At 37.4% G+C, this 72089-nt stretch overlaps 2 pseudogenes; both read right to left on the bottom strand.

The window, feature by feature from the left end:
- Positions 1 to 6338: 6338 nt before the first annotated feature.
- LOC149230657 (26S proteasome non-ATPase regulatory subunit 1 homolog A-like) lies at positions 6339 to 40257 on the bottom strand (annotated as a pseudogene).
- A 147-nt stretch (positions 40258 to 40404) lies between these two features.
- Positions 40405 to 40985, bottom strand: LOC149230658 (mitochondrial import inner membrane translocase subunit TIM17-2 pseudogene; annotated as a pseudogene).
- Between the last annotated feature and the right edge of the window lie 31104 nt (positions 40986 to 72089).

Raw genomic sequence — 72089 nt, forward strand, 5'->3', positions numbered from 1 at the left:
TCCATCAATGCCGAGTTACTCTTCTAAAAATGAAACAAGATACAATGAAAAGTATAAGACATTAAAGAAAATGAACACTGGAATATAAAATAAAGTATATTATAAAGGATTGATATAGCATATACCTCAACATCAACAACGTCAATGCCATTTTCCCCCAGAAAAACAAGAAACTCAAACAAGTTTTCTTCGGTTGGGTGCTAGTGTCCACTATGTGGCCAAATGACTTGTATAAACAAAGTAAATAAAATGTCACCATAAAAAATAAAAACTTGGGAACTTATTATTCAACCTTAAAGAAAAACATATCCATAATCATGTCAACTAAGTTACATGCTAAAAATATCATGTTGTAGATAACTTGTGAAAACAAATGGAAAACAAAAAATACAACATATAATAAATAATGTATGATAGTTGGTTGCCAGTTTGCATCATTGAAGAAGAAATTCCTCCTACGGTTACCCATACATGTGTGTGGGTAACATGCCCAAATATTCCATGATCCTTAGGTTCTAGAGGAAGTAAACCTCCTACTAACATAATGATTGATTGTTACATCTTTGCCTTTCCTCTTCTTTGTGAGTCCAAAAAAAGAAAGCAAACCTCCTCAAAGAAATGTCTAAAAGCATGGGGTGTAATCTTATCTTTTCCAAAAATTCAATTCTCAATCCAAAATATGTTGACTAGGTCACCTCTTAAAGAAGGTGCTCATGACTTTAAATGTAGGCTAGAAATGTCAACCAATTAGCTGAAAACAAAACACAGGAAATGGAAAGCCTCTATCAAATTAATTTTGGATCTGAAAGTACGAAAAGGTGGAGGGTTGATCTGCTTCACAAGGTCTAGGAATAATATTTTTGTTGAGTGCCTTTCTTATGTTAATCTCACCCTACTATCATAGAGCACATTTCATTATTTTCACAGAGTTTGATCTCATTATTGTTTCTTCTTGTTCATCCATCAATTTTCCTCACTGATGGAATAAGTGACAATGCAATGTTTTTTTGTTGTTGCTATAGTTGTACTTTCAAACTTGTGCTAGAATAAATAGGCATAAAACCAATAATAATTTTATAGTTTCTCCATTCTAGTCATGTTCTTCAAAGAACTCTGCAAACTGTGAGTTCCAACTACACTTCAGGAATTTATTAATGCCACGAATCATCAATGTGGTGCATTGTTGAACTGAAGAGATATCAAATGTGCCCAAACAAGCATATAAATGCTTTCTCTTTGGAAGATGAAGAGGGGTCAACCTAACATGGGTCTAGGAATAAATCCACCATAGAAATTCTTGGAATAAATTGGCCCTTGATCAACTTCCTCCTTCGAAATAACACATTTAAGAGTGTAAAAACCTCCATTCTAGGTTGAATATAAGTGATCCACATGGTTTTTAGAAAATCCCATACAACCCTCAATGGATTGAGCCATTCTACTCGTACGCACTCTAACATTGAAGTAGGATGGCTCTCCTTCACCTACAGAAGCCTTAATGATTTCATAAACAAATGCATGCTCAGAATATAAGGATATGGAAATAATTCTTTCCATCTGTGTCATACTGCTTCAAATTCTGAATTTGCATGCAAGTCCTTCTTGTAATCATTTGGTATTGTTTTCAATTGTTTGTTTGCCACTTGAAAGGCTCCATTTGGGATATAATATACCTTTCCCAACTCAAAATCATTCTAATACTTCTCTGTAGCTTCCTTAAACACATTTCCCTGAATATGCTCAATTATTAGTCTGGAATTCTTGGAAAACAATAGCCACAAGGACTGCATAAAACACCGTCTCCATACACCCCTTAAAAAGTCTGATAATGTTGCAAATAATATAGAGTATGTTGATTAATAATTAAGCGAAAAAACGCAAAGAAAAACGTTGTCTTGATGTTGTCAATACAGATCTAAAAAATTCAATCAATAAATGCACAAGATATGCACCAATAATGAGGATGTTATAATCCAAATCTATTTATAATAGAGATGAAGAAATATGTCGATGATTTAATGCTATAGTTGAACTTTCCCTATTTTCCTAAATAGAGCAGCAACCTCCTGGTATATATAGCGTGTCCCACTGGTGGTCAAGCTATAGAATATGGATGGAGGGACCATAGTAAATCTAACAACCTTTATATCATTTTTCTTTACTACCAACACACTCCAATATCTTCTTGAATACAAATTCCTTTTGCATCTCCAGAATGTCATCAATTTGAATCTAGAACTTTCATATCATCTTACTCACAAAAACACTGAAATGTTGCTTTCACTTGTTGTCTTAAATTCTTGAAGCTGCTCAGTTTGTCAATCTTAGTGTTGTAGATGATGGTATTCCTATGGGTTTGCGGGATGCAATGTTCATTCATGATGTTTAAAGGTGTCTTCTTTAACTACTAGTATAAATGATACCACCAAAATGATCCTGAGAAATACATCTTTTACAAAGTTGCTACTACATATTTTGTACCTTATCATTTGTTTTATCATAACTATGAGTACCCCACATTAAATCTGGGAGTGCCACATGAATTTCATTGCTTTCACAAGTGTGAAAATATAAATGTAGACGTGGGATTATGGATATATGGGAGACACAACCATATAAGGTCACACCTTACCACTAAATGCCTAGAAAAAATTATGAGCCTAAATTATACAATGAAGATTGACATCAGTTAACATTAACACCAGTCATCATTATGAAAACCTAATATATCAAGGAACTAAGAATCAAACAACTAAAGACAAACTTAGGTGCTTGTCTTTAGGTGGAAGTGGAAGAAGGAAAAAGACCAAAACACTTTGAGATAGAGTATGTTTAGATTCTAGAATATTAAACTGGCAGCTGAGAATTCCAATTTATTTTGTATTTACAAATTTGTGAAAGAAAAATAAGAAGGCATGAATGGAAATGAACAACTTGCAAAAATAAAAATATTATATAATAGAATATGTTTGCAAGACTAGAGGTTGGACTAATACATTATTTACAAATAAAAATGTTGAATTTTGATTAAGAAATATTAAATAGAGAGACAATAATTTCAAAAAACAACTTCCAAAAAAAAACCACTTTGAAAAGAGAAATCAGTTGTTCATTTTGAATACAATATTTAAAATAAATTAAATAAATTCACAATACGCAGAAAGAATTTTCCAAAGACAAACCACATTGAGGTGCCTTAAGAATTCAAGAACAGAATAAAATAGGATCAAGAGACAATACAAAAATACACAATACACTAACAATATTATATCGGCTAAAATGGACAAGAAGGGATCATTATTGCCAATAAGTAATTTATTGAAAGTTATACCACACAAAACATCTTGGAGCATTGGTCATCTTGCATCGGATCCACCTTAAATCAATTCCTTCTTATGGAGGTTCCTTAGACCACTTATAACAAATAATTGGTTACATAATGTAGGTGTTAAATAGGGCATTGTCTATTGAGCGTCAATTTTGCCTGGAGAGCAAAAAATCTTCGAAATATGATTAATATTTTTTCAAAAAATATGACAATGTTGCTTGAATCTTTTTTTTAATGATGGAAATGGATTCAACACCATCAAAAACCCCTAGGGAACCCAAAATATTGAAAATTGTAACTCGGATTTCAAAAATTCCACCGAATTTTATCAAAATCATGCAGGAGTTTCCATTCTTTTTTAGAAACAATGATGCCTCGTTAGACTACGATGTTAAATATTAATGGATCATGTAATTTTATCTTCAATGTATCCCTGACCTTGGTAATCATTAAAGTTATTCAAGTGAGTTTCATAATAATTATTTTTCAATAGTATTAATAATTACATTTATACACTCTTTTTAGAGGTGTATATTTTGGAATGGGTATTTCATAATTTTAATTTAATTATCAATAATTAGCAGGTGGATGGTAAGTATTTAATCTTTACAAAATATTTTCAGTATTAGTTATAAATAAAGGATTGAGATCCATGGTATCGGCCCATGGTATTATAACAAATCCTTTTATAATTTAAGAATCTCCAGGTTAAAGGGGTATGCCTTTGATAATTCCTTGAGAACTCTTGCTCTAAAGAAGGTTATCTAGCACTTTTGTTAGCATCACAAAAAGAGAAAACAAAAGGTGAAAACCTTTCCAAACTTCCCTGAACAAGCTAATTTCCTCTAACATAACCAAGGTCGTGGACAAGGAAATAACATCAATAAAAAAGGTTATTGTCACTTTAAATTGAGAAAGGGAAAAACCACAGGGCCTTCAACATAGAAAGAACGAATGGCCATCACATGATATCATGTGCCTTTTCAAAGTTAGTATTAATGAACATAAATTCTAACCCATTGTACTGGCCTTTTAATTCCATGTTAAATTACAATGACATTGAGTATAATATAATGCCCATTAGTGAAACTTGTTTGACCATGTCTAATGGTCTTAGGAAAATATGTCTCAAACTTTGTGCCAATGCTTCGTCTATGATTTTAAATGTGACATCAAATAACATTATCAAGTGCCCGTTCATGATTAACTCAAAATATTCAAGTGTTGGAATGAACATGATAAAACCTTTGTTGAAGGAACTCCTAAATGATTGTCACTAAAGTGCTTCGTTATACCCCTGTCATGGTTCAGGTTTGAAAAAATCTCATGTATACTTCTAAAAGTCACACGAGTAATCATTAATCCCTCAAGACTTATCATTGGCCATTTTTCCAATGCAGTGATTAACTCATTTAAAATTAAACCATGATCACATAGCCTTTGTTGTTCATTAGAAAACCATCAAGGAATTACACCAATAGACATTTGCATGGCCACTTTTTTTTTATATCAACTTGTTTTTGAAAAGTAATATTATAATGATTTCAAACACTTTTTTGATATATACTTCATTAACCCTCCCTTCAATGTTGTTAATAACCTTGATCTATTTCATTGCTTCCTTTGATACAAGGTATCTAAAGAAAGCTTTGGTAGGCCCATCTCCCATCTTTAGCTAGTGCAAGAAAGCTTGAATTTAAGCCTCTTAACCTATGGACTTTTTTCAATTTTAAGAGAGTATTTCAGCTTTGTCTCCCTAACTTGAGTCTATTAAAAGAGTTTCCTTGCAATTGTGTAAACCCTTGTTACAACTGCTTCATTATAGCCTTGTGCTTTTTTATTTTAAAAGTTAATATCAAACCTCACATAGCCTTGCACTCAAATAATGACTCATGTCTTAACATCTATCCTAAGTGTATACAACTTTCGTTTTCTCTAGGTCAAGGCATCAAATTCCAAATACACTTAGTAATGTCAAGAAGGTTGCCTTTTTTGAGATATATTCAACATAAGTCCTAAATTTTGAATCGTTTCCTTGATAGAATCTAAGAAATGGGAAAAAAAAATTGGTGATTTGAAAGGGTGAGCTCACTTAAATGTTGCATCAACTTTATATGCCCATGGTTGAAGAAGGAAAAAACTTTGCTTTGATAGTGTGGCTCCATCTATCCTTTTCAAAGTCTATTAGACCAAGTGAACCATGTTGTAGGTGAGTCCTTATAACATTACAATCATACACATTGACTATAACCTTAAGGACATTACATGTCATATGTTCCCTTGGTAGTATGCAATTAGATAGTGTATCATTTTTATAGTGTCTATTTTTCCATTAATGTCTAAACATTATGGGGATCCTGAAGACATTGCCATTCGACCTCTTGAAAATATTGCATTTAAGGTGTTTTCTTGAGACTATCAGTACAATTTCACACTTCTCTCAAACAACCACAAAATTCATATCTATGATGTTGCTTTCATCTCTTGAAATTTGGCATCAGATACATTGTATGTGTTTCTTGTGAGTTTTCCAAGTAATCGACCTATAAATCATGATTCCAGAACTTCATTTAAAAAAAATACATTCATTGAGACAACATCGCTCTTGTTTTGCAACAATTTAGATTAGGTGAGTTCAATTTTGAAGTCCTCAATAAGTCACCAGTTGATGATGAGGCACGATACTCTTTTGATAGAATCAAGGATCAAATTATCATGATCATTGGATAGTAACAACCGTAACTTCCATAGAAATTAGGGTAGATTGTGGATAAAGGTGTAATAGGGTTCTTCATAATATGAATACCCTTGTTCTACAATAATATGAATCACATTTTTTACCTTTATCAATCAATAATAATCTCAAAATTTGGATCCACGCCAAGAAGGATATTACTATTTACAAAAAACACAAGAAAACTAGTGAACAAAGAAACAAATAAACAAAGAGCACCATTCTCCAATTAATAAATTCCACCAATATGTTCATTAGTACTTTTATAATTCATTTTTAATAGAAGCTTATCTTGACAAAAGGTGTCTTAATAATAACGCTAATTACCTGCATTGGTTCACCGTCCTTATCATTAGAGTTTGGGCCCTTTCCAAAGAACACAACACGATTATTAGATACAAATGTATTACCATCATCACCAGATATTGTTTCAAGTATACTTGTCTTATCTATTTCTTTTCTTCGTCTTGTTTCAGCCCTTGCTGATGTTGAAAAATTAATGGTTGGCAACTTTGTAGTTGAGGTGGTTGTTGGAGGTGCCATTGGATGAGGATATGCGAACAATGAAGGTTTTGAATCAAATATAAATTCAAACTTTGGGGTATTCAAGTCATAGTTAACCCCAATAAAAGAATTTGGTACAAAAGACAAGCTCGAAAAGTAGATGAGCCGATACCAATACCAAAACTATGTGAAGAATTCCATTCCAATAACTATAGTCATTCTATCATACATATAACTAAAAGTACTTTAATAGTTACATTCCTAAAACCTACATCTAAAATACCAGAAGCCAAAATTGCACCCATCTTACTCATGTATCCTCATGCTTATCGAGAATTATTTTCTCTAGTTGACACCTGAAACAATATCAAGAAATCATTTCAGCTTTGTGAAAATTGAAATAAATGTATATACCAACATTTTGAAAACAACTTGGTAAGTGATGGAAATATTTGCTTTTAAACTTTGAACTTCCTTGAAGTACTACTATGCCATTTTAAAGTCTAGGGGATAACATACTTGAAGTTACCTACACATCATTCACACGATTCATTGGTCTGAACAAAAACCATAACCATTGCTATTAAAGCTCCTTCAACAAAATCAACTACATCTAATGTCAAAGGCTCTAGCAGCGAAATGGCTTCACTCAATCCTATAACATCACAAGAAAAACCCATTGTTATAGGTTCTCCATATCTAACATGTGGATTGTAAGACTTGGAAAGTAACGTCCTAACCTGTGGTGTCTGTGAAAATGCAAGGAAAATTGTCAAATCAAAATAGGAAAATAGAAATAGTAGTAATGTTTCTGACATATTTATGCAAAACATTCCACTTATGATTTTGTCTATAAAAAGATAATTCTATCGACATGCATAGAAAAAATTAACCTGCTCGCGTTTTGAGCATAAAACAAACCCAAGGGCCAACACTGCAGTTTTTCTCACATCATCACTGACATCTGAGACAACAAAGTGGAGAAGGTGTCAGATAGCCTTGTTATTGGTTGTTCCACAATATGCCAGGATGATTGAATACATTCCAACATATTGCAAAATAGGATCTTGATCCCATGCTATTTGTTCAATAAGTGTATTTGCCTCCTCTTCTCTTCCATAGTGAGTAAGGGCTATTCCATGTGCAGAACCCCTGCATGTCATTTCTAAATTAGAATCATATCTTCTAGGTAGACTGAGGCAAAATAGGAAAATTTAATAGCTTCATGTAAAATACTTATTTGAAAGTAGAGTTCTTTGTTACATAAAAAACAATTAATACCTGATAATCTTCTCATGTTGTGTCATGTGCATATGCAAGAATTTCACTAGCTTTTTCACTTGTAGTCCCAACCATAAGGAGACCTGTGCTAATACCTACATCTTCCCCAACAATTGTACTATCTAAATAGAGGATATTCTTTATATCCTCATAAATTTCTTCATCGACAGTTGATAAAGCTGCCAATCCCAAACCCAAGCATGCACCACATTGAATTACCATAGAAATTATGGCACACATCTGTAACGACTCCCTTCAGAGAAAAACATGCTGGAAAAATAGGTTGAATCAACTTTTTTATTATAAAATACTACATATTTGCAAAGGAATGATATACTTCAAGATTTGCATTGTGTAAGATTTCACAAAGAAACTGTTTGATCCCTTCTCCATGATTTGCCTATATAAGTCCCAAGGCATATAGGGCTTCACCCTAAAAAAAGGGACTTCCACCTCCACTAGCACAATTCTAAGGAATATAAGGAGCCATCAAAGAACATCCTTGTTGAAGATGACCCCTATGAATGACTCCCAAGCTAGCTGTAGCACTAAAATTTTCCCAGTTTTTGGCTCTGCTCAGCCATCCTAGTAACACAGTAGATCAAAACCATAAAATATTGTAATATTAAAACAAAATTCTGTAAGAAAAATTTAAATGTGAACACAAACTTATTGTAAATATAAAAGCACAGTTGAATGACCAAGTTTTCCCTGGGGAAAGTGTTTGCAATTGTTCCAGCATGCATCAACGCATTGTCATAAATGGTCGCATTGTGGCATACACTATTGTGCATTTCAATATATTATTTTATGGTTTACAGTATGAGGAGATCTGACCTGCACATAACAAATATTGATTTAGTTTAGAAAAATCTCTTGTATTTAGAAGTAGTAACATTGACATATCTAAACTTTCAATTTTAAATTTAAATTTAAAAAAATAAAAAAATCCATGTAGTAGTAAAAATAGAAACCTATCCATCATTATCCCATCCCTTGGAAAAAGAAAATTACAAAACTAATTAGAGAATTGCCAATACCAAATGTATTTAAACAACATTAAATTATATTAAATTATATTGTAGCCCCAAGGGTTAGCTCAATTGGTCGAGTTCCTGTTGCTAAGTACCTCGCCAGTTGGGAGGTCATGGGGTCAAATCTCCTCAATGCCCTTGGGGTTAGGCCATTCTTGTTTGGTCGGAAGGTAGATCCCTTCGGGTTGATCTACATGGATTTTTCCCGTGGGTGTAGCGGCCACCTAGCGTTTGTGAACTACCCTTAAAAAAAACATTAAATTATATTATATGATTTACAAAAGAAAATTGATTCACCAAGGCCAACAAGGATAAAATATTTTGAGGGGGGCTTTAAGTAAATGTGCTTGTTATTAAATAGTTGTTCACTTTAATCTAGAAGATGAAGTTCCAAACATGACACGAGTACTTAAAGAGCATATCATCTCTCTTGTGTTGGCCTACAAGTGCTTGTAAGGGCTAAGTCCCACATTGAATTGTTGGCCTCTCTTATCTCTCATATAAATAGAGGAAGGAGAGTTTTCCCATTAAAATATGCTCATTCACATTGGTGCACATTGCACACAAGGAGCATCCTACAGGTCTAGGGTTAAGTTTTATCCCTTGAAGATCAGAGATAAGGGTTTTCCGATCAAACTCTAGGGTGGAATTGCGAAGAAGAAAATGAAGAGAGGACCTCTTGATCTGGAGGATGTGTTAGAGTGATGCTTTCATATTGGATCTTCTTGGTTGCTATGGTTTTATCGATTCACCCTAGCTAGGGTTTGGAGCACGGGGAGGGGATTTGTACCAAACTTGAGATAAATCCATGATGTGTACATGTGATTCATTTTGAGCACGTTAATTAAGTTTGCAGTTGTCCAAAAACTTATGCAATTTCCAAAATTTATTTAGTTACATATGTTCTTTATGCATTATTATTTACAACCATATATTTGTTGTTGATTTGACACAAGTAAAAGCATAATTGTGAAGTTATTTGACATCTAAGTGAAGAGTATAAGCTGCTTATTTTACTTTTTCCATGATTCCATTATTACTGTTGTGAAAGGGTATTTTCAGATTTGGCTATTGGCAGATGAGTTTCCTTAAAATGGATTGAAACTTAACCCTTTGATTTGGTATCTTTTCTCCTTGAATTGCCAAGAAGTCTGGGTTGTTCTGAACTGAAACATTGTACTCTTTCCATTGTTGCTTCATATAGGGTTGTGATCCGAGAAACCTTATAGGATGATGATAAATGTTTTTATTTACATTGAATTTCTAATTCCAAGAGATATCTAATTTCCAAAGGTGAGGTCCAAGTAATTTGGATGTAAAATTTGTAGACTTCCTCTCTAATGGCCCAATTTAGTTCTTCTCTAGTCGACAAGGGATGGCTTGGCACATCTAGAGAGTACCTGAAGTGGGAAAGGTGCTCTAGGGAGAAGTTCATCCACTGGAGAAGTCAAGGGGCCTCTTAAAACCAATCTTGGGGATTTATGATTGATTGTGGATGCCATTAAAATACACCACTTTTCCCAAAATCATAGAATCAATAGGATAATAAAAAGGTGTCAATTTACCTTGTAAAAATTTTCAAGTATTGATATCAGACATGTGATGAGAAACACAAATATGAGAAAATTTAAATTCTGAAATAGGTAAAATAATGCCCTCAGATCCACACATAAGTGGTATCTTTGGGTGGTTTAAATATCAAGACAAGAATATATCAATGTTTGATGGAGCATCTAGAAGGAATTCCATCCCTTCTGAATCTTGAGTAATTTATGACACAGAAGAGTCCAAGTGTAAAGTTGCATGAAATGCAAGTATTCAATCAAGTAATATGGAAGAACCTCTGGCAGCCATGACAGGGCTTTAATTGTCAATTGATTACACAAGCAAGCAATAATTTTCATACAATACTCAAATTGATTGTGGAAGCCATTTAAGTATCTCATTCTATCCAAAATCACAAGATCAACATGATAATATAGATGTGCAAATTCACCATGGAGAAATTTTCAAACACTAAGTTAAACATCCAATAAGAAGAATGACAAAAAGGTTCATGTGAAGGAAAATGAGGCCATTGTCCCGGTGGGAGAACTAGATATCCATTTTCCTGACAAATATTTCAACATCTTAGTCCCAAGTATTCCCTAGCACCATGGCCAAGACAAATGCTTTTCAAACGCTGAGATTGGAAAAGTGATAAGAAACAGTGGAAGCATATCAAAGAGGCTAGTGGGATGGAAAATGAGGTCATCGCTAACACCAATGGGGGGACTAGAGATCCATTTGCACCATACTGACATCAATGTATCAACTCCAAAAATTCCTTAGTACCACAACCAAGCCAAATGATTTACAGTACATATCTTGTTACCATTTGTATATGTATGCAATCCCAGTATTTCCAATAGTTGTAACTTCTAAATTATCAGTTGTTAGGTTGATTAGCTTTCATTCATTTTAGAAGCTTAAAGGAAAAGGGAAGCATGGATATTTGGCTATAGAGTTCTACTCCTGTTTCTCATTTTTACAGTTTAATGGTTGTATTTTTCATGTCCAAGTAAAGGGTGCTTCGTGTTTCCCTCAACTTATATATGTAATCTCCAGTTCCAGTATTAATATAAATCTTTGTCACTCTTAAGAGAAAAACAATAGAAGAACTGTGACCATTTGAATTCGATGCTTAAGCTCCCCACTATGTGCCCAACTATCTCTGTAATGATTCCTTTGGACAAAGTCCCAATATAATATACTCACAACATTCATTGATAGAACTTAGAACAATATTATATTCTCATTATTTTAACATGGTTGCATACTAGTTTCATTAAAAAATCCAACTACAAGTTAAAGCACACAAAAGTCATAAATGCATATTAGGGAATACTAAATCAAATTGCAAAAAAAAATGACATTCAAAAACATTGCACAAGATGAGACTTCGGACCTATTGTGACTATACAAAAATTGCAATATCAGAAGTATAGCCATTTCACCAGACAAAATTCCTTTAATCTTTGCTAATCTTTCTTCATAAATGCCTTCTATTATATCCAATTCATTATTAGATCCATTGGGAACAGCGGCACCATCTTTCATTTGTACACCATCAGAGGTATCCATTGCAATAGATGTTTAAGCCAAAGCATTGTTTCCATTATTAGAAACATCACCTGAACAACTAAAGATTGTCTAACATCTACACTTCTTGTGCTTTTCTACTTGAGCTCAGGAAGTTGGTTTCTAACATTTATTAGGAAAGTCTGATCCTCATTTTCAAGAAAATCAAATTCTATCTGAAAGGCCAACAAGGCATTATCCTACAAAAAAGGGAGCAAAAATATTGGTTTCAATTCTAAACAGTGAAAATGCAACCCAATATCAGCTTAAGTTCATCCATTATCAAAATTTCCTTAAACAGAGAAACATGCAACCACTATCAAGATTTCCTAAAAAATTACCTTGTCCCCTCTTAGGAGTTTCTCCAATATACTTGCAACAGTTCTAGACTCCTTCAGAAACATGAGGCAGTGACAAATGCTTAAATAATAAGGTGAGGGTAGTTTTTGATATATTTTAACAAGGAGTGCAAGAATCTACAAAACCAACGTAGGTTTTATAAGTCAAATAACATGTTGCATGTCCTATAATGTGGTTATCAGACTTTAGATAGTTAGGTGCAATTAGAACATTAAATTGGCTTAACATATATGAGTCCCAAAAGATGATGAATACCAAAAGAAAAGCATGACATTTACTACAAAGAAAGTGAATTTGCGGTGCTAAGAGTGAAATTATAAAAGAAATTCCAAGCATGTTGATTCTTTCTGAACATGGGTTGTAATTTACCAATATAAAACCACAGTTTTAAAATTTTTCCATAGATTTTTGAACGTACCACCTTTCCATGTTTTTATGAATAAAGTTCATCTGCTAATTACCATAGGAAAACCATGCAAATGTCATGGAAACTTCCCAATGCATAAAATGCCATAATTGACTAAGCATATTCATTTCCAGGTACACCTTTACCTATTTTTATAAATAGAGTTTATTTGCTAAATACCGTAGGAAATCCATGAAAATAAGATAACTTCCAACAACAAAAAATGCCAAAAATTCATTTCTTAAAAAATAGATACATGAAATGTTTAAAGACACTTGTAATTCTCTCTTAGTAATTTTCTTAATATTTGAGAAACAATAATATAGGAAGAAAACAGTACAGTACAATAAGACTGCCTCTTACAATCTTAACCAATATATGGAGTATTCATCAATGGTAGTAAAAGTATGTGTCCTAAATTCCTAATTGCTAGTAAAGTCCCATGCAAATGATTATAGATTAGTGAAAAACACTAGAAGGTTTAACAGTCAACTAAGAAAACATATAATTTCTTCGTAGATGCACAAAACTATTAGATATATTTATTTCATGTTGACACTCTCTTCTACCAACAAATCCATGAGAAACATTAATGCAGTATGAAAGCATTCGAGCAACAATATTACAATAGTAGGACCCAAATATAAGTGAATAATATGTTTCCATTATCACAAGAGAAACCCAATAGCTACTTTCTCGCACCATACATATTGTGCTCCAATTTGAATTATATTCAAAAGAAATTTGTTAGTACTAGCAGTTGTGTTTGAACTAGAAAAGATTGGGGGCTACAACCATTCCTATATAACCTGAGACAAGAGAGCTACGTTGAGCTGACAAAATCCTATCTTTCCCCTTCCCCAAGCCAAAACAGGGAGAAGGACAATTTTTTTTTACATCAACGTTTTTCACTGTCATGACCGGTACCACATGAGTATTATCTAAGAAATTGATTACATAGAAATATACATTGACAAAAAATACCTAATACATAGAGCCTAATAAAGAATAGTCGAACTTTGTAAGCAAACACTAGGAAACCAATGTTTTATTCCAATCAACTTCTTTTTTGTGTGATTATTTTCTTTTTTTTCGTCCTGTCATGATAGGCAGGGAACTAGTGGTCTATTTAACTACTCTTGCATGTGAAGAAGCCCTCTCAACACCCTAAATTGGAGGATCCTCCCTTGGTGGCTTGGCATAATAATTCAAAGCCTATTCAACTTAAATCTTCTTTGTCCCCTCCAGATCCTTTAATTTTCCTCATGGACCACCAAAGACTCAAATTTTGCTTCTTCTCCTTATTACTGCTCACCTAATACCTTGAAATTGTTGTAGACTGAGCACAAAACTAATAATTTGGTTTGAGTGGATTACAATAAAGGTTGTCGACATTTCCTCCTAGTCATTGTTCGCATCAATTTCTCTTTTGACTGAGTCTAGGTCACTAGCCTTTCTTATAGTCTCTTTCAAAATGATCATTGTCATGAAAAATGTTGCATTTGAAAAGGATTTGTTTCTAACCTAGGCTACGAAGGTGAAATCGATGGTTTGAGTTCAATTGAATGGCTTTAGGCATACCTTTCGCCAGTTATTAACAAGTCTTTGGGACTACTCTATACAAGAATTTCCCAATGTTGTTTCATATAAGCTAGTAGATCAAGACATCCAAAAAGTGAATGACAAGTGCAAAACGTGAACCCACATTGGAACTATCTTAGGGATGTCCTCTTCTAAATTGAAGTCCAAAAACCAATGATTCAGATATAGACCTTTCGATCCCAAGAAATAAGGACCACTCCAAAATATCAGATATTTGGCTTCCCTTAGATAGAACAAGAAAATGATAAATCCAACAACCATGAACAAAGAAACTTACTGATCCCCTTCATCAGTGGAAGCCAATATAGAGCTCAAGAAATTGGAAACATTTCATGGACCAGACAAGGGCAGAAGGGATTCAAAATAACTTAGGTTTCAACTATCAGTGTCATTTCTAGGATTTAATGTATGTAGCAGAGGGCATATCATCTTCCTTTAGATTTCTTATATATGTTATCAAACCCCTCATTCAAAATTCTATTACTGTTTACTTGTCATTACCAAGTTGATATCAAGAAATGCAGTTTGCCTTTGATTTCTTGGACATTCTGTAATTTTCAAAAGAAGGTAAACAGGCTTGGCTTGATTCCCAAGGAACTATCTTAGTAGCTAAAATAGCTAAATGCCTTGGCAATTATTAGTATGAAATTTTCTTCAAAATCCTATGCATGCCCATTTCATCTTTGATCCTTCCATACTTTGTGATATAGTTAGCCCAGTTGAAACCTTTAAATTATTTGGATCCAGTTTTCATAGTAGAATGTGGCAGGCCACAAGCTTGGAAGTTGGTATCTAAGCAGTTGCATTGGGATTCTCTGGACTATTGTCAGCAATATAGAGTTTCTCCAGTGATTGAGGACAACTTGGGTAACTTCCCTCTTTTACCAACAAACACCTAATGAAAAAAGGATTTCATATGTGGCATGAATTCTGGGATATGAACAAAGTGTAATGGCTATCCGAGTAAGAAAAAATCAGTATCATAATCTTAAACCTATTGAACACCTATCCTTTACTACAATATGTCAGATAATTCTAGAAACTGTTAGTTTAAGCTGACATTGGATGTTCATGGGCTCATTTGGAAGGGGCTGGTTATGGTCTTATGGGAGGCCTTGTTGAACTGTGAAATGGAAGATCAGTGGTTCTGAAGCCAGGTGGATGCAGGGAATATTGAGGTGGTTGACTTTTCATAAAAAAATTACAATCAAGGATATGAGATCACTTCAGTTTTACTGATTAAGATGGTTCAGTTTGTGGAAGCATGAAATAGTCAAGTATGTGTTGACGAATGGTTCAAATGTCTGAACATTCAGGTCTTGAGTAGCTATCGATTATAACATTCTCTTAGTTTCTCCCCTCTACTAGAATGGAGTTCTGTTTGGAGGCTAGCTAATGGTCTTGGAGGCTGGCAGGTACATGTGATATGTGATCAGAATGTCAGAGTTGTTTTTCTTGTGAAGATGTCACTGTCATGTAACATTTCATGAGGTGCAATATCTGATCATCTTGTGCGAAAATTTTACATTCCAATCAAAATTGGCTCTCTGGGTTTGGGCTAGGATTGGCATGCTTAGAAGGGATATAGATTCTCTGATGTATGGAGCCAAAGCAGATATGTTAGAGCTCCTAACCTATGTAAGCTGGTGATTCCACTATATTGGATTTGTTAATTTTGATGTAAAGTTTATTGATTTTTTTATGAAAAGTGTGTGGTATTTTCAACCAATAATTTTTTTTGCATTTCTAGCTTAACACTTACTATATAATTGTAGTAATCAGTGCAATATGAAAATCCATGTTCAACAAATCCTCACAATCTTTCAATGAAATTTTTAATTATTTTTTCTTATTAGATCGACTATATAAAAAGTTAATCTAAGGACTAAGTCAAATATAAGGTTGATGACTAGAAACTGCATGCACCAATAGATGTATGCCAACAACTACAACCATATTGTATAACTAAATCTCTGCACATTTATTTGATCACACTAAATGTGCTCACATCAAAAAATGGAAAAATAATTGACAGAGACCTCTCACACAAAATAGAAATAAAGTTAAAAATATTGTTAAAAATCCACATGTTGGGCCATGGGACGTTAAGTAATGTAACATACAAAATTATATGATTCAAGTGATACTACAATTTAATTATACACAATTAAAAAAAATCCAAAATTCACAATAATAGTACGTACATTGGATGGTATAAGGAATAATGTTGTGTAGTCATTAGCATTTATTTTTTATCTCTCCCATATACAAGTTAGCAAAATAATAACTATACAGAGTCCCTTTCTTGAGAAAAGTGATTGCAGTTGCTCTGCATTTTATTTTTGGATGTCTGCAAAATAGAGGATTGTAAAAAAGAAACATTCTTGTCTTCTGACAAGATAAATAAGTGCATGTTCCTAGAAATGTAAGTCTATTTGTTTGAAGTTTTGGAGGTTTTTCTAGTTGATTTTCTAGTCTAATTTTTCCAAAATCGAGAAGGATTTGTTGGAATCACAAGTTTGAGTAGTGACTCTCCACAATCCAAGTGTCCCAGTGGTTTTTCAGGGTGATATATATATATATATATATATATATATATATAGATATATATATAGATATATATATATATATATATATATATATATATATATATATATATATATATAGATATATATATATATATATATATATATATATATCCGTGGAGAAAATTCATAATTTTCATTAATCACGAAATTACATGTTGTAGATGCTTATAGCATATGTAGAAGTGTGGGTAGAGCCACTTATAAAACAATACTCCATATGAAGTATTCTAAAAAAGCCCTCAGATAGGGCAGCGAACAAATGGGTATGAAAACCCCAGCAAATCTGCAGAAACAGTGCCCAAAATAAACCCCAAAAGGCCAATATTGAGCCCCGGAAACAGACCTGTAGAGGATACCCATACCCATTACAAAAAACAACAAATAAGAGCAGAGGTGCAACACCAGGACCCGACATCGAACCACCATAAGCAGATAAAAGCTCCTGAGAAGGGAAAACGAGAATAGTCAACTCTAGATCTGGCAGCCCAAACAAGTGGGAGAGGCACGAAATGAGGAAGAGAGAAGCCAAGGTAGCCACTCCTCCCCCGCCCCCCTCAAAACTCTCCTCCTGAATCAGAAGAAACCAAAGGTAGAAACAAAACTGCCCCATACTACATCAACAACCTTCAGAAACCCCAACGAACCCAGTCATGTTGTAGCGGTACAAAACAATGTAGAGACAGTCACCTCCACACCCCTATTCCCTCAACGCTCCAAATAACAACAGTGGATAAGCCAACGAGCATCCAAAATAGCACCATCTGCCGCAACAAAGGAACCCATCTGGTCCCAACCAAAGCAGAGGCGAGACCGGGGGCAGAGGCAGCTAGGGCAGCCTCCTCGCCCCCGCGCAGTGAAAAACCTAAAGACCAAAAAATTTCCCTGCTCCCGCACCGCAACTCAGATCAAAAACGCCAAAGGCCTCCTCCTTGGCTTGTCCACCAAAGCAGAATGGCACAGAAGGGATTCGAGCTGCAGACCTCTGAAACCTTCAAATCACGGACTCTCGCCTCCCTCCCAGATTTTCCACACAGGTTCTTCACGCCCAGATTTGGCAGCAGCTTCTTCAACCACGCAGACTTCCTCTTCACACTCTGCTCAGATGGACAGTATTGATAGCAAGCTGGACAGAGCAGTGGCCTCCCTTCTCACGCAGGTTCTGGACCAAAATGGTAGCACTTCACGCAGAGCAAAGTATGCAGTAAAAAACCTCAGTTTAAACAACACAAATAAAACATTGACCAAATTTTCTTTTAACAGATTCCAGCCAAAAACTCCAAAACATCTAATAATTAGACAACACCAATAGCCTTAGCCCTATAAAAATGATGTTGATACTCATTCTGAGGTGGATAGTGGGTTTATTTGTAGGAGTTAAAATAACATCATCTGTATTGAAAGATTGTTTCCCTCTGTCTCTACCAACAATAAAATTGACAATAACAAATGTCGAGTGAAAGTGAGATAATAACCTCAACCCTACAAAAATTTCATTCAGACTCATCCTCAACGCCTCAGTAGCTTTGCATTAGGTTTTTCCTTTCTAGCTAGAGAATATGCAATTCCAACCTCCTTTCAGTCAGTTTTAGATAGGTCTAACTAAAAAGACATAAACCAACCTCCTTAATCACCTTTGGAATGGTATCATACAAAGTTACATCCAAATTGATACGCAAATTGAGATATGTTGCCACACTAATGAAACCTTTTAAATATTACATTAGATTTGAGAACATTGTGTAGCATATGGGAAAAGTGTATATATTCTATGGAATTACTAAAACACTTGCAACCTAGATGTTTAAATAATAATAGAGAAGTTGCACCAGTGGTTCACTATATTTCTTGTTAGGAATACTGGGGGGGGGTGAATCAGTATTAATTATTTTTCATTCCAGTGATTGCCAAAATCATATATAGATATGTATATGTGTATACTAAACACAGAAATCAACAGCTGGAATAAATGTTTTTATTAAAACGCAAGACAGTGCAATGAAATAAATAAAATATAAGTATCTCTGACTGTGAGTAGTTTCCAAGCTCCAACTTGGACTTCAGTGAGACTCCAACCTCCAGAGCACCAACTCTATTTTGCCAAGACAACGATCTTGGACATAGGAGCACCAATTCCCAAGGACTTCAATCCTGTTCAATTCTGAGGCTCCAACCTCTTGGGCTCCAACCCAACTTTTGTATACACTGGTGTGTTGTTGCACTCTTTTCAGCGTCCGCTGCTTCTACTGCCCCCTTTGCCTCTACTGCTTCCACTATCTCATACTCAGGTTATACCATACACCAATAACCACATCAGTTCTCTGTTTTTGCTGCCTTTATACATTCCATGCCTCTGTCCATTCATTTCCTCTTTCTCATTGGCTCTTTGGCTTCCTTTCTCCGCAGGCTCTTCGGCTTCCTCAACGCTTGCTTGCCCTGTCAGTTACCTCCTCTCTTGCTTGCTTCTTCGGCTTCCCAGACTTCAGTTCCCTCATTCTATCCAACCGTTTCAATATTCACAGGATACATATATCAAAATTGTAACAACACTCTTGTTTTGCTCATGATCACAGGCATACATTGGAGTCGCTTCATTTAATAGACAGCCACATCTTATCCCAATCATAATCACCATGATTTGGTCTCCCGCACTATCGGGATTGTTCCTTACAGTATTTTTGCCTCAGAACCCAGCGCACGACATTTTTGAGTTACATAGGAAATATATGAAAAAACAGGCGAAAAAGCGCTAAAGGCGGACTTCAAATTTTAATTCACCCGCATTTAAACCTGTATCGGGTCCGCCTTGTAATCGCAATCGGCAGTCGCCAATGGTCGATGGCCGATGGGCCGATCCACTTGCGGATGCAATATTGCATTGGACCATGTTTTATATGCCCGTCGGGTCCGCATGCTTATCGCAATCGGGGACTGCCCTTGGCGGAGGTCCGATGCGATATCGCTATCGGCAATCGCAATGACCCACTTGACACTGTATCGCCGCTCTCGAAGTTCCGATGCAACATTGTGTGCCGGACCCGATATAGCTTCAACACTTCCATGAATAAGGTTTCAAATCCGCCGATAGTGTTAAAGCTTATGTACATTTGCGCCTCCGATAGTGTTATATATATATATATATATATATATATATATATATATATATATATATATATATATATATATATATATATATAGATATATAGATATATATATATATATATATATATATATATATATGCATAGTTATTGTTGCTGATGGTGTATTTGCATATATAACCAAGACTTCCACCTCTGTTTGCATTATATGCATATTTATATGGTTTTTAACCGCCGATAATGATAAAGCATGCATACATGGGTTTTACAGGCCCGATAACATAACTGGATATATCTATGTGAGTTCTGTGCCCGATGGCTGTGTATGCTCCCGATAGCTCCCGATAGGCTCCCGATAGGCATATATGGCTTTTTTTACTGCATTTTCTCCTCTGATGGCTCCTCTTGTAGCTCCTCTTGCTCCAGTGTGGCTCCTCTGGCTTGTTGAAATATTAATTTCACCTGCGCATTTTTTTCTTTCAAAAATAGCTGAAGAAAACCACCAAGCTCATCGAACCGCTTTTGCTGTGAAAGTGGTATTCCGTAAATCTCACCCGATGCAATAAAATTTTGCCACGTGTCAACTGTACTTTTCACAAAACCACTTTCTATCGGGACGTAACATTCGTTCTGTTTGGGCGAGCGATGATCGTTGGATTAATATGAAGACTGTTCGTCGTCGGATCAAAGTCAAAGCTGGGTACGGTCAGAAAAATTCCCAACATGGCTTGGTCTGCTCCTATGTGTCTCCTCTTGCTCCTCTTGGCTCCGTCTGCTCCTCTGATGGCTCTGTATCATCCTATTGAATATTTCCATATTGACATCAATGACAATCTGTGTCCAACATTTCTTCCTTTTCTACATATATATGTTCTAACTATCGGGATATTTTTCCATTCTTTCATAGAGAATACCAACTTCCTTCCTCTTTTGACTGTAGGGCAAGTTAACCTTGAATTATATGAGGGTAGTGTGTGACTGAGGAGAAAAGAGCGTTGGTGATTGGGATGGTTGGTTGAGTGGGTATCATGAGTATCATTTTGTCCTTGGGATGAGAGAAGAGTCATAGTTTTCCCTTGTGATGTCCTATGTCACATGGTGTGCTTTATATGATGTATTTAATGTGTTATTTTTATGTGTTTAATGATTGTTTAACTATGTTGTTCTCCTTATACAAGATAATATGTGTTATGCATGGTGAATATGATGTTAGGCCATTATGTCTTCTCATATGCAGGGGATGGTCAATGCATAGTATTTGAAATATTAATGATTATATGAGTATTAGATATTAATGCATGGTATTTTATATTTGACAGGTGTTTGACAAAATAACCAAAAAGAGATGAGGTTTCATGGATTGTCATAATTGCAAAATACACCCAAAATGGGTATTGGTAAAAGAAATTAAAAAACTTTGGCCAAACATTACAAGCGAGAATGAAGCCAAACCATTTTACTATTGCTATTGTCATTGATGTTTGTTCCAATCTAACAGTCATGGAAATTGGAAATCAACTCCATTCTTTTGTTATCCAAAGTGGACTTTGCTCATATCTCTATTAGAAATGTCATTGTTGACATGGATGAAAAGTTTGGAAGTTTGGGAGATGCTTTAAATGTATTTGATGAATGTGAATGTGAGATTGCATCATGGAATGCATTAAATTAAAAATGGAGCATTATGGGTGACCTTCTGTTGGCATTATGTCTAAAGTGTTGTCCTTGATGGCAACCTATACAGGTGATGGATCACAGTACAACCAGTCAGTAGCAAAGATTAATGAGTAGCCTCTCAGATTGGAAGAAAATAAGGGGTACGCAGGTACACCTTACAGAAGGTGCGTACACGCAGGTCTATCTTACATAAAGTGCGTACATACCCGCAGTTATCCCGTTCATGAAGTGCGTACCCCCAGTTCACTTACTTCAAGGCAGAGAAAAGCACACGTGGGGTTTCTTATGTTTAACCCTTGGTATTTAGCCGACGGTATTGTGTTATTATGGTTTTGGCCCGTGGTATTGATCCATGATTTGAGGAAGAGCTTGCCTATATAAAGCAAAGGAGATCATTTGGCTTGAGTATGCTTTTGGGTTGAACATCTTATGGGAGCTAGATCTGAAATACTATGATCTCTTGGGAGTAATGTCTAGATCTAAATAAGGCGAATCTACTGATGGGTTGAGATCTCTTCGGCGCATGATCAGATCTGTAGATCTGACAGTCTGGGTTATTCTTGAAGTCTTGAAATTATCTATACCCGCAGGTACGCAAGTGCAGTGAAAGAAAAGTGCGGAGATACGCAGGCGCAGAAGTGCTGCAGGTGCGCAGATACGCAGGCCCAGAAGCGCTGCAGTTGCGGAGGTGCGCAGGAAGTTCAGTGGACACAGAGCATAGGTATGCAGGAAGTCTTTGAGGCATAGTGCGTGGGTACACAGGTGCTCAGTTGAGAACAGTGCGTACTGTACGCAGGCATTACATGGGTGAAGCTTCGTACTTCTCTTGAAATATATTTAGCTGTCCATGTTTATCATTGCTATGTTCTGGGTTTTGAAGTGATGTCTGGTTTCTGATATTATGACAGTATTCTGAGAAGTGATAGAGTATGTTTCAGTTTTGATAGATGAATGGATCGGGTTCATAATGACTTATCTTCATGTGATCTGATGGACTAGATCTGGTTGATGACTCACTTGTATATGTATGGATCTAGTGCTTGGGTGATTCAGAAGCTTGTTTATGTTGTTGTTGGGTCCAGTATGAAAATTGGATGAAATGTGGCCTTTCAGATTATGTGTTGTGCTTCAGTGTATCCAGTCTAAAAATTGATGAAACGTGGTACCTGGAGGAGAGAAGATTGTAGGTCAGCACCTACGTACTAGTATCTAAGCTAGTACAAGAGCTAAAGGAAATCTTTGGAGCAATGTAGCAGGTAGCAGCCTGCGTACTAGTAAATGGATCGGCTAGTACAAGAGCAAAGGGGGTTGTAGCTCCTGTACTGGTATAAGACTGCACCAGTACAAACATTGTAAAAGGATTTTCTTATTAAGAAGAAGATTGAGATGACTTGCAGCAGGTGGTTTTCTCCCGCATTGGGTTTCCACCTTATATCATGGTGTTCATGTGTGTGCCTTATGTGTGATGATCTATTCCATGTTACTGCATCTGTTAACTGATAATATGATTGATAATGTTCTAATGCACTCATTGAAGATCAATTAATTTAATCATAAGAAGTTGTGGAAGTAGCATATATGAATCTGATTATGGAAATGGAAAAAAATTTATTAATGTGATAATACTGATTCACCCCCCCCTCTCATTATTATTTCCAACAATTGGTATCAGAGCAGGTCCTTTGATAGAAGCTTGATCGCTTGAAGGAGATCCGTGGAACAATGGGAAAGAAGCTTAAGAAGAAAGCACCTAAGAAAAAGAAGGCATCTCAGAAGAACTATGACAGTGGGAGAATCGATTGGGGATTAGGCATAAGAAGCTCTTCAGATTCAGAATCAGATTCAGAATCATTATCAGGTATGAATGTGTTATCCTCTGATGTTCCAGCTATATTTCCTTGTGAAAGAGATGGAAGTGATAGTGAAACTACTGAACTTGTTCTTATGGGTGAACAAGAAAGATATCAAATAGAGGCAGAATTTAAAAGGCTGACAGACAAAATTAGAGATCAACAAGATCTATTGAACAAAAGGGAATGTGACTTCAAAGAAGAGGCTACCAAACTAAAGGCCCAACTAGAAGAAGGAAACAAGGTAAGAAAACTACTCAAGGACAAGGAAGACCAATGTCAAAAATTGCAGCATGAAGTGACATCATTAAGAAAAGAAGTCAACGAAAGAAGCACAACCATCAAGAAACTCAAAAATAGATCCAGCTACTATGAAACTCTTGAAGCTACAATCCTCTCACTAAAGGAAGATCTTGAAGAATCAAAGAAGCAGAATGAAGATCTACATCAAGAAATTGAAAAACAAGACAACGAAGTCATCAGCTTAAAATCCCAGCTGGAATGTGCCTTCCAAGTTTGTCAAATGCAGCAGGATCTGAATGAAGAACAAGAAAAGGAGATTCTCAAACTAAGGGAACAAATGGAAGAAGGAAGAAAAGCTGAAGAAGATTTGAAAAGGCGATCTCTTGAAAAGGAAGAACAGCTTCAGGTTGAGGTAAATATCTTGAAAGGTAAAATAGAAGAAAAGGATAAGCTTTTACGATTTCAAGATAGCTCTAAAGTCTTGGATGATATTCTTAATAGTCGAAGGTCTCCTGCTATAAAGACTGGTCTTGGTTTCTATGAATCTATCGAAGGTGAGTCTAGTTCACAAGGTGAGGCAAGGAACTCTAAAGAGAAATCTAAAATGATCAATGAAGAAATGAAAGATCAATCTCATCATCAACCAAGGAAAGAGATTCCTCAAAGAAAATCCTTTACTCCTCCTATGAATAATTTTGAATGTTATGTATGTCATAATCTTGGACATGTTGTAGCTAGATGTAGAAGAAGAAGGGTTCAAGATCATTATGCAGAAAGGTCATCTCAATCAAGGTACTTTTATGGATATTGCTTTGCTTGCAATATGTTTGGTCACAAAGCTGCTGATTGTTACAGGAGGAATATGAAACATGTAAGATGTTATGCATGTGACAAGCTTGGACATATAGCTAAGGAATGCAGGAACAAAGTGTGGGCACCATATCAAAAGGAGAAAATGTCATCATCACACTTTAAGATATGGAGGAAAAAGGAAGTACAGTCAGAAAAAGGCGGCACAGCACAAAGTACAGACAAACCAAAATCAGAGGGAGCTGAAAGTACAAAACTTCAGTGTCCTGAATCTCATATGCAAACTCCATGAAGGAAAGTCGCGTATATACGCGAGTTGGATACTGCACAATCGCGTTTATGATTGTTTGAAGAAAGGCAGTAGGAAAAGTGAAGTTGATCTATGAAGTATGATCTCTCGAGCACAAAATCAGATCTGGGCATCTGACTAACTGTGGCACACTGGTGAACTGTCAATTCGGCCCTAATCAGAAGTATGCAGGTAATGCACAGAGAATGTGCGAGGGTACGCAGCGAAGAAAAAGCGCCAATGCGGAGGTATGCAGTACGACAAAAGAAGAGGTGTGGAGCAAGCTCGGAAGTACACGGCGCGATAAAGGAAAACCTGCGGAGGTACATAGAAGTACGCGGCGCGATAGAATCAAAGGCTGCGTGGGGTACGCGGCGAATATGATGAAACAGCTGCGTGGGTACGCGCTGTAGTAGAAGACTGTCTGCATATATGCGCAGTGCAGTAGAAGGCTCTCTGCGGGTAGACGCAGGGAAGCAGAAGGTAAAGTGAGTAGCGACGCAGGACAGATAAAGAAAAACTGCGTACCTGTCTTAAGGCATTTATTGGCTGACTTTTTGATAAGATCTGACAGATGGCACCAATTTAGGGGGAGAATATGTTCTTAATGCATTGTTGGCATTATGGTCCTTGGTGATGATGCTTATGATTCATCTTGCTATAGTTATGAGTTGTTCACATGGTTCTTGGATCAGATTTATGGTTGATTCTCTAATGGTGCTTGCATGGAGTCTTTATTATTCTTGGCACATATATGGATGAGGATTATTGTTGGAGACATGATGATGATGAGATCTTACCTATATGATGATAGGTTGTTTCGTACATATGTTGATTGATGTAGATGCTTCCTTTTGATGGCTCTTGGTTCATGTAGATCTGGATGGTTATGAATGAGTTGATGCAGAAGTACCTTACTGTTGATAGATACTATGAAGCAGATCATACAGTGTTGTTGCTAATGTTTATCTTAGGTGATTGGTCTTTACTCATGATGTAATAGTGGGTCTCTATTGTAACGGCCTAAGTTTCCCCACTATGCCTGGGATGAATGATGTTATCATATGTAAACTTTTGATGTATCACCATTGTGATGAATGTAAGTATTGAGTCTTTTGGTGATAGGAAGGTCATTTATGATATAGAGTCATGTAGAACATCTTTTTGCAGACCTTGCTTACAGTCAAGGGGAGCTTGAGCATGAACAGCACTATATAGCATAGCAGACATCTCAGCTTGTTCTCATAAAGACCATGATCAGATTGGTGTACCATGGCATATACAAAGGGGGGAGCTCATTCAGAGATTTCAGCAGATCTGGTTTATAGTCAAGGGGAGCATGTTCTTAGGGGGAGCATAACCCTTTGCCCTTGATGTCAAAGGGGGAGAGTGATTTGGTGTTGTTGCCATCAAGTCCAAAGGGGGAGATTGTTGGCATTATGATGCATGTGTTGTACTTGATGGCAACCCTCTCATAGAAGATCATCTCACTTGTATACATTCAGATGAATCCACAGAAGAGATGGATGTAGGACAGTTCAAAGGGATCAGATGACAGTTCACAAGTAAGCTTTGCCATCAAGTCCAAAGGGGGAGATTGTTGGCATTATGGCTAAAGTGTTGTCCTTGATGGCAACCTATACAGGTGATGGATCACAGTACAACCAGTCAGTAGCAAAGATTAATGAGTAGCCTCTCAGATTGGAAGAAAATAAGGGGTACGCAGGTACACCTTACAGAAGGTGCGTACACGCAGGTCTATCTTACATAAAGTGCGTACATACCCGTAGTTATCCCGTTCATGAAGTGCGTACCCCCAGTTCACTTACTTCAAGGCAGAGAAAAGCACACGTGGGGTTTCTTATGTTTAACCCTTGGTATTTAGCCGACAGTATTGTGTTATTATGGTTTTGGCCCGTGGTATTGATCCATGATTTGAGGAAGAGCTTGCCTATATAAAGCAAAGGAGATCATTTGGCTTGGGTATGCTTTTGGGTTGAACATCTTATGGGAGCTAGATATAAAATACTATGATCTCTTTGGAGTAATGTCTAGATGTAAATAAGGTGAATCTACTGATGGGTTGAGATCTTTTCGGCGCATGATCAGATCTGTAGATCTCACAGTCTGGGTTATTATTGAAGTCTTGAAATTATCTATACCCGTAGGTACGCAAGTGTAGTGAAAGAAAAGTGCGAAGATACATAGGCACTGAAGTGCTGCAGGTGCGCAGATACGCAGGCCCAGAAGCGCTGCAGTTGCGGAGGTGTGCAGGAAGTTCAGTGGACACAGAGCACAGGTACGCTGGAAGTTTTTGAGGCATAGTGCGTGGGTACGCAGGTGCTCAGTTGAGAACAGTGCGTACTGTACGCAGGCATTACATGGGTGAGGCTTCGTACTTCTCTTGAAATATATTTAGCTGTCCATGTTTATCATTGCTGTGTTCTGGGTTTTGAAGTGATGTCTGGTTTCTGATATTATGACAGTGTTCTGAGAAGTGATAGAGTATGTTTCAGTTTTGATAGATGAATGGATCGGGTTCGTAATGACTTATCTTCATGTGATCTGATGGACTAGATCTGGTTGATGACTCACTTGTATATGTATGGATCTAGTGCTTGGGTGATTCAGAAGCTTGTTTATGTTGTTGTTGGGTTCAGTATGAAAATTGGATGAAATGTGGCCTTTCAGATTATGTGTTGTGCTTCAGTGTATCCAGTCTGAAAATTGATGAAACGTGGTACCTGGAGGAGAGAAGATTGTAGGTCAGCACCTACGTACTAGTATCTAAGCTAGTACAAGAGCTAAAGGAAATCTTTGGAGCGTTGTAGCAGGTAGCAGCCTGCGTACTATTAAATGGATTGGCTAGTACAAGAGCAAAGGGGGTTGTAGCTCCCGTACTGGTATAAGACTGCACCAGTACAAACATTGTAAAAGGATTTTCTTATTAAGAAGAAGATTGAGATGACTTGCAGCAGGTGGTTTTCTCCCGCATTGGGTTTCCACCTTATATCATGGTGTTCATGTGCGTGCCTTATGTGTGATGATCTATTCCATGTTACTGCATCTGTTAACTGATAATATGATTGATAATGTTCTAATGCACTCATTGAAGATCAATTAACTTAATCATAAGAAGTTGTGGAAGTAGCATATATGAATCTGATTATGGAAATGGAAAAAGTTTTATTAATGTGATAATACTGATTGACCCCCCCCTCTCAGTATTATTTCCAACACCTTCTTGGCCATGCTAGGCAACTGGATGGTGCTAAGGATTTTATAAATAAATGTGGTTTGAGATTAATGCTTTGGTATGGTAGACCTTGTTGTCACCATGAAAAGTACATGGAAATTTGGATGTAGAGAAATAAGAAAAATAACATATTCTCATGCATATGCTTCCATCTTATATGTGTGTGTTTTAGATGACAAGTGTATTATCTTGCAAATGTGAGAAAAAAAAGGATGAAATGCAAAGGAGTCAAACATAAGACAGGATGCAACTAAATTTGAGCCTAAAATAAGGATCATCAACTCTTTTGTAAGATAGATCACACCCATAGTCAGAGGATATATATGCAAAGTTGGAGATATGAAATGAACAATTAAGGGATTTAGGGTACTTCCTTGCTACAATATTTGTCTTGCGTGAAGTAGATGAGTATAAGAAGGAAACCATCCTTTCGCTCATAGTGATAAGCTATCAATTACATTTGGTGTTATGAAGAAATGCCAAGGACACCTATATGTATCATCAATAATATTTTTATGTGCAATGATTGTCATAGTGCCACCAATAACATTTCCAAGATAGTCTCAAAAGATATATTTGTGAGAGACAAACGATTTTCATTGATTTAACGATAGCGTGTGTTTATGTGGAGATTACTAGTGACATTCTTGCATAGAGTGCAGACTAAATTAAAGCATTGAATGGATTAGTAAACCAAAACCAAAAATCATGGAGAAACCACTTTAGAGACAAGGATAAATGTCTCAATCTAGATGCTAGTACCTAAGGGTGTCTTCTCGTACAAAATATACAAAAAGTGTTTGTACTTCTCAATAATATAATAGGGTGAAGATCCTTGAATTATATGGATGAGTCTCTCTATGACACTGTCATTAATGGAATTCACAACAAAGAGAAATTTGATATTTCTATCGAAGTCTACAATCAAATAGAAAAGGAAAGCATATTGGCATTATGGCACAGGTTTGGAGCTATGGCACAGGTGTTGTCCTTGATGGCAACACTCTTTGGTGACAGATCTCAGTTCAGGCTTTCAGAATGAAGGAAAAGTTATATACGCAGGTTCATCTAGACAAAGCCGTGTATGCAAGCAAGTTAGACGATGCAAAGGCGCGCATGTGTATACATGCACTTTCACGCAAGGAAAAGCGTGTACATGTTGGAGAACTTACTTTTGGTCCATGGTATTTAGTCCTTGGTAATTGAACCTATGGTTTTGGGCCATGGTATCTCGTCCAGAGTGTTGATCCCAAGTATTGGGTCCATGGTATTGTTTTGTTATGGTTTTGGACCGTGGTATTGTGAAAGGCCTAAGTCTATAAAAGAGGAAGGAAATCATTTGGCAAAGCATTATTAGAATTATTGAATATCTGATAAAGGGCTAGATCTGGAATATTGGTTATTGGGTTATGCTACAGATCTGGATCTGAATAAAGAAGGAACCTGAGCGAAAAGAGAGGGATAGGTTCTATTGATGGGTCATAATCTTAAGGCTTGAATAATAATATCTTTGTATGATTTTGATCCGTTATATGTGGCGCATGCTTGATCTATAAATCTAGTAATCTGGGTTAATTAAGGTCTAAATATTTGAAATTATCCTTTATAGATCTGTACGCAGGTTCAGTGAAGTGAAGGCGTGTATACACGCTGGTTTTGTAAGTAAAAACAGCGTATACGCAGGTTTCTAGTAATTGAAGTAGTGTACATCTCTTGAGTTGTGTTCTAGTGCAGTGTTCTGGGTTCAGAATTTGGTGTGTGATTACTGTTACTGTGTTCTGGGTACAGCTGTCAGAGAAGTATCTACTTGATTCAGTTCTAATTGGTGAAAAGGAGATTGTTTGATGCATAAATTCTTGATGATTGATTGATGTTCATGGATCCAGTCTGAAAATTTATGAAACGTGGTCCCTGGAAGAAAGAGAAGGTTGTAGCCTTCAGTAGGCCAGCACCTACGTACTAGTAAGTTGGCTAGTGCAAGAGCAAAGGGGGTTGTAGCTCCCTTCCAGGAGAAGCTGGAGAACGAGAGAGAGTTGTAGCTCTCTGCAGGTTGCAGCCTGCGTACTGGTAAAGGACTGCACCAGTACATTGTAAGAAGAAGTTTCTAATTAAAATAAGATAGAGACGAATTGCAGTAGATGGTTTTCACCCACATTGGGTTTCCACCTTATATCTTGTGTTCTTGTGTGTGATTGTCTTCAGCTCTATTTTACTGTTTCTGGTTACTGTTTATTTGATTCTGATACACAGAATAATGATCAACATCTGTAAGATAAATTAAATTATAAGTCTGCATTATATATGCGGGTTTCCTTCTCTGTAGTTGCGTATATATGCAGTTTTATCTAACTGAAGTAGTGTATATGATCTGGGTTTAAAAAAGGAAATAATTGACTTGCTAATACTGATTCACACCCCCTCTCAGTATTATTTCCAACAATTAGTATCAGAGCAAGTCCTTCTGAAGAAGCTTGATCGCTTGAAGGAAGATCCATCATCATGAGCAACTACGAGAGAGAAGCATCAATCATGCCACCAATTTTTGATGGGACCAACTTTGTCTATTGGAAGGTAAGAGTTACAGCCTATCTTCAATCTCTTGGTACAGAAGTCTGGGATATCATAGATACAAGGTACACTTTTCCTTCAACAACTCCTACAGATCCGGCTGGTAAGAAGCAATATGAAACAAATGCAGAGGTTGTCAATACTCTATTAGGATGTCTATCTCAATCAGAATTCGTCAAGGCTATGCAGTATAAATCTGCAAAAGAAATGTGGGACAAGATTGTTTTGAGCTATGAAGGAGATGAAAAGGTAAAACGAGCAAAACTTCAAACCCTCAGAATTCAGTATGAAAATCTTAGAATGCACAATGTTGAAAGTGTGGCTAAATATTTTCTTCGTGTAGATGAGATTGTCAATTGTATGAAAAAATTAGGTGAAGAAATAAAAGAGTCTGTTGTGGTTGAAAAGGTTCTAAGATCTTTGTCCCCTAAGTTTGAATCTAAAGTTTCTGCAATAGAAGAAAAAGAGAATCTACGAAACCTTACCATGTCACAACTGCACGGAATTCTGACTGCTTATGAAATGAGGAAAGGAGGACCATCAGACAGGAAAGAAGTTGCTTTCAAGGCTTCAGGCAAAGGAGATCACTATGAGTCAGGACACGTGTCAGAAGAAGAGGAAGAATCAAATTTTATCAAGAACCTTCAACGGGGTGCTGGAAGATTCAGAGGTAAGTTACCTTTCAAATGCTTTGCTTTTGGAAGAGTTGGTCACTATCTTGCCAAATTTCCTCATAAGGATAAGATTGACAAGGGTAAGGAACCTGTTAGATGGAACAAGAAACAAAATAAATAAGAAAAGCTATTACACTCATGAAGATAGTGATGGACTTTCAAATAGTGACGAAGATGAACAAGGTAATAAATATAAACTTTTAATGGCTTTTGAAGATGATGATTTTGTGGATGCTATAGATGAAGAAAGTCTTTATGAAGAGATTTCTAGACTCAAAATTTGTTTAGAAGAGAAGAATGTGATCATAGATACTCTACAATTACAACTTACTGAAAAGGAAAAACATCATGAAAAGTTAGAATGTGAAATTGTGGGACTGAGAAAAGAGATTGAGAAAAAAAAAGCTCTTAATCTTAGATTTGTTAAAGGATCTGACAAGTTAGATGAGATTATCAAAGTGCAGCGCTCTCCACTAATCAAGATAGGTCTGGGATATAATGAAGAAACAACTCAAGCGTAGAAATCATCTACCTCCAAGAGTTATCTTGATGCTGCAAGGAGAAGTGAAGAAAGACCCAATGGAAATCACCAGGTAAATCGAGGGAAATCTACTTTAAGGACAAATAGAAGCTACAACCAGCCACAGGTAAAACCTTCTCAATTTGCCTCAAGAATGGATGTCAATAGGAACTACAATCATTTGGCTGGTAGATTTGATAAACACAGGAGTTTCTTCAATGGCCAATGTTTTTCTTGTCATAACTTTGGTCACAAAGCAGCTCAATGTGTTGCCTATAAGACAATCATGACTAGAGAAGCTCATAAACAGAAGTATGACTGGGATCATGAAAAGGACTTACAACAACTTCTCTGCTCTTGAAAATGAAATAGAATGTTCTATTTGTAACAATTTCGGTCATGAAGATTCTGAATGCAGGAGCAGGTTTCGGAAGACAACTCAAAAGGAGCAAGCCTCAAGTGCCAAATCATGGAGAATAAAAGAACCACAACCAGAAAGATGTGGTATAGCCTTATATGCGGAAGGGCAGGAAAATCAATGGTACATTGACAGCGGATGTTCGAAACATATGACAGGTGATAAAGAAAAACTTCAGTCATATAGTGCCTTAGAGAAGGAGAAGAAGGTTTCTTTTGGAAATGACACCCCTGCTGTCATAAAAGGTAAAGGTTCTATTCAGTTGAAAGAAAGGGTCAAAGATGGAAATGTCATGTATGTTGATGGCTTAAAGCATAATCTATTAAGTGTCAGCCAGATGTGTGATCAAGGAACTGAGGTAATATTTCGATCAAATGGATGTAGTGTTCGTGATCTTGATATAGGAAAAACAGTGATCAAAGGCGTAAGGACTCCAAATAATTTATACATATTCAAAAAAGGACAACATCAATGCTATCTGAGCAAGAATGATGAACACTGGCTATGGCACGGAAGATTGGGTCATCTTAGTTTCTCACAGATAAGGAAAGCATGCAAATACCAGGCAGTTCGTGGTCTTCCAGACATCAAAGTCCCAGACAATACAATATGCAAATCATGTCAGTTTGGCAAGCAAACCAGAACTAACTTCCCCGAGAAGGAAGGATCAGCCAGCAGGCCGCTTGAACTTGTCCATACTAATGTATGTGGTCCAACTAGGAAAAGGTCACCTCGAGGAGAAGAATACTTTAATTTATTCATTTATGACTATTCCAGGATGTGTTGGATAGGACTTATGAAGCACAAAGACGAAGCCTTTGAAAAGTTCAAATCATTCAAAGCCTTGGTGGAGAACGAATCAAATCACAGATGTTGGCATTATGAGACAAGTGTTGTCCTTGATGGCAAATCACACTGATGACAAATCATAGTGCAGAAGGATAGCAGCAAGGAATTGATGATCAGTCTACAAGTATGAAGAAAAATATATACACGCTGGTTCACTATATACCACGTCGCGTATACAAGCAGGTTCACTATATACCAAGTCGCGTATACGCAGGTTCGCTATATACCAAGTCACGTGTACACGCAGGTTTTCTTCAGTAAAAGAGCGTGTATGTCGAAAACTTATCTTTGGTCCATGGCGGTTATTCCTTGGAAGTTGTGCCTATGGTTTTGGACCATGGTGTCTCGACGGACGTGTTGATCCCTAGTTTTGAAGTTGATGGTATTGTGTTACTATGGTTTTGGCCCGAGGTATTGAGCAAGGCCTAAGGCTATATAAGGAGAAGAAGATCATTAGGAAAATGTATTGGAAAAATCTTGAACATCTGATGAAGTATTAGATCCAGTGTGCAGGTTATGGGTTGATGATGCATTACTTGATCTGAGCTAAGGAGAGATCTCACCGGTTGATGGAGAACAAGATCTAAGGAGAGATCGGGATCAAATGGTTTGAAATGAACTATCTTTATATGGTTGATTATGCTTATTCTAGATCTGCATACTGACGCAAATAATGTTCTATAAGTGTTATAGTATGATTGATGTCTGGTACAACTGCAAAGTTATAAGGGAATATTTTTAGATCTGTACGCGGGTTGGCCTTGGAAAAAGGGCGTATACACGCAGGTTGGGTTCATCCAAGTAGCGTGTACATTGTAAAGCTTGATATTTGAAGTTGCAGATGGATCTGATGGTTATTGCAGAGTTCTGTGTCTGCTCTGTGTTCTGGTGACTGTGTTGTTGACAATGTTTCAGTGTTTTAGTGTTTCAGTGATCAATGATGCAGGTTGTACTACAATGGTGATTGTCTTATGGATCCAGTATGAAAATGTATGAAACGTGGTCCCGGGTAGATCGTAGGCCGGCACCTACGTACTGGTAAACATATCAGCCAGTACAAGAGTAAAGGAGTTGTAGCTCCCTTCCAGGAGCAGCTAAAGAACAAGTAAAGGTTGGAGCATTCTGTAGGCAGGCACCTACGTACTAGTAAATGGATCGGCTAGTACAAGAGCTAAGAGGGTTGTAGCCCTCTGCAGGTTGTAGCCTGCGTGCTGGTAAAGGACTGCACCAGTACATTGTAAAAGAAGTTTCTTATTAAAGGAAGATAGAAACAAATTGCAGCAGGTGGTTTTCACCCACATTGGGTTTCCACCTTATATCATGGTGTTCATGTGTGTGCCTTATGTGTGATGATCTGTTCTATTATACTGCACCTGTTTACTGTTAATATGGGTAATAATGTTCTGATGCATTTACTGAAGATAAGCTAACTGAATCATAAGATTACTGCATGTACGCTAGTTGCCCTTAACAAAGTCGCGTGTATACGCTGATATCCTTAACTGAAGCTGCGTGTATGAATCTGAGTATGAAATTGAAAAGTTTTATCTGATCTGATAATACTGATTCACCCCCCCCCTCTCAGTATTATTTCCAATAACAGAATCAAATGCCTCAGGTCTGATTGAGGAGGAGAATTTACCTCGAATGAATTTTCGATTTTTGTGAAGAACATGGAATAAGAAGGGAATTCTCTACAGCTATGACTCAGCAAAATGGAGTAGTGGAAAGGATGAATAGAACGGTTCAACAAATGGCTCATGCAATGCTTGATGAGTCTGGAACTCCCGCAACCTTATGGGGTGAAGCCGAATTTGCTGTAGTTTTTATTCTCAACAAGACAAATGTCCGGGTGAACAGCACTAAAACTCCTCATGAGCTCTGGTATGGTGAGACTCCTTCAGTAAAATATTTTAAAATTTTTGGAAGCAAATGCTATATTAAAAATAATGATGAAAATCTTGGTAAGTTTGTACCTAGAGAAGATGAAGGCATTCTCCTTGGTTATTCTCCCCACAACAAAGCATATAAGTGTTACAACAAAAGACTTGGAAGAATTGTTGATAGCATTGATGTAGTGGTTGATGAAGAAGGAAACATTCCTAGGCAAGTGAATTCTGAAGATTTCGAAGATGATGAGGACTATCCTTCAACATAAAATCAGACTTATGATGAAGAATAAGCTCAAGAGGCACTAGAAGAACAGATAAGAATAGAAGATAAGACTCCATCCAGGTACGTTCAGAAGAATCATCCATAATCTCAAATTTTGGGGTAGAAAGAGGCAAGTATACAAACAAGAAGAACAATTGCAAAAGCCTCAAGCTATTTGGCTTTTCTCTCCTCCAATGAACCACAAAATGTAAAAGAGGCATGCAAAGATGAATGCTGGGTCAAGGCAATGGATGAAGAACTTGAGCAGATCGAAAAGAATAACACTTGAGAGTTGGTTCCTAGACCAAAAGATAAGAATGTCATAGGGACAAAATGGATCTTCAAAAACAAGTTGAATGAAAATGGGGAAGTGATTAGAAATAAGGCCAGACTTGTATGTAAAGGGTATGCTCAACAAGAAAGAATAGACTTTGAAGAAAATTTTGCTCCCGTTGCTAGAATTGAGACCATCAGAATGTTCCTTGCTCTCTCTAGCTTTCAGAAGTTCAAAGTATTTCAAATGGACATGAAATCGGCCTTTCTGAATGGAGACTTAGAAGAAGAAGTGTACATTGAGCAACCAAATGGTTTCATTCTTGGGAATGATCCAAACCTTGTATGCAGACTAAAAAAGGCTCCCTGTGGTCTTAAACAGGTTCCAAGGGCCTAGTTCTACCGTTTGGACAAATACCTTCATCAACAAGGTTTTTCAAAAAGATCAGCAGATAACAATCTTTATATAAAAATTGAAAATGACAAATTGCTAATACTTGTTGTGTATGTAGATGATATTATCTTTGGCAACAATGAAGAAGCTATGAGTCAAAACTTTGCCTTGTTAATGCAGAAAGAATTCGAAATGTCATTACTTGGAGAGCTGACATATTTTCTTGGTCTACAAATCCAACAAAATGAAGGCAGTATCTTTTTGTCACAAACCAAGTATCTCAAGCAAATATTGAAGAAATATGGCATGGAAGATTCGAAACCAGTATGTACCCCTATGGTTACAGGATGTAGCCTCAGTGCAAATGATGAATCAGCAGCAGTCCATCAACCAACCTATAGATCCATGATTGGAAGTCTACTTTATTTGACAGGTACCCGACCATACATCATGCATGTAGTGGGAATGGTTGGAAGATTTCAGGCAAATCCAAAGGAAACTCATCTTCAGGCAGTGAAGAGAATTTTCAAGTATCTTCAAGGAACTCAAAACTATGGCTTATGGTATCCGAGAGATACAGATCTCACTCTTCATGCGTATACAGATGCAGATTGGGCTGGAAGCATGGATGACAAAAAGAGCACAAGTGGTGGTGCATTCTTTATGGGTTCCAGATTAGTATCTTGGTTCAGCAAGAAACAAAGTTCGATTGCTTTATCTACAACTAAAGCGAAATATGTGGCTGCTACATCTTGTTTCACTCAACTCCTTTGGATGATGCAAACCTTGTAGGATTTTCAAATCACTTGTACACCATCTATCTCCATCTTATGTGATAATACAAGTGCAATCAGCATTTCAAAAAATCCTGTCATGCATTCAAAGACTAAGCACATACCGATCAAGTATCATTTTCTCCGGGAACAAGTGTTGGAACAAAAGGTCAAATTGGAGTACGTTCCCTCCAAGGAACAAGTTGCTGATATTCTCACCAAACCACTGCCCAGGGAAACTTTTGAATAGCTTAGACATAAGCTGGGAGTAGTTGATGCATCATCTTGCTGGTAAAACCTGTCTGTTTCAGAGAAAAATGGGTGTACGCGAGTTGCCTGAGGAGGATCCATGTACATACGCTGGTTTATACAGATATAGTTGCGTATATGGAGGCTTGATGGATATTAGTATTGACAGGCTTTGGTTGAATATAGTCTTATATGGGTCTGACAGAGACCATCTGGCACAGGTTCAGGGGGAGCAGATAAACTTCTAATGATGCATTGTTGGCATTATCTTAGAAGCTTTTGAAAACTGTTGTTGGTTTCAGGTGGAACAAATGCAGAGGGAGAACAGAAGGAAAACATGGTTGCTGATCTGAATGGTGATTGACAGATGCTGCTGATATCAGTTATTGGTGCCTTTCATAAGTCTTGCTCCAGATATTTCGTCTCTATTTCATGTATCTCTTTTATGGTGTCAAGGTCATGTAACGACCTATTTTGGTTTCCCCACTATGCCTGGGATGAAGATGTAATGTACTTGGTTGTCATATGTAAATTTCTGATGTATCCCCACTTGGTTGGGTGATGGATGTATGTATTAAGTCTTTTGGTGATAGGAAGGTCTTTTATGATGTATAAGTCATGGTTCTTCTTGAAGAACATCTTTTTGCAGATCTTGCCTACAGTCAGGGGGAGCATGGTTAGCACAGCAGGGCAGAGATTTCAGCATGTACTCAGGGGGAGCACAACCCTTTGCCCTTGATGACAAAGAGGGAGAATGACCTTGAGGATTTTGGGGTTGCCATCAAGTCCAAAGGGGGAGATTGTTGGTATTATGGCATAGGTTTGGAGCTATGGCACAGGTGTTGTCCTTGATGGCAACTCTCTCTGGTGACAGATCTCAGTTCAGGCTTTCAGAATGAAGGAAAAGTCATATACGCAGGTTCATCTAGACGAAGCCATGTATGCACGCAGGTTAGATGATGCAAAGGCGCGTATGCGTATACATGCACTTTCACGCAAGGAAAAGCATGTACATGTTGGAGAACTTACTTTTGGTCCGTGGTATTTAGTCCTTGGTAATCGAACCTATGGTTTTGGGCCATGGTATCTCGTCCAGAGTGTTGATCCCAAGTATTGGGTCCATGGTATTGTTTTGTTATGGTTTTGGACCGTGGTATTGTGAAAGGCCTAAGTCTATAAAAGAGGAAGGAGATCATTTGGCAAAGCATTATTGGAATTATTGAATATATGATAAAGGGCTAGATCTGGAATATTGGTTATTGGGTTATGCTGCAAATCTGGATCTGAATAAAGAAGGAACCTGAGCGCAAAGAGAAGGATAAGTTCTATTGATGGGTCATAATCTTAAGGCTTTAATAATAATATCTTTGTATGATTTTGATCCGTTATATGTGGCACATGCTTGATCTATAAATCTGGTAATCTGGGTTAATTAAGGTCTGAATATTTGAAATTATCCTTTATATATCTGTACGCAGGTTCAGTGAAGTGAAGGGGCGTATACACGCTGGTTCTGTAAGTAAAAACAGCGTATACGGAGGTTTCTGGTTATTGAAGTAGTGTACATCTCTTGAGTTGTGTTCTAGCTGCTTCTGTTTGATTGGTGCAGTGTTCTGGGTTCAGAATTTGGTGTGTGATTACTGTTACTGTGTTCTGGGTACAACTGTAAGAGAAGTATCCACTTGATTCAGTTCTAATTGGTGAAAAGGAGATTGTTTGATGCAGAAATTATTGATGATTGATTGATGTTCATGGATCCAGTCTGAAAATTTATGAAACGTGGTCCCTGGAAGAAAGAGAAGGTTGTCGCCTTCAGTAGCCCAGCACCTACGTACTAGTAAGTTGGCTAGTGCAAGAGCAAAGGGGGTTGTAGCTCCCTTCCAGGAGAAGCTGGAGAACGGGAGAGAGTTGTATCTCTCTGCAGGTTGCAGCCTACGTACTGGTAAAGGACTGCACCAGTACATTGTAAGAAGAAGTTTCTAATTAAAGGAAGATAGAGACAAATTGCAGTAGGTGGTTTTCACCCACATTGGGTTTCCACCTTATATCTTGTGTTCTTGTGTGTGATTGTCTTTAGCTCTGTTTTACTGTTTCTGGTTACCGTTTATTTGACTCTGATACACAGATTAATGATCAACATCTGTAAGATAAATTAAATTGTAAGTCTGCATTATATACGCGGGTTTCCTTCTCTGTAGTTGTGTATATACACAGTTTTATCTAACTGAAGTAGCGTATATGATATGGGTTTAAAAAAGGAAATAATTGACTTGATAATACTGATTCACCCCTCCTTTCAGTATTATTTCCAACAAAGCATACTGCCAAGTATTAATAAGCACATGTCATTCCTGAGATGACTCATGAAATTGGAAGAAAACTTGGAGCTAATAATCCTGTCAACAATATTTTTTTTTTAAGTTTGGCTTGTGATTTAATTTGAAATATATTGATTCCTTGTTTGTGTAAGCATGATAAATATGAGGAGGCATCCATTCTTCTCCTTGAAATGGAGAACTGGAGCATTCGACCAGATACATTTATGTTCAAGTCACCAATTAAACAACACTAAAAAAATTGTCGTATATTGATATTTTGACTAGAGTTTGATATCTCATTATGAAAAATTCATCAAATTTATTTATGATGAAGGAAAGATACAAGAATCATCAACAATATTGTGGGAATTGGAATTATCTGAGAGTCAAGCTACTTATATTTCAACTTTATAAATTATGTGATGATAATGAACCTAAAACAACCTCCATGTCAACAACTAATACATATGGTAAAGTATACGAACTCTATTATCAAGCTTTATAAGGAAGGTAGGATGCAAGATGTTTTGATGCTTCTGATGACATGGTTGAAAAGGTACCAATGCCAAATTTAACTTATAGTGTCCTCATTAGTTCAATTTGCACAAATGATAGGCTACAAGCAACAAACAAGGTAATGAAAGAAATGCTAGTACTTCCCATCCATATCACTTCAGTGATGCACACAACAAATTGTGAAAAATGTCTGAGTGGACATATTCTCATTCATTTTGAGGAATATGTGCTTAAGTTGTATTAGGTTTAGATCTTTTGCACTTGACTGAGATAATGAACAAAGGGAAGAGTGTACAACACTTCCACAGATTCTTTGTGTGATGTCAAAGTCTTATTTAATGATCATCACCTTATTTTCATTGGTATGTGGCATGCTTACGGAAATAAATAAATAAATATTTATATTCATTCATGACTTTAAAATGGGATAAATTTTAGGCCCTTACCTAGTAGTTGAAGCTGACACAGACTAATATCCCCCGATTCACTTGAAATCATAAGTAGGCACTGGAATGTTGGGCTAATAAAAAATCTCCAAAGCCTCAACCTTATCACCACCACTACTATGTTGTGATTCTTATTTCTTGCCCTCAAAAAGCCCTTTAAATCCTCCAAACCAAGAGCTACTCTCCCATGGTTTGAGTTGGCTCAACCCCAGGACCCCCAATATTGGCCAGCATGTGTCCATAGCCTTAAAACCTTGGAATAAAACCCTACATATTAGGCACATCTTCAAACATCGGTAGAAATTGTTGCTACACACTCAAAATCATATTTATCATAATCCCGACACCCTCTATCAAGGCAAGCAAAACAACACCAAATATAGCGAACCTAGTGGCAACCTGGGTCCCTGTCGCATTTGAAGAAACCCCCTAGTGGCAGCTATGGCGATTATAGAATTCAAGGGATCCTCTTTTTGCCTAATGTATGCCACCGAGCAATCAAAAGTCGAGAAAAAACCACCTCATACTGTGAAGCTTCCACCAATGCAAGGGGCGTTCAACCTCACACCATGTGTGCCACCAAGATACATTCAACCTTCCAGGAATTGTAAATTCCCTTCATCAAATGGAAGATTGATAATCCCACGGCCCCCATGCCACAATCAATTAGGAAAATAAATTTCCAATGCAAGTTTAATCTTCATAATGGATACAGGGTTTTAAAGGGGATGATGCTAGATACGAGTCGTCAGAGATTGAGCATAATAGCTACCTCTCAACCCTGGCATCGAAGCTAACAGAAGCCCATATTATGCAATGAAACCCCTGACCTAAGGTTGTGTTTCTCAAAGAAACTTCAAGAGAAAAACACAAATATACTCACACTTTCTATTACATTAGTTGAGCCAATTCTCACCTTTTCCAAGCCATTTTCCTACAAGATGACTAGAAAAAATAAGTTGTCAAACTGATTTCCATTTGGATTTATGTAAAATTTGTCAAGCCAGGTAAGAACTAAACACACCGTCATCATTTTACTAGACTAAGGCCTAAAAAAATTATTTGATGGGAAAATAAGAGGCATCAATCCTATAGCCAACAAGAGATTGAAATGATCAGAAATGTTGTTGGCCACGACCATCTGAGCAGATATTTCGAGAAATTCCACCCTGTATAAAGTTTTTCTCACCAAACTAGAGCCCCACCATTGTGGCTGGCTTGCAACGTGGAGGTGTTTGTTTTCCTATTTATATATTTTATGGTATTCGAACCTAGTTCCACTAGATTGCACGGCCTTCTCATTAGAGCTCGACCTGTTTTTGGTCCAACACCTCTGAAATATGTGAAATTATTCATGGGAATGTCAATTGGTTATGTGTCAAACTTCCCACCAATGTCTCTGATTTAATTCCCTTCTAGCAAGACCATGTACAAAGACCAAAATCTTTCATTTGAGGTAATTATTTAAGTTTAGACTTGTATGTAATTATTCTATTTTGTTGTGGGTGTAAAATCGTAGAAAAAATGATGATTTTAAGATACTTCATCATAATATCGATGAACGCGGGTGAATTAGACCAAACAAAATGGGATTATTCTTGTAATTTTTTACGGTATAGCCAATGTTATTCATACTATTTTATCAAAATTTATTTATATATGTAGTAGTGGCACTACTACTTAGTGAAATTTCGGTGCCAATTGTTGGGTTGTGTTATATTCTTTCCACGACTAGCCCACGTAGTTAACGGGGGGGTTAGAGGGAGGGCAGAGCCCCCCCTTCGTTGCATCGAATGCAGGGGGGTCGTAGGGGGTTTGAGGGGTGCAGGTAACCCCCCTCTATGGGGTCTAGGGTAGCGCCTCAGAAAATTTTGTTTTTGGGACCCTATATTAGGTTGGGCGGACCTACCTATGGTTTTGTGCATATTTTTCGCACATGGTTTTGGACGCGATGGTTTTCGGTCCATGGAATTGGATGCTTTGGCATGTATAAATATGTATTGTAACATTAAAAGGAACATAATAAAAAATCAATCTAGTAGTCCCGATTTTGGGATCCAGGGGAAATATCTGTGTATATGTGTTTTATGTGTTATGCTCTCGCATCGTTTATTTTTTGTGTTTTAGAATTCACATGCAGGTAATTTCTGTACAGGGTTAAAACCTACATTTGGTATCAGAGTTTTTCTTGGCTTCAAGGGGATTCCTTTGTTGCTGAGGGGTTTCTCTCGGGCCTGTGGTAGACCCTGTTTAGTGGGGGATCTGCGAGATCGATTCTTGTGGTGAAAAGAAGATGGCAAGAAGTGGAAAGATAGAGATGGATAAATTTAATGGTCATAGTTTTGAGTTGTGGAAACTCAATATGGAGGATCTGTCAGTGGATCGCGGTAGATCCAGGTACTAAACGAACGGGAGTGTTCGATGAAGAATGGAAGAAGTTGGATCGGAAGGAAAAGAGCACAATATGATTATGTGTCTCAGATTCAATATTGCTGAATGTATCAGGGGAAGATACGACGAAGGCTTTGTTTGACAAGTTAGGGACTTTGTACCAATCTAAGTCTTTGGTGAATAAACTGTTCCTACGGAAAAAGTTGTATAACTTGAGGATGAAAGCTGGAGACTCGGTGACAGAGCATCTGAACACATTTAATACTGCGGTAAGTCATTTATTATCTATTGATATTAAAATTTCAGATGAAGATAACTGCATCAATTTGTCATGTTCTCTACCAGATTTGTGGCATAGTTTGGTTATTGCAATAGATAGTAATACAACTGCTTTGCAGTTTGATGAAATAGTCATCCTTGCTGACGAAGGAGATGAGACGGAAAAATATGGAGAGCCAGAATGGTGATGCCTTGTCTGTACGAGGACGGTCCTAGAACATAAACAAAAATAAGTCATCGAGTGGGAGACCTAAATCTAGAGGGAGATCTAAATCTCCAGGAAAACTTGTAAAGGTGGTGTGCTAGAAATGCGAAAAGGAAGGGCATTACAAAAGGGATTGTAAATATAAAGCTCCTGATATAGGAAAGGGATCTGATGATGATCCTTCTGCAGAGGTGAAAACCACCTCAAATGAAGGTGGGGATGTGTACTTGGCTTCTTCAAGTACACATATAGATCATGAGTCATGGTTGATTGACTTAGGTATTGTTGAAAATAGCAACAAGAAATGCTAAAAATAACACTACTATAAATAGCAATTTGGGTACTAGTGTTGGATTGAGCAATAGGGAATGAAAAATGGAAGTGCTAAAAATAACATTTCTATTTTTAGCAGTCCAGGATGGATTCCAATTTTAGTCAGTCCCTGGACTAAAATAGGAAGTAAAATTCGAATTTGAACTTAACAACTATTTGAAAATAAATTAATTAATTCTCCATGAGTTAATTAGTTATGAAAAATCAAACATGAAGTCTATGTGAGAACATGCAACAGTTTATCTATTAATTGAGGAATTTATCCATCAGTTAAAGAGATAAGGATGAGTTCTAATTTGAGTAGTAGTCAGTTGACTCAGTTAACTGAGTCAAGTCCAGTTAGATTAATTTAAACAGTTTGTTTAAATTAATGTAAGTTCAGTTAGTTAATGCATTCTTGCATATAACTACTGCACTTCAGATAATTGAATATTCTCTCATGAATAACTCATGCATGTCAGTTCAGACAGAGACCCAATTGAGATCAAATGATGGACAGTGTACTACCAGTTGGATGAATTTTTCCTATAAAGGAAGCTCATCCATGGAGATGGATTTATCTAATTCAGGATTGCGAAGTTGGATCAGAGGTTAGTGAGTGTGTGAAGAGGCCAATTCACACAAGTGCAAGCACTGGACCCCAAGGAAAATTGCGCAAAGAAATAGGAGGCTTGGAGGGCAAAGAAGAAGGTTTGAGAGAGGCCTTTGACTATCTATGAGCAGCAGAGGGATTGTATAGAGAGAAGGATAGCTTGTGAGTTGATTCTTTTTGTAATCCAAACTATATTTCCACTTGTATGATAATACAAAGTTGGGGTTTTAGGCTGAGGATTTCCCCGGGTAAATTCTTCTGAGTTATGTGATTGATTTCTTCTTATCAGTTATATGTGTTCAATTGAACTTGCTCAATTTGATTAAGCTTCCGCATAATTGTTTGTAGAAGTGGATCAAGTATTTTGGTTTAGTATATTGCATTATCAAGAGATCTATAGTGGGAATTTCTACAGGTGCATCCTTTCACTTCACTCCCCATAGAGAGTGGTTATGCGAGTATGAGAATTATGATGGTGGTGATGTCTTCTTAGAGGATGATAGGAAGGCTAGAATCATTGGTCACAGAAAAGTAAAGTTGTCGTTGCAAGGTGGAAGGGTTAGAACACTTATGGGTGTTCTGCATATTATCTGATTTTTGTAAGCAAGTTGGATGATGCAAGTGTAAAAACAGTGTTCAATAAGGATACCTGCAAGATGGTTTGGGGAGCACTAGTATTGATGCGGGGAGTTCGGATTGGAACTCTGTACAAGCTTCAAGGTAGCACTATTTTTGATGGGTGCAACAGCTCTGTGGTTCCTCAAAGTAGAGCAGAAAATCTAGTGGTCTCTGGAGAGAAGACCATGTTGTGGCATCAAAGGCTTGGACATATTGGAGAGAAGGGCCTTCGAATACTTCATGGTAAGGGTATGGTAGAAGGTATGAGTAATAGCTCTCTGGATTTTGATTTCTGGGAAAATTGTGTATATGGGAAGCAAAATCGGGTGATCTTCCCCTCTAGTGGTAAGAGGGCGAAACAAATATTAGAACTTGTGCACAATGATGTGTTTGGACGTGTGAAGGTTCCATCACTGGGTAAGTCTATGTACTATGTATCATTTATAGATGACTTCTCAAGGAATACATGGATATATTTCCTTAAGAAGAAATCTAAATTCTTTGACAGGTTTAAAGAATTTAAGGCTCTAGTGGAAAACCAGACAAAGAAGAAGATACAAGTGTTGAGGACAGATAATGGTGGAGAGTTTTGTAGTAAGGAATTTGAAGAATTCTATAAGAAGTGTGGTATAGCATGGCAGAAGACTACTCCATACTCACCTGAGCAAAATGGAGTTGCGGAAAGAATGAAAAAGATGTTGATGGAAAGGGCAAGAAGCATGCTCAATGGTGCTAGGTTAGGACAGGAATTCTGGGTAGAGGCAGTGGAGACAGCATGTTAATTGGTCAACGGATCACCTTCATCAGCGTTGGAGGATAAGACTCCACAAGAGGTATGGACTAGTAAGAAACCCTCTCTTTCACATATGAGGTATTTGGATGTGATGCATATGTACATGTTCCAAAGGAGAAACTAACCAAGTTGGATAGTAAATCTGAAGAGTGCATCTTTATTGGGTATGAGGATGGTTTAAAGGGTTATAAGCTTTGGAACCCAGTAACAAGAAAGGTTGTGTACAGCCGAGATGTTTTGTTTAGAGGTGTAAAATATGTTATTAAACATGAAGTTCAACCAAAGGAACCTAAGAAGATAGAGTTTGAGCTTAAGGAGGAAGAATCAGACTCTACAACAGAGGAGGAATCAGAAGATGAAGAGCCACAAACTCCGGGTATGAGAAGATCAGTTCGAGAAAGAAGGTAGCCAGAAAGGTATAGTCCATCTACTTTCTATTCAAATTTTTCTTTATCTATTATTGGAGATGATCCCAGAACTTTGAAGGAAGCAGTAGATTCAGAGGATGGCAAACTCTGGAAAGAGTCCATGGTTGATGAAATGGCATCTTTGCACAAAAATGAGGCTTGGGATCTGGTGGAGTTGCTGGCTGGAAGGAAACCCATTGGCAGCAAATGGGTGTTCAAGAAGAAGGAAAATGCAGAAGGAAAGGTGGAGAAATACAAAGCTTGGTTGGTAGCAAAAGGTTATTCCCAAGTGTCGGGAATTGATTTTTGTGATATTTTTTCTCATGTTGCCAAGGTAACTTCTATTAGATTACTTTTATCTGTTGTTACTGTTTTTGATTTTGAGGTAGAACAGATGGATGTGAAGACAACATTTCTTCATGGGGATCTAGAAGAGGAAATCTACTTGAAGAAACCTAAAGGCTTTGTGGTGAAGGGTAAAAAATAACTATTACAAAAGTTAAAGAATTCTCTGTATGGGTTAAAATAGTCACCAAGGATGTGGTATCAGAAATTTGATACATTTATATGGGGACTTGGCTTAACCAGAAGCAAAGCATATCACTGCGCGTATTTTAAATTAATTGGTGACTATGTTATTTATCTGGTCTTGTATGTGGATGATATGTTGTTGGTTCGAAATGACAAAGAAATTAGGCAGGATTTGAAGACCTAATTGTCCTCCAAATTCGACATGAAATATCTTGGTGTTGCAAACTATATTTTGGGCATGGAAATTAAAAGAGATCGGGCAAAGAGGAAGCTCTGGTTAAACCAGAGGAAGTATGTCGAGACAATACTGCAGAGGTTTAATATGTAGGATAGTAAACTGATGAAGGTTTCTATTCATGTAGGTGTGAATTTATCTGTTGTACAGTGTCCCAAGACACAAGAAAAGGAAGAGGACATGTCCCGTGTTCCATATGCAAGTGTAGTCTATAGCCTGATGTATGAAATGGTCTGTACTAGACTAGACGTTGCACATGCAGTGGGAGTATTGAGCAGGTTTATGTCAAAACCAGGGAAGGAGCACTAAGTAGTAGTGAAGTGAGTTTTTAGGTATTTGCGTGGCACTAGTGATTATGGTTTGTGCTACCAAGGCAGACCAGGATTGGACAGAGTGTTGGATATTTGTCGCTTTGGTGATGCAGATTGGGCTGGATATCTAGATCAAAGAAGATATACAAGTGGGTATGTGTTTAACCTATTTGGAGGTGCATTTAGTTGGATGAGTAAGGAACAATCTATAGTGGCACTATCAACTACAGAGATAGAATACATGGAAACCACTCTTGCAAGCAAGGAAGCAGTTTGGTTGCAGAGATTGTGTTCTAGTATGGGGTTAGTACAGGGAGCTATAAGGATAGACTGTGACAGCCAAAGTGCAATTTTCTTGGCAAAGAACCTTGCATATAATTCAATGACAAAGCACATTGATGTTTAGTATCACTTTGTGAGGGATATGATAGAAGACAAAACGATGTTGCTTGTAAAGGTGGACACTTTGAAGAATATGACAGATGCATTGACAAAATCTGCGAGCTCTGAAAAGTTCTCTTGGTGTAGAGAAATAATGGGCGTTGCAAGGTTGGATAAATGACTAAGCTCTCTTGTGCCCCCTTGTGGAAAGAAAACAATAAGTGGGAGAATGTTGGGTTGTGTTATATTCTTTCCACGACTAGCCCACATTGTTAACCGGGGGGTTAGAGGGGGGCCGGAGCCCCCCTTTTGTTGCGCCAATTGCGTAGTGGGGGGGTCACAGGGGGTTTGAGGGGTGCAGGTAACCCCCCTCTATGGGGTCCACGGTAGCGCCCTGGAAAATTTTGTTTTTGGGACCCTATATTAGGTTGGGCGGACCTACCTATGATTTTGTGCATATTTTGTGCACATGGTTTTGGACACAATGGTTTTCGATCCATGGTTTTAGATACGATGGTTTTCGGTCCATGGTATTGGATGCTTCGGCATGTATAAATATGTATTGTAACATTAAAAGGAACATAATGAAAAATCAAGCTGGTAGTCCCAGTTTTGGGATCCAGAAGAAAATATCTGTGTATATGTGTTTTATGTGTTATGCTCTCGCATTGTTTATTTGTTGTGTTTTAGAATTCGTATGTAGGTAATTTCTGTACAGGGTTAAAACCTACACCAATTTCTACATTAATGTTTGCATTTCATGGGAAGGGGGAGGGTTATTTTGGTTTTGAGAGGGTTATTTGGATATCTTTTCCATGAACAAAAGAGCAGTAGATAAAACTTGGAGGTAGTTGAATAGGCAGGTGAATTCATGATTGAAGGTGCCCGCAACTTTAGAGGCTAAATCTCATGTTACACTCTGGTTTATTTTCCCCTCTTTAACTATAACTTTTTGAATCTCTTCTATGAACCAGTTAAACAACTGGATGGAATCCCCTTAACTGATTGTTTGGCTAAATTGAGGGTGATGGGTGGAGGGACCAATTTCTTAGGGATGTAAGAAGATGCATTAACAATTTTCTGTTGCTAACCTGCCCCAATTAGTAAACCAACAATAGTGGTTGTAAACGCAATGGCTAACCACTATAATGAACCTCGAATTTTCAATCATGAGAGGTAATCACTAAAATGAACCTTGATTTTTCAGGTGAGCTGGCTTTTAGTTATGATCAGGTGACTAGTCATGATGAACATTGATTTTTCAATGACAACGAGTAATGGTTTGTTATTTTTTTATAAATTATTATTTATGTTTGGGGCAATTATTGATTTATGTTGAAGAATTTGGAAATGATTTGTTTTAGTATAAGTTATTGATTTAGACATAATAGTTTTAGTAATTATTGACTCAGATGGTGGGAAATAACATAAATTTGTTTTCCAATAATAAAAAACATCATTTTTGTATTAATATTAATGCAAAGGTGCAATTTATATCATCCAAAATATACTAAATATGCTTCACATGTATGACGTGATATTCTAATATGTGCAACATTTAATGTTCAAGCAATATCAAAATCCCCATAAGATTCAAAACAATTTCATACGAGTCTAGTATTGCAATGTTCATCATGTATGTTCAAACTAGATAAATAACTTGATATCTAAGTTAAAAAATAGTATCTTAAGTTCAATGGATATGACCCTGATAATTAAAAATGTAAATATGCATGAAAATTAAAGTCTTTAACTAAAGGAAATGTGTCCTCTACTAATTAACCAACACTTCTCCTTGTAATTATTCTTCATAATGTATTTGACCTAGTTATAAGTCCACTACCATTTTGGATAATCTCACAGTCTTTGAATTTAATTCCCTATGAATGTGATCAAAGGATATAACCCTAACGATTCTAATAAATTCCATAACTTTATTCATCCATTGATCCAAAAAAAATGTGTTTAAGGAAATATAAGCTTTCAACCAATCTTTAATGGCCTTTGAATACCCTATCACTTTTAAGTTTAGATTATTGAAGTGACAAAAAAATACTAACTTAAATGGCTAATACATATTATTGTAGTACTTGTTAGGTAGTCGTATTTTTGTTCTTGGACTAAATTGGTCGTTCACGTTAGTCATTTTTAGTTGTATTACTTATTAACTAGTCATATATTTTAACCCAAGACTAAACCAATTGTTCATGTTAGTCATTTTTAGTTGGGTCACTTAAGATTTCTCATTTTTGGTCATATTTCACTTGGAAAAGCTACAATGACTAATCTTTTTAGTCACCTAGTCACTAATTTCTCATTTTCTACTAGTAGGACCATTGCTTCCTAAGTGGGGAGGATTGATTCAGGTGCATGTTGGTGGCCACCACCTATTCCACTTAGGACCCCACAACTATCTCTTTCAATTTTTCATTTTCCTTACTTGTAGCACAATTTACTATTTTTGGCAGTTTTTTGGGTCCTGAACTTCCGAAGCCTTTTTTAGGCCCTAAACTACATTTTTTGGGAAACTCGATGCCAACATTTACTTTTCCACTCGAAAGTTGTAGTCCTCGGATAGATATATCTAACACAGTATTGTACGTGTCAAATAGAGATTGTATGCCAAAGTTACAACCCCGGGAAGTTGATGTACCAATTTATTCAAACGGGGCCCATAGTTTTGGCGCTTCATCTCTTAGGGTTAGGTTTCTGGATGTTTAGGGTTTTCCATTGTTTCTCAATAATAAATAGGCCTTTGAGCCTCATTGTAACATAGTTCAAAGGCATGTAACCGCCACATATCTTCACAGAGATAAGCTACCATCACTCGAGCTAGTCTTATTTCCATTTTGTTTGTAAGCATATTTTAGTATTTGATATTAATGAAATGAAATGTTATTTCTATTGCATCTCTATATTTACGGTTATATTTTTAATTTTTTTTGTTCCTATTTAAGTTCAAACCACATGGAAACCATCCTCCTAGAGTGCGTGATTTTGTTTCATCAATATTGTGCAGAAGGGAGCCAGAAGAGTTGTATTACAAGAAAATATGTATAGGTGGGAGAATATGTATTGAATGTGATGATTTGGCATTGTTCCATAGGAAATTTATTATTTATCCTAACCAATATGGGATGTCAGATGTCACCGTAACATGGGAATATTATGAGTATGTCGTGGGAAATCAACCATGTTCTTCAACTTTGGTGCCTAAGAGAATAAACTATGTTGAGGATGAGATTCCTATTTCACAATTCATGGGGGTGTTTCAAAACTATATCTATAAATATGTCAAACACTTGCACAAGTCCAAGTGGAAAGCATCTGAATTTAAGCATTCTCACAAAGTATTTCAGCTATGAACAATCTTATAAGAGGGGGAATTTGCTGAGAATTACACATTTTCTCCTCAGAAAAAGATATAAAGTGATTATTATCACTCGGACCAAGTGTCCATATTCATACATGTTTTGTACAGACATGTAAAATTAAACATTGATGGTAGGGATAACACTAACGAGTCATGTGATGTGATTAAGGAGTATCACTTTTACATCAGTGATGATCGTGAGCATGACACATTATTTGTGCAACATTGATTTGACCTTATTTATAAATAATTCAAAAAAATGGCATATCATTCAAGAAGCATTGGATATGGTCATATGGTTGTGCAAGGAATTTAGGCTAGCACGCAATTTTTATTGGTTGATTCGACTACACAAGAAGACGAAACTTTAGCATACTTGGAGCTACTTTGAAACGGGACATGGAAAGGGTGAGCATGATGGTGCAGGTGCTTATGTGAGGTGAGAACTTAGGGGTACCAAATGAGTCATGATGAAATCGACTCAAATCATCACTAGAGGTGACCAATTGGTGCAGATCTCATTTAGGACATGAAGCTCATGAATCTATAATGCATGTGTGTAGTTTATTCAAGAATATTGAACTTCCTGATGTGAATAGATACATTCCTTGGTAGTATAATATTGTAGAAGCAATAAGGCAATTACACTTAGTACAAAGCAAAGCCATGGGGGGAATATTTTCCATCGAGACAAGAAAACTCACATGTTTTTGTGAGTTTTGTATTGGTGTTGATGGATGTAGACTTGATCACTGTGAAAAACACAAGTACGTGAAAGGATGGAAATATGTCCCTCTTAATCCAAAGGGAACTCATCAAATTTTATTATGGCAAGAGATGCACGATGAAAATTCCATAATTTAACTTGATCCTCATCGAGTCTCTTATCTTGTAAGGGAACATATGTGGCCCATCTATCATTAACAATTTCATATGTAAATTGAAATCTTGAACGTATTTAACTAATACATATTTTGTATTTTGGTTGTAGGCAATGTTTTTTCTGTTAGGTTTATAGTATTCATGTTGAGCATGCAAAAACTTTTTATAGATATAGACATGTCATACATATTTGGTTTTTAGAAAATCCATTTCTGTATGTAACAACCAAGTTGATATATTATTTGATTTAAAATTGAAATTCAAACTAGGTTATGAGTAACATTGAAATATTTTTATTTTATTAATAAATATGTCATGTGTCAGTCTCATATAAAACATGGGAATAGTTACACACATGCTTCATATATATATATATATATATATATATATATATATATATATATATATATAAGCTCAAAAGAAATAAAATCGAATAAAACATATTAGTAGTTTACATCTTGACATCTAAATTAAAATCATTGCAATTTAACATACATTGATTGTGGACTAAAAGACACTTTCTACAAGCCAATATGACAACTAAAATTATTACTTCTTGAATGTTCTTAATTGAAGGTCTCAAGATAAGAAATTGATTGAAATACTTGGATAGGAAAGTAAATTTAGGAAAGTGCATAAAATGATAGAAACATATCATTAATTGATTAAATTAACCTACATTGACTGTACTAAAATACACTTTTTACAAATTGATGTACATGATATATTTTAGTTCATTTTAAGTATCAAAATGACTTGCATCATAGTAAGATTACACTTATTTCCTTAGTCTATGAAACTAGAATTCAAAATTGTTATTTTGTAAAATTTTACTTCTTGAATGTTGTTAATTGAATGTCCTAAGTTAAGGAATTGATTGAAACATTTGATAGCCAATTAAATTTAGGAAAGCTCATAAAATTATATAAATTTATCTAAAAACATACCATTAATTGTTTTTTGGAATATTAAATTCCAACACATACGACTTATATCATGTGTTATGTTGTAGATGGCCTCAAAATAAATAAAATTTAATAAAAGAAGTTATTAGTTGAACATTACTAGTTGAAGACATATTTTAAAATTGAATTTAAAATGTATTTCAATACTAATTCTGTTTTTTAATTGAACCTGTTACACTAAAATATCGTCACCATGATTATTTGCAGTCAGTATGGGTCTATCATCACTTGTACTGTCCTCCTAAGCAAGTCTAAGACCTCAGCTCTTCAAATCAAGCTTTGGAAGTGGGAGAAAGACATTAAAAATCAATGTAACTCTGGTTCCGCACTTTCTCTCATGGTCACCTGTGGTCCCGCACCTTCTGTGTACAAAAGCTGCGTACCTACCCGCTCTGTCCCTAACGGTGTAGGTGCGGACCCCTGTGAAAGTCAAAAGGCGCAAGTTTTATCTTAAAAAACTCACTTTGGATTAATTCTAGAGTTTTCTAGAAGGAATTTTGACGTGGATTGTTCGCTCTGAGGTGGTTCATGCATCCCAAAAGAAAAGGAGCTAATCCCTTGACTAAAGGAGCTATCCCTTTGAAGGAGGGCTTTATCCCTTTGAAGGAGGACCTAGTAACTTCCCTCCATTGCACTATAAATACAGGAATTGGGGTGAGGACTAAAGAGGTTAGAAGCTGAACATTTTGAGGGTAAATGCTGGTGAAATTAAGACTCTTTGGTTGATCTTGAGAGGAGAGATCACATACCTCTTGGTTCCATTGGAGAGTGAGTGAAACTTGTCAAAGTAGAGGAGACATCTTTTTGGACCCTGGGAGGAGCTTGTACAGCGTCAAGGCAAAGGTTGTAAAGTTTTTCTTCTTTTGAATTAATACAATCAAACTCATTTTTCTCAACAAGTATCTTATGTTATTTGTTTCATGGACTCCTTGACTTTCATGTTAAATATGTTTTATGCAATTGGTTTTTCAGGTGCTATTTAATTTGTTTGCCTTGTTTGTGTTTACAGATTCGCGAAGAGGAGCTCATTTGGATCAAAAGAGCGAGGGCATCCACAAGCTTGCGTTGGACCAAAGGTAGGCCTTAAAAACACTTGTTTGCTATTGTTTATTGAAGCATATTTAGAGAAAGATAGTGTCTAGTTGGTTTGCTTGTCGTTAGGTCTTCTTTAGATTCTAGGAAGGTCTATCTTGTCCGCAAGATCGACTCATTCTGTGCGACAAAATCGCGACCATACTGGGGAACTTGATTGTTTTCCTTGTCTATACTTTGACCTGAGAAACTGTATTTTCTGTTTCTATTTTTGACTTGATGATTGTGGGATTGGATGAATTTAGTTAATTTTGAGTTAGTTTTCATTTTTCATAGTTTTGGGAGAGGTACGCACCCTCTGAGTTAAGCACAGTGCGTACCTCTACGCACTTTTGCTTTGTGCACAGAGCGTGGACGCACCTGTGTAAACAGGTTGCCTGCGTACCCTGTCAAAAATTTGAAAAATTTTAAATTTTTCTCTTTTTTATTAGTTTAGAATTTGTTTATAGGTTTTAGCCATTGCCCAGACCTGCTTGTTCCCTGTCAAAAACTTTCCTTGGTTTAATTTCATTAGTGTTAGGGTTTTAGGTGGAATTCCTAGGAATTTTGCTTGTTGGGTTTGTTTTTCGTTTTTGGTTATGTAGTGGCTCTGAGCTTAGAAGCCGTAGGGACCTCAGATTACCTTGGTGTCTACCAGTCTTCTTATGAGTCTGACCATTTATGAAATCTCCCCTTGTTGAGGAATCCGCTTTGTGTTTTCTCATTTCAAAATTTCGAAAAACTTGTATTTGGAAGTTGGAATTTTCATTTTTTTTTAAAAAGAAAACGAAAGATTGATTGTTTTTTGACTAATTGTGATTCTGTATAAATTAGTCCTTAGCTCACATTTAGCTAAGTAAAACATCCTCAAAAAGACTTTTAGTAGGCTTTAACTTCAAGTAGCTTTTTACAGTTTGTAGCTCTCAAAGTTAGTCATTTTCATTAGTTTTGAGTGTTTTATTTACAAAATATAAAAAACAAAATCTCTTTTGGAAAAGTTTGTCTTTTGTAGTGATTGAGTGCTTTGAAAAGAAAAGGGAAAATTGTGTGAAATAGCTAGTTGTCTCGTTTTGAGTGCTTTGGAAAGGAAAAGCTCTTCTTTTAATTTGTTTGATTGAGAAAGATTTGTGTTTACAAAGTATTTGCATTCTCAAACTTTTTCTTAGTTTAGAAGTTCATCGAAGAGAAAAGATTGTTTAAATCATCTTAGGTGCATCTTTTTAGTGATTTCGAGTCGAGTCTTTACACCACGAGTTTCATCTCTGCCACCTCTTGACTTAAACAATAACCACTAAAATTAACGCTTAAAGTAAAATTCACCTAGTAACATTTTATTTCTAGGGCTCTGATACACCAACTTAGCTTAGGCTAGTGTCTTGGAGTAGGAGAGTAATTAACTCTCCAAGACAGTAAAAACAAACAAGTAGTTGTATCTTGTGGTAGGAAGAAATCCAATTGTTGCATTTATGCTCTGGGAAAGCTCCTCTTAAAGGAGAAGCATGAGATCGTGTCTGAACCAGTGTGGGAATCAATCCTTCCTCATTGGGAACAACGCCAGATATTCACGTATTAAAAATGGTAAACCTCGAATTAACCATTGTCGAGGAGCCTGGGGTCACTTGTTGGTAAACCTTGGATTATGTCAAGGAGCCTTCAAGGGGATTGAGCTTGCTACTCTGCCCTTGCGTGCGTATCAGATCGTAGACTATTCCCCCAGGTGTATTTGTCTCAGTTGGTAACCTTAGTGGCCATATTCTTTAGGATTCTTCCTAAGGTGACAGTGGTGGGAAGTTCCCACTGTACCTGGGGCAGACGTCGGCTAGACTCACTTGGATTTTCTGGGGGGTTCACTTCACTCGAGATGGTTAAGTGGAGGAACTTGGTCCAGTCTATTCATTAAGCAGGTTGCCGGGGTAACTGTTCCAACCGCCATTTCTGTACTGAATTCTGCGACGTTGGATTTCATCACCAACTAGTGTTTTCGGTCCGGAAAGTTACTGTTTGTGTGTGTTTGATCTCTAGATTCTTTAGGTGTGTGATTCAAATTTGTTTGGTTCTTTAGAGGCTTTAGGTGGTTTTCATTGAGACTTTACTTTGTTTGTGTGTGAAGTAGTTAAAAGTTTTTAACTGTGGCTGAATTACCAAGACAGTCCCGTAGACTTCGGGGCCAGTCTCCTGAGTTTGTAACCATGGCTGATTTACTGAGGAAGTCCCGTAGACTTCGGGCCCAACCTCCTGAAGAAGTGCCGAGCCATCTTGAAGGCTTGAAAGTCCTCGTAACTCCTAGTGGCAGTAAATTTGGGTCACCTGAAGAAGGAGAGTCTTCGTTGGTTGTACATCCTGATTACCAAACTCTAGTAACAGGTTATAATCCTGAATCTATTTCGGTTTCCGAACTTACTGGTAGCTTTTCATCTACTAGTGATATAGGTAAAGAACTTGAGATATCTGAACTTGTTACTCCAACATCGGGGTTTGTCTCTCCAACTTCTAGTTGTCCTAATTCACTTAGGGTAGAAAGAGTAATCACCAAAAATCTTCCTTCTGGTTTGATAGCTATTGAAGAACTTGCTCTAGAAGAAGAAGTAGGCATCCCTATCCCTGAAAATCAACCTGTTATTGATCTAAGGGAGCGTGAATCAATTTTTTACAGTCCACCTAGAAGTACTACTTGGTATCTTTCTTTGACTAATTATTTGGAAAACCCAGTGTTAAGTTTTTCACCACCTCGTGCTCCTTATCACCCTAGAGGTTTTTATACTCCTATAAATATGTCAGGTCAGTCGTCCATGTTTACTCAATCACCTGAATCTTTTTTGTATGGCGATCCTTCTGTTCCCTCTGGGTATCAGTCACTTTCTGGTACTTTTTCGGGAGCATCTCCTCAACCTATTGAACAAGGGTTATTCACTGGAAGCAATGGTGCAAAACCGTTGAGCGTAGAAGACATTCTTATGATGTCAGGTACTATTCCTAATTCTCAACCTCAAGGTGGCCAGTTAATGCCTGGGGGGCAACCTCAAGGTACACAATTTGCATCTGGGGGGCAACCTCAAGGACAGTACGTGCCTACGGTACAATACGTTCCTCAAGGACAACCCCAGGCTCAATATGTACCCCAAGGTCAACCCCAGTATCAATTTATACCTCAAGGTCAACCCCAGTATCAGTACATGCCTCAGGGGTATCTACCCCAAGGTCAGTACTCGAACCAAGGTTTCCAACCACCCCAAGGTCAATCTTATGTTCAAGGAACGAGAAATGTACCTTTCAATTATCAATCCTACCCTCAACCCGGTTATGGTCCTCAATATTCTCAACCTGTTATGGGTCAGTACCCCGGAATGAACATAGTGTGGGATCCATCACAAACTCAATAGGTGTTGCAGCCAAGTGTACAGTTGTCATCTCAAACTGGACAACCCTTAGTTTCTGGTTCATTCCAGCAACCAGTCCAGTCTAACATTCAAACTTCTGTACCTTCGGTAGTTTCACAGTCTGGGCCTACTGCGCCTCGTACTCCATCTCAAATGACTGTTGCAACTGCCGCAACATCTGTTCAATCTACCCTACCTGCTTCTGGAGTATCGACAGCTCCGGTTTCTACTGTTCCTGTATCTACTCCTCAGACATCTTTACCACCGTCTGGATCCACGATTCAAACTACGGTTCAGATGCCTGTAGGACAACCTGGTTTAAGTACGGTTGTCACAAATCAACCTCAATTCACCTATCAACCATACCAGGGATAGTACCAATTCGGTCCTGCTGTCCAGCAGCCAGTTTATCAGTATCAACCGTATCCTGGGTACACTTATCAACAACCTCAGTACGGTCCGGTTAATCCTGGTTTTCCGGGAGGATACAATATCCCGAACGTGATTCCTATTCCTAGTTATCCCGGATATCCTCCTCCTAGGGCTGGTCTCATGACCCAGAGTTTTAGGGATCCTAATCGGTAGTTACCATTTATCGCAACTTTGGACTTACCTGATTTGTCGCGCCTAACGAACGATCCGATTAATTATCTTCCGTTTTGGCTGCCAATGCCGAATAAGTTGCCCAGCGACATTCCCAAGTTCGAAGGTAAATCTGGAGAGGACCCGTCGAACCATGTGATGATTTACCACCTCTGGTGTGCGTCTAACTCCATCACAGATGATTCGATCCATCTTAGACTTTTCCAGCACACTCTAACTGGTCTCGTGGCCAAGTGGTACATTGAGTTACCGCGAGGCACTTTTTATAATTTCAGTCAGTTAGCTACCTCGTTTTTAACTCATTTTCAGTTGCCAGTCAGATATGACAATGGCACGGAGCTGTTAACTTCGCTAAAACAATCAAAATCCACATACATTTTAGATCATATTCATGAGTGGAGACGTCGACGACGTTTAGTGAAGGTATTTATTCCAGATCAAATCTTGGCTGAGTGGTTTGTAAAATCTTTGTTGCCAAGGATCACTGAAGATGTTGCTAAAGCCGGAGTTGTTACTGAGGAGCAAGTGATTGCTTAAGCACAGTACCTTGAGTTGGTCTATACTCAGTCAGGTACGTTACACGAAAAGATCCTCGATCTTCCCAAGTCAAATCAAATCACTACAGTTCCTTCGGGATCTCATGCCACTGACAGTATGATTGGTACGGTTAACACTAAAAGTAAGAAGAAGTCTTCCAAGAATTCTTCTCCTATCATAACCTTGCCTGATTCCCCGACAGGAGATTCTTCTGCAAAGGTTTCCGCCGATATTTTCGTTGTAGAGTCATCTACGGCTAAATCAAAATCCGGTGGGAAGAAGAAAGGAAAGAAGAAGAATAAAACAGACAAAAGTTCAAAAGAGAAATCTAAAAAGGCGGAATCCAATGATGAAAAGCGCAAACCTCGTTATCCATGTCTCATTTGTGATGACGAACATTTTACAAGAGACTTCCCTCATCGAGCAGAGGTTGCGAAGATCGTCAAAGGTTCCCAAACTCCTGTTGTTTTGAAGGATCCATTTCCAAGTCAAGATAGCAAGATGATAGGTTCTTCCTCGAGTGCCAATGAAGAACCCATATTGATGATGTCCCATGTAAGGATTACGACTCGATCGCAAGATTATGGCAGTAAAAGTCCTGTTGATGGTAAAGAAGCAGAATCTTCTCATTCTAATCCATCAACCTCAGCTCCCGGTTCCGATCCACTACAGATCGAGAAACCTAATCCAGACTTAGTAATCAAACCGCCCGCCAAGGGTATACTTCGAAATTCAGCTTTCAATCCACATGCGAGAGCAGCTCAGAATTATAACATTGTTGAGGATTTAGCTGTTTCACCCTCAGCAATGTCGGCTTTGGAAGTGCTGCAATCATGCCTAGCACAGCGTAAATTACTTTTGTCGGCTATAGGAGCTGTTGATATTCAGGACCCGAACCTAATAATCTTTGATCTAGAAAATAGTACACCGCGTTTGCCTCATCAAATGGCTTTCCAGATCCCAGTGATAGTAAAAAACAGGCCTATTCATCGGACTGTAATTGATGAAGGAGCTTCAATGTGTATTATGTTGATACAGTGTTGGACATCGCTTGGTTCTCCTTCACTAAATCAATCCCCGACAATTCTTAAGGCCTTTGATGGCCGTGGGTTTCATCCTTTTGGCATTCTACAAGATTTGCCTATAGGGGTTGAAGGAAAAACCGTTAGTCTAGATGTGGAGGTGGTTGATGCCCCTCTAGACTACAACCTTCTCTTGGGTCGAAGTTGGTCTTACGCTGTGACAGCGGTCATTTCATCGGTCTTTAGAGTCATAAAGTTTCCACATAATGGAAAGATCATAACAATAGACCAGCTGGCTTACTTTTCATCCGACCCAGCCTCTTCGGAGAGTATTCAGCATGTCGGTAAAACGACTATCCCATATAAGGATGTTGGAGTAGGATTAGTTAAAGATGTCGGTTTACTGGGAACTTTTCCTTTTCCTCCAATCAACACATCATCTTCATTTTCAACTATTCATATGATTACATCAAACACTATTTTTTATGACGATCCTTGGATCGTTCCTTCTGAATCTGAAATAGACTCATTTGGTAATTCCATGCCTTTGAGTCCATATGAAATTGCCTATGAAGCCGTGCAGTCTTTTGCCAACCCGTGTTCAACCGAAAATGACTTAATGAATGTGGTCCGTGAGGAATCACTTTTCACATCAACCTCGGATTTAACTACGTTTTCTGAACTTGTTCACTCTAATGAGAAAATTCGTGAAATCCTATGTGTAGATGATTTACCATGGGAAGATCTCCATCACAGATCTTCATTTTTACCTGAGGATGATCGTTTTGAAAATGATTTCTCATCAATCTTTACGACTGAATATGTCAAGGAACCTCAGAATCCAATGAAACATCCCGATTCGGAGTTAAATTTGGGAAACATCTCTCGAACCATCCCCATTGACATTTCGGTTAATCTCGGAATTGTTGAGAACATTCATATAGGTGCCTCGTGTACAGATGATGAAATTCAATTATATAAGGCCCTATTTCAAGAATTTCGCGACGTGTTTGCCTGGTCCTATGAGGAAATGCCAGGAATTGATCCCGCAATTGTTGTTCATGAGATCAAGACTTACCCAGACGCTAAACCCGTCCGACAACGTTTACGTCAGATTCACCCACGAAAAGCTGCTGCAATTAAAGCAGAAGTTGAAAAACTGTTGAAAGCAGGTTTCATTTATTCGATCCCGCTAACGGATTGGGTATCGAATATTGTTCCGGTTAACAAAAAACAGGGAACAATAAGAATATGCATCGACTATAGGGACATTAATCGAGCTTGTCCAAAGGACAACTACCCAACTCCCTATATCGATCAAATCATTGATGATTGTGCCGGCAGCGAAATATTTTCCTTTATGGGTTTTTCCGGATACAATCAAATCAACAGTCTACCTGCCGATCAACCAAAAATGGCTTTCATTTGTCCATGGGGGACATTTGCTTATTGAAAATTACCTTTTGGGCTTAAGAATGCCGGAGCAACTTTTCAGAGGGCGATGTCTTATGCGTTTCATGACATCAAGCACATTGTGCAACCCTATCTCGATGACTTGCCTGCTCATTCACTACATCGAGCTGATCACCTCGTCCATTTACGAGCAATATTTATGAGGTGTAGGCATTAACGTATTCGGTTGAACCCACACAAATGTGTCTTCTGTATAGAAACGGGTCGATTGCTGGTATTTGTAGTTTCGAAAGCCGGCATTCGCGTTGATCCCTCGAAGGTTGAAGCTATCATCAATTTTCCTCCTCCTTCGAGTCTTCGCCAACTCCAAAGTTTGCAGGGGAAAGCAAACTTTTTACGACGATTCATTCCTAACTACGCTGAGGTTACAAAGGGTTTTACACAGTTGTTGAAACAGAACACTCAATTTTCTTGGGATGAGATAGCTCAGAAATCTTTTGATGCACTCAAACACACGTTGACCCATGCATCGTTGTTGCATCCTCCCAACTACAACCAAGATTACTTCTTGTATCTCGCCGCCTCCCATTCCACCATTGGAATGGTCTTAGTTCAGGAAGATGAATTCGGAATGGAACATGTGATATATTACCTTAGTCGAACGTTAAATCCAACTGAGCTAAAATACTCACATGTGGAGAAATTTGCATCGTCACTACATTTTATTACGTAAAACTATGGTAATTTCAGATTGCAACCCTATGATTTACATTTTGACCAAACAATTGCTAGGGGGCAAGTACTCTAAATGGATCGTTATCCTGCAGGAGTTCGACTTGGAGTTTGAGAAATCTAAGTCTAAGAAATCTTTAGTTTTTGCAGAATTAATGTGTGACTTCCCGCGTGCTGACACGGAAACTGTGGCAGAGGAGCCCATTGCGGACGAATCTTTATTTCTAATCAGCACTTTAGATCTGTGGTATGGGGATATCATCACCTATCTCCAGACCCAATCCTTTCGGCCAGAAATTTCAAGGTCAGAACGTCGGAAAATTCGATTCCAGTCCCAACAATTCAAAATTATTGGAGATACTCTTTATCGCCGTGGGGCGGACTCTATTTTTCGACATTGCTTAACTCACGAAGAGGCTGAGAGGGTTCTAAATGACTGTCACTATGGAGCATGTGGCGGTCATATGTCTGGGTATGCCACAGCCCAAAAGATATTGCGCGCTGGCTATTTCTGGCTGTCCTTATTTAAAGATTGTATTACGGCGGTCCGAAAATGCCACAAGTGCCAGATTTTTGATCGTAAGATGCGCGCTCCACGTGCTCCTCACCACCCTATAATTTCCGTTGGTCCTTTTGCCAAATGGGGTATCGATTTTATTACATGTAACCCTCACTCGGCCGGGGGGCATGCGTATATCATCCTTGCGGTAGATTATTTTACTAAGTGGGCTGAGACGATGCCTACATTCGAGGCAGATGGCAAGACAGCTGCAATTTTCGTGTTCAATCATATAATTGCTAGGTTTGGTGTCCCACAAGCGATAATCACTGATCATGGGCGTCATTTTCGAAACGTTATGATGACCGAACTTACAGGCCAGCTTGGTTTACGTCACGATAGTTCAACTCCTTATTATCCACAAGCAAATGGTCTAGTTGAATCCATCAACAAAGTTTTATTTATCATGATCTGACGAATCATTGGGATTCATCGGTCGAATTGGCACAACATGCTATTTTCAGCACTTTGGGCGTACCGAACTTCAGTAAAAACATCAACAGGGTTCACTCCTTTCCACCTAGTCTATGGTTTGGAAGCTGTGTTACCCATTGAGTGCGAAATCCCGTCACTGCAAATGGCCATCGAGTTACTTCCAGCTACTTCCGAAGAGGAAAAGCATTTGTTATACTTAGCTCAATTAGATGAGAATCGACATGATGCTGCATTGGCGATCGAGACTCACGCAAAACGTATGAAAGCTCAGTATGATCGGAATGTGACCCCTCGAAATTTTTCGGAAGGAGACCTAGTGTTATTGTATGATCAAGCTAATGATAAATTAGGCGCTGGGAAATTCGTTTCTATGTGGCATGGTCCCTATATTGTTAAGCGAAAGCTAGCAAAAGGGGCCTATGAATTGGTGGACTTTGATGGGGACTCTTTGGGTAAACCCAGAAATGGCCTTTACTTGAAGAGGTACTATGTTTGAAAGAATGAGGTATGGAAATTTTTAGTTAGGATAGTTTTTCTTTCTAGCTGGTGTGTTTTAGTTTAAAAAAAAAAAAAAGTGTGCTTAGCTTAGAGAGTGTTTTTCCGTCATTTTTCTTGCTTATCTTGGTTTTACTCTTGATATTGCAGATGTCGATGCCTCTCCAAACATACATTGGGTTTGCTGATGGTGCTTGTCGTAATACACGGAACATCTCTTCCGCAGCTTGGGTTATCTATTCGCCCTCTGACGAGTTAGTTTCTATGCATGGGGTAAGCCTCGGTCAAACAACAAACAACATTGCAGAGTATAGTGCAGTGATTGAGTTATTGTCTGAATCTATTTCATTTGGGATTTGGAGTTTGATAGTGAGGTTAGATTCTGAACTCGTTGTGTTACAGCTTAATAGAGTGTATGCCATTAGAAATCCAGTGTTATTAAGATTATTTTTGAGAGTGCGTCTCTTGGAACGTGAGTTTGATTATATTGAATATCAGCATATTCCAAGGTCTTTAAATACATTAGCAGATGCAATTGCTTCTCGAATGTTAAATAGACATTTGCAATAATCATACATGTAAATTTAAAACCATTCCATAATATAATTTACAAGATAAGCCGGTAATAGTGATATATATATATATATCTATATATATATATATATATATATATATATATATATATATATATATATATATAGGAGTGTGTCAAAAAATACATCGTCTTTGATCATAGGTTGAAAAACACCTTATGATCGGGAAAAATGATAAGTACAAAAACAAAATGTCACATGTGCCCAGAAAAGGCGATCATCCTATCACTGGTGATAATCTCTATAAGAAACCACTGCCCTGGCCACCTTGCAAGGGAACCTCCTAAAAGGTCCCGGGACTCCAATCACATAGCGCTGAAGTCGACGAGGAATGTCGTCTATAGTGGTCTCAGGAATATCCCCCGTCAAGCGCTCAAGATGACTCTCCAACTCGGCCAAAACCTTTGCTGATTCGTCTTGTGGGGCTGGCGCGGGTGCAACTGGTTGCCTCCTCTCGAAAGGTTGGAGAGTAGCTGGTCATTGTGGACCCACATCTGCATTTGAAATTTTTACTATCAGTTTTGAGACGATGGAAAAATAAAAAAAATTTAAATAGGAAAAGTTGAAAAGGATTTTACCTGAATCGTCCCACTGCTCTCCTGGTGGAAGAGCCATGTCTGGGTCACCGCGGAAATCCATCCCAGCGTAAGGGAAGTCCTGAATGGAAAAAACCTGACTTTCCAACCATTGGAAATACTCAGGTTTGAACCGAGCAACTTCTGTCCTCTCGTCCGGGTGACGGGCCATGACTACGACCCATCGCATCAGTTTGGGCTCTCGAGGAAGCCCAGCTTCAATAGTAAGGTGTTGTGGGATCAGCATAGGAACCCTCTCTGGGCCAAAACTCATGACCAAAGCCCCATAACCAAAGGTCTTTAGTCGTCCGCTCTTGGCCCTGGTCAGTTGGCCTTTCACATTGGCCAGCACAGCATTGCACCAGTTGAAGATGGTGCCTCGAAAGCAATCAACTGCCATACGCATCTGGGATCCGGTGGCAATATGTAATGCGGCAGCTCTGCAAATTCTGGTGACAGTAAACGCAATCACCATGAGCTCAGGACGAGATATGGTCTTTATGTCTATCCCTTTGTCTTTAGCTTGGCTGTTGCAGTACTCTAGCCGGAGGCTATCGACAGACTGGCCACCTGGCCTAGTCCCGAATAGAGTCAAGTCTTCGCCTCTCTTAGGCAAACCAGTCAAGAAATAAATGTCCTCCAGCTCGATTTCAAGCCGGTGCCCGCCAATGAAAAAACACTGGTCCTATATGCTCCATCTGTCAACCAGCCACTGTAAGAAATCTACCTGAGCCCTCATGCCAGGAATGGTCCAGAATTTGTACAGTCCGCATGCCCTCAAAGCATCAAGTGAAGGCTGATGATTCCATGCGGCAGTATCCACGTCCTCATGCTCTCGTTCATGCCAATCTAGCATGATATACTCTCTGCATCAAGTATAAAGATTAATTAGATTGCTAGAAAACATTTTGATTGGTCCATTTTTGAGAAATTTTGGGTTCAAAACCCTTGCGGCGGGGTACGCACCCTCCGCGTTAGACACAGTGCGTGGGTCCGCACTTTGTCTACATGGAAGGTGCAGACCCCGAGCTTTTTCCCAATGGAGAAAAAGTCGGGGTCCGCGGGTCCGCAGGTTTACGCGGGTCTGCAATGGTAAACCTGCGGACCCCCGCGCGCGGGTTTTGCGCCTAAAAACCCTCCCAAAAAATGAAATCAGGGACTAAATCAAAAAACTAAACGGTTGAAAATGAAGAGTAGGATGATGTAGATTACCTGGAGAAGACGGCGCTTGATTCCGACGGTTGGATTTTCCACAATCTTCACGGGAAGTTTTCTAAGCAAAAGCACTATTTTCTCACCCAAACTCGAACGGTAAAAATGAATTGACAAAGGCCCTTTTTATAAGTTTTTTGAGTAAATAAATCGCAAATTTGTTTATGTTTCACTTTGAAAAGATATTTTGCAACGCTTTTATCCATTTCAAACAGGTATGAGTAATGTTTGTGTTTTTGTGCAGAATAAAGGATTATTCAGGCGAAATCTATCATTTTCAACGAAAAAACAAGTAGAGTCATCTTTAAGCCCTTTTCTGACTCCTAAAACATGAAAATATTGCCGAGCGTTTCTTTTACACTTGTTAAAACAGAATTAAAAGACGGTCCACTTACAACTCTTTTCCGACCGTAAAAACATGAAAATATTGCCGGATTTTTGTCATTTCAAATTCGATATTGGTTATAAAACGACGTGTTGTTGATCGCTTTTTTACTTTTTCGGATCAGTGACACTAATAACGAAAAGTACTCCTTGGTCGTAAAAGATCAAGCGGTTCTCTCAAGTATTATTTTATACTTTTTCGGGCTTGGGAGACACAAATTTACGAAAAAGGTCAACCCTGGAGTCTTCTTAAGTTTTTTCAGACTCTCTAAAATTGAAAAATGTCGAGCTTCTCCTATACTAGACTCGTTAAAATTTCACAGTAAAGGACCTGTTCAATTACAAACAGGAACGAACCACTCCTTCTTAGGGTTCGAATTTAAACTAAGTTGGACTCATCCAAAGGATGAGCTTATAATCAAGAAAATGTTATCCTCCTCAAGCTTGTCAAAAATAAAGAGGTACTTGCCAGAAATGGTAGGGGAAAAGAGAGGAAAATGAGCCTGTTTGTCATACTTTGTAACCACTCTTGAACACGACACTTTTATTCACCTGGGTTGGGAAATCCTTTGCCTAACAGTTGATCAAACCACATTGAAAGTCTTCAGCTGGTTTCTGGGTATTAACTTTGGGTCAATTGTCACCATGCCATTTGTCGTGTCGTTATGTGTTCAAGAGGTCACTGCCAGTAAGACATTCATATGTAAAAATATCTGTCATCCATCTTGACCATCCCTGAGTCAGTCCTTGCAACTAAATTTCTTCAACTTGATCTATGATTTCGTGTGGTGGGCTTGCCTACGACGGATCGCTTTCTATAGACATTAGCTCATTATCTAGAAAGATAATCTAGAAATCGTCAGTACCTTGAGATCTGCATGCCTCAATGGCAGGTTTCTCGCCTTTGACGATAGTTTACATCATTGACTTTCGATCGAAGGATTCCGTGATATGTTCGACATCAACACATTTACTCACATCTCATGGATTGTACTGGGTATTTTGAGAGCCATTGACATCACTGGTGGTTTCTCTCACACTTGTTAATAGTTTACATTATTGACTGGTAATCAAGTGGTTTCTACCATGTTCGACATCAACACATTTATTCGCATGGATAGAATCGTACTTTTTCGGGAAGTAGAAATGAAGACCCTAGATCTAGTTCCTACCATCCAGGCTGCAGAGAATTTTGTATTCATTGTATTGTGGACTATTTATAAATAGATGGCTACGTCCATACTGTGTTCACATGAGTCCATACTTGTGATGTTTTACAAGATCATTCCTATATCAGAGCAGTAGATAGTTTTCTAGTTAGTTTTGATCTGAGTATGGGAATGCCTACCTCAGCGATGATATGATCTCATATATATATCTTGCATTGAATGTTTTTACAGGTTCCGACTAGGCTCTCCACAAGATGATCCACGAAATGATAAAGTACTTCACTCTTCCTATATGATAAATGAAATCCTCATCTACTACAGACTTCGCACTTTAGGGGGCAATCTGTTACACTAAAATATCGTTACCATGATTATTTGCAGTCAGTATGGATCTATCATCACTTGTACTATCCTCCTAAGCAAGTCTAAGACCTCAGCTCTTCAAATCAAGCTTTGGAAGTGGGAGAAAGACATTAAAAATCAATGTAACTCTGGTTCCGCACTTTCTCTCATGGTCACCTGCGGTCCCGCACCTTTTGTGTACAAAAGATGTGTACCTACCCGCTCTGTCCCTAACGGTGTAGGTGCGGACCCCTGTGAAAGTCAAAAGGCGCAAGTTTTATCTTAAAAAACTCACTTTGGATTAATTCTAGAGTTTTCTAGAAGGAATCTTGACGTGGATTGTTCGCTCTGAGGTGGTTCATGCATCCCAAAAGAAAAGGAGCTAATCCCTTGACTAAAGGAGCTATCCCTTTGAAGGAGGGCTTTATCCCTTTGAAGGAGGACCTAGTAACTTCCCTCCATTGCACTATAAATACAGGCATTGGGGTGAGGACTAAGGTGGTTAGAAGCTGAACATTTTGAGGGTAAATGCTGGTGAAATTAAGACTCTTTGGTTGAGCTTGAGAGGAGAGATCACATACCTCTTGGTTCCATTGGAGAGTGAGTGAAACTTGTCAAAGTAGAGGAGACATCTTGTTGGACCTTGGGAGGAGCTTGTACAGCGTCAAGGCAAAGGTTGTAAAATTCTTCTTCTTTTGAATTAATACAATCAAACTCATTTTTCTCAACAAGTATCTTATGTTATTTGTTTCATGGACTCCTTGACTTTCATGTTAAACATGTTTTATGAAATTGGTTTTTCAGGTGCTATTTAATTTGTTTGCCTTATTTGTGTTTGCGGATTCGCAAAGAGGAGCTCATTTGGATCAAAAGAGCGAGGGCATCCACAAGCTTGCATTGGACCAAAGGTAGGCCTTAAAAACACTTGTTTGCTATTGTTTATTAAAGCATATTTAGAGAAAGATAGTGTCTGGTTGGTTTGCTTGTCGTTAGGTCTTCTTTAGATTCTAGGAAGGTCTATCTTGTCCGCAAGATCGACTCATTCCGTGCGACAGAACCATGAATATATATTTTAATTCATTTGAAGCATCAAAATGACTTGCATCATAGTCTATGATTGTACTTATTTTCTTAGTTTACTTCCAGAGAAGTCAAAATTGTTATCTTGTTAGCTATGCTTAATAATTAACTATCCATATGAAATATATAAAAATTACATTATACATGTGAACATCCACAAACTGAAAAAATAAGCATTCACAAACTGAAATAATGTTCATTTATCCATAAATTGTCCATGTATGAAAATATACGAAGTATGTACATCACATGTGAATGTGTCCTATGAAATGGGCCTAAATATATACAAATTATCTATGATTAACTCTAGAAACTATTGCTTCTAGAACTCTTTTGTGTGTTCTGTTGCACAAGTGAGTGTTCATAATCTGCTACTGCAATATGACACATTAAAATTAAAATTAATTAAACATTATTTGTACAAAATAAACAATCTGGAAATAAATGATTTTGAATTATGCATTCAAGGAGTGTCCCCTACCTGTGCAAATGGAAGTCAGGTGGAATGAGGTCTCATCAACAAAATATGATTAATCCTAAATACATCTATTCCACACTATATTATATGTTAAATTCTGATTATATGATTTATCTGAAAGATGTCTATGCCTTAGATTTAACATTAAAATTAATGTTTAATTTTTAACAAATTAACATTAAATATTTAAAATAAATTAATATTAATTGTGTTGTATTTATATTTTGGATAAATTACAAATTATTACTTAATGTTATTTTGTGGATTATGTTAGAAGCTTAAAAAAATGCTATTAATTTTATCTATACTCATGGATTTAATAGGTCAAAATAAAATTTAAGTCGAGGAAGAATGTAAAGGTATATGTTTTTGTTAAATTTTTTAGCTAATTATATTAATATGTAAATTGTTGAATGTTTATGATATTTTTACACAAATATTTACATATCTAATTATTTTATAATAATTTATATAAAAATATAAATAATTTTATAAAATTTAAAAATGTATATTTCTATTAAAATTGTAAAATTAATTTTATGTTATAAAATTTACCCAACCATTTAAAAAAACAAATAAGATATTAACTCTATGGTGATGATCATAGGGAGGAGATGCATTTAATCAAGAATTTAATGAGATTTTGAGTTGAAAGAAGCTGCTGTAACAAATAGAGTCATTAAGCAACCAAAGAAGCTGCTGTAACAAATAGGGGTAGCTTTCTAAAGGGGCAGCTTGTTGATCTTACAATACTTGAACTCTCCGTATGTTTTATAAATTATATTATATTTATTTTTAATTGATTTTTTATTATAAATTAAATTTGGGTTAATAATTTAATTTTATAATTTTTTTTATTTTTTAATTATATAATAATGGTTTTTTTATATAATTATTTTTTAATATTATAAACAAATGTATCTATAGAAACAATAAATTTTTTAGGAGAATGATCTGTGTATTATATGAGAATTAAGGTGTATAAATTTGCACCTCATTTCTAACATAAACAAATGATACATAGTAGCTAGTGTTATAGACAATTTTGTGCCTTGCATGAATTGTCAATAATCCAAGGGATCCAAAGTCCCTAAACATGATGTTCCTACCCCTAGAGGAACAAGGTCAGCAAACCAACAGCTCTCAGATCAGTTCTCCACCTGAAAACACTCAAAAACAAGCAATCCTGAAATCAAAGCAGGTGCTCCACTAGGCTTCTGCGCTGAAACTCAACTCCTCCATGGTGTACCTACGTTGCAAAGCAGGTAGAACAAAGGCCACCTGCGCTGAGCGAGATGGGACAAGTGGCACACTGAGTCATTGCTCTGGAATCTTCCAAAAATGACACTTGGATCAGGGATTTCGCCTTGTGATGAGTCAGAGGCTCTGTTTCTCCAAGTGGAAGCAAGGTTCTCCAAGTGGACTCAAGAACTAAAGATCAACTGAAGAGAGAGAGGACACAAGGCAGCTACACATCAGTTGCAAGCTGACTCATCCTTTCTCAATTCATCTATATATTGAGCTCTCTCCTATGAGCTCAGGAGGCTGGAATTTTGTGCAAAGTAATGATATGCTGTTGGTTTCACTATAGAACTATTGGGTGATTGCTTGAAGGAGGTGAAGAGGAGAAATTCTTTCTGCTGGGAGGTGTTGCTGGATTGGGGCCTTCAATGGTTGTAACCTTCTTAGAACTTTACTTCTTCCATTAATAAAACCTATTGAGGTTCTTCTATATGCATTTGTTTCAATGATGTATTGTAATGATTGTATATTTGATTTATGCTAATCCTTGAATCAGTTATGAATGCATGCTTCTTGTAGTTTCCTTCTTTGTTATTTTGCAGGATCTCATTGTAGCTGGGCCAGCAAAAGAGCAAAGAGCTAGGAGCAAGCAGCAAAGAGAAGAGATTGGAGCAAATATTAAGCGCAAGGCAACGGTTAGTGCATTTCTTCATTCTCTCTTGCTTTCATGAAGAAGTAAACCTTAAGTAGTTTTGTTTACAGTTGTTGCTGAGGTACTATCACCCTTAGAGTGGGATAGGGTCATCCGAATCGGATACTTTTCCCTACAACAAACTGGCGACTCCGCTGGGGATCGTATCTATTTGATTGTTTGTAGTATTTTGCTATTCATTTCCTGAACAAAAGAGTACCAAATCGAAAAGCTTTTGACTATATCAAAAGCGAAGTAGAGGGCAGCTACTCTAGCTCATTTCTGAGCATGTTCATGATTTGAAGAGCTGATCTACAAGGATCCTTGTAAGCTCTTAGTGATAGCTTTTCATCTTCCTTGTCATCCCTTAGTGTGTACTTGACTGATAGCTTCTGATTTGAGCAAAAACTGTGAATTTTTGAGAAAATTGTGACCCGGAAACTGTGAAAACGCAACTTTCGTTTTCCAAAGCAGGTAGTACACAGGCTACCTGCTTTGCAACGCAGGTCCCGAAGGGGCTACCTGCACTAAGAGCCAGACTGGCTGTGCAGCACCTGCGTTGGCCCAATTTTGCCTTGAGCAGTTGGGGTTTCCTCCCTTTTTCTTGCCTTTTTCACTATAGATTTTGCAGCCAGTTACCAGTCTTGTACCTGTTCTGAAACCAACCTTACTTGCCATCATTCCGCCTCTGTTATATAACGAAATTGTACTTGTTCTTTTCTATTTCTTACATCATTTACAATTTCCCATAACGAAAGTGAACTAGTCTTGCTTTGGCCTCTTAGATCTGAACCTGTGTTAGGCATTTTGCTGGTCTAAAGAGTTAGCTTGTTTGTTGTCCATAGCTGATTAGTCTTTTTACTTTCGTCATTATGGTTTGATTTCATGTATTTCCAGTGATTAAACAAGTAAATCTTAAGGTGTCTTTTGATTTTGGACAAGCTTGTTTACTTTCGCTTGAAATCGAAATCAAAGTTATATAACAACTTTCTTTTTGTAATACATCAACATTAAGAAAGGGAAAAGAAAATACATGCATTGTGCATTTTGCATTTGACTGTTTGCATGCTGATTTAGGAAATTTTGCATTAGTGTGTGCTCTATGATCTGTGTGAAAAGATTTGCCTTTCTTCTCCTCAGTAGTTAAGATTTTCAAAGTTGAAAGATTGAAAAGTTTGCTTCTCATCTTAGACTGCATTCAGGAATTTGTTACATACATCTCGTGGTGATCCTTAAAGGCAAACTGCTAAACAAGATCAACATTAAAATAAATTCAATTTACATAACAACGCTTTGTAACATAACGCAAACACATAGAGGTCTAGGTAGAGACGTGTTCCGGCGTCGTTAAACGTAGTGACTGTCGATCTCTACGAAGGTGGGTGATTCCTCCTGAGAGTCGGTGGCACTAATACGGACTTGTGCTCCCACGTACCGTCGCGTATATATTGGG

This window comes from Pinus tabuliformis, chromosome J (assembly GCF_031772625.1).
Source record: "Pinus tabuliformis cultivar Carrire ecotype Pingquan chromosome J, CPIR1, whole genome shotgun sequence".
NCBI classification, from domain to species: Eukaryota; Viridiplantae; Streptophyta; class Pinopsida; order Pinales; family Pinaceae; genus Pinus; species Pinus tabuliformis.